This window comes from Meriones unguiculatus, chromosome 1 (genome assembly GCF_030254825.1).
Source record: "Meriones unguiculatus strain TT.TT164.6M chromosome 1, Bangor_MerUng_6.1, whole genome shotgun sequence".
Classification (NCBI taxonomy): domain Eukaryota; kingdom Metazoa; phylum Chordata; class Mammalia; order Rodentia; family Muridae; genus Meriones; species Meriones unguiculatus.
The window spans coordinates 134,255,392-134,327,480 of NC_083349.1; the positions used below are offsets into that span (position 1 = coordinate 134,255,392).

Sequence of the window (72,089 nt, forward strand, 5' to 3'; positions counted from 1 at the left end):
ATGGGGGGATGCAAAATGAATAAAGTGTAATTGATGAAAAATTTTAAAAAAGGGAAAAAATAAAAAAAAATACTAAAAGCATAATAGATTAAATAAAAAAAAAAAGAAAAAGTGCAATAGTAAAGTGTCTTCGTGTCATTAGCCAGGCACAGGGAAGTGTTTATTCTTAGACACTCAGTGAGCACTCCCCTGTAATCTGGACACTCTGATGTGTACAGAGTGAGTCAGACCTGAGCTCAGCTGCACCAGGAGCAGCAAGTCCACCCTGGTCTCTGCTTTCAGAGTCAGTGAGGACCTCAAAGAGCTGTGCATAGTTCTTTGGGCCCCTGGAGGAGGTGTCCTAACTGATTACCAATGTAGACCCACAGTAGGATCTGGCACCAGGCTAGACATAACACAGCTGGGTGGCACCATAGCCCCATCCGTACCCAGCCTCCCACCTGGCCGCAGGGTTCTCTGCAGATCGCTTCACACCACGATAGTCACTCAACTTCTTCTAAGTTGTGGAGGATCTCCATGCTTTTCTCCTGAGAGCAGTTGGAAAAATTCAGAATGATTTTGATGGTTTACATCAAGTCCCCCCCACCTGCCACCAGCCCCCAGACCTTCAATAATTTTTCTAAACCGAAGCATTATAAGAAGTGTTGAAGGATCTAGGTTCCCAGTTGTTTACAGTGGCAGTACTGAAAGAAGCAGGATCATGGAAGAGAATCAGCTATCATGAACTTTGTGAACATGAGCTGCAAGTTGGGTTGTGACTGCAGCCAGTCTCTCCTGGCAGTGGTGATGTCTGGTAGAGGTCAGAGTTGCGGGCAGGATGATTTTCTTTTGTTCAGTGCACTCTTTGCTTTGCTCTGTTTCATACAAATTATTACAAAGACAGCTGGTAATAAAGGGAGACTTGAATTTGATGATAACAACAAGAGTTAAAGGAATACAGTATACACAGGAAAAATAACAGAAAATTAAAGGTGATAAAATGGAAGGGGCTAATGCAAGCCAGAGAGAGAGAGAGAGAGAGAGAACACTATGACAAGTGTGTATGCAGTATGTCATGGAGCATTGTTCTAGTTGTGCCCTGATCTAATTTTAAGCCTCTTGGTGTTCCAAATAAAAGAAAAAGCTACTTGTGTTTTAATGAAGAGAAAACATGCTCTTCAATAAAAACAAAATTTTAATAATAAAATAAAGCATATGGGTCTTATCTAAAAGGTTTAAATGTGATCACTACAGTAAATAGAGTCACATGTCTCATAAAGTGTTCCCAACACCAACTCTCTATGAAAAACCAACACTGAAAAAGCACAAAAGCAAACTTAGTGAAGTTTTCTGCAGATGGCCAAAACAGCATAACTGAATGACAAGGAGAATTTTGTTATGCAAGTTTGAACAAAAGAAACTTTGGACATCTATTTACAAATGATATAGAGCAAAGGCCATATCAAATGCTTCGGGTGTAGAGAGAATGTTAAGGTCTTCACAGAGTGAAAAACTTGTTTGGGAAATGAAGAGGCAGAGGAGAGCAAATTGTTATTTATGTGAGTGCTGGTGGGGAAATGGTGTGTGACTGTAAGATAGAAGATGCATCTGATATGTTACAACTTATCTGAAAATGCAGACTCTGAGACACGGGGGAACACGACGACAGAGTCAGGGATTTCTCCCCATAACACAGACTTTCTCAATGTGCTTTCTTTGGAACACTAGCAAAGTGTGAACGGTTTCATGAAAACAGCTCTGGTGTCAAATTTGAAATTTATTGCACATATCAAATCTTTTGAAAACTGCCATATTCATTGACACATTAAAGATGTTTAGCAAAGGAACCTGACTACCTTCTTTTTGCCCAGGTTTCCCCTGAACTTCCTTGATCACAAGCTCTCCGTGTTAACATCTTATGTGACTTTTCATTTCTAAGCAGAACTTTAAAAACTGTTTTGTCGACAGATTCTGAAGACAGTGACTCAACATGCTATTGAGATTGAAATCAACAAGATAATGTCATTGTGAAGAACATTAAGGGAAGCAAAAGACAGGACATTAACACAAGGCTCTTACATAACCTTCAGCCTAAGTAGGATTCTGTCAGATTTACCTCAAACAAATGTAAAATGAAAGGAAGAAGCAAGCCCTCAGTATCCCCAAAATCTAAAGTTTGCACATCAACAGTCCCAGAGCTGCTCTCCTGTGGGCACTCCTTTCTAAACCACGAAATCTATTAGTAACCACCCGCTTGAAATATTTTTTTTATTTTTGAATATTTTATTTATTATTTGATAACTTCATGCATAAATATAATGTACCAATGATGACACCCAAGGCAAATCTTCGCTCTTACTCTCCCTAGACTCCATTAATAGTTTCCTCTCTTGCATTTAAGTCCTTTTTGGAATTTAATAACGCACTGCATCGCTGAGGGCTAAAATGGACACAAGCAAACTCCCAGCAGCCAGGTCCCTGAAGAAAAAAACCTGCTCCTCCACCAGTGCCCACCAATAGCTGCTCAGCTGGAGGCGGGGGGCTTAGGAGTCATGCCCCTCCTCCCATCCATGCTGAGCTGTGAGCTGCTGTGAGTTCACAAGTGAGTGCCACAGTGCTGCCTGGTCCAGAAGACAAAGCATCCCTGCGCTCCTTCCTGTCACCAGCTCACATTCTCTCTGTCCTTTCTTTTGGGATGTTCCCCAAACCACACGGAGAAGGGGATGCGTGTGCATGCGGTTTGCTAATTCAAGGGAAATCATGGGTGTATTATCCAAATGCTCTAACACTTTTGTTACAAGCTGAGAAATTCTGCCTCTTTAAATGTCCACTTTGCTGGTAAGGTCTTTTTGTTGATACGTGCACAGAAACTTTGAGAGAGGTCTTTGTGGAGAGGAGCGGATTGAGTTTCAGATGAATGTCGGAAAGAACTCTTGACTTGAGGGCCTAGTGAGTTATCCTTGATTTCACACTTTATACAAATCAAGGAGAGAAACTTGAAACATGGCCAGGTGGCCAGGTGGGCCAGATAATTCTAAAACGTGTTTATAACACTTTTCTATATTATAAAGAGCACTTCAGTTAAACATTAGTTTACATTTTAGCTGTAACTCTGTCCGACAGAGGGATAATTCCTTGACATATGCAAGAATAACCTGAGTTGGATCCAGTGTAAAATCTTCAAGGGAAACAGTACATGCCTCAGTTGGATACATGTCTAAAGCAGAGGTTCAAGTCTCACTTTGCCCTACCGCAGACAGCCACTCTGAAATAAAGCAGCACCCCCATTCAAGGTTTCACATTTTGTCATTCTGTTAGCCCACAGTCAACCACGGTTTCAGGACTCTAAATAGAAAATTAGAGGACTATAAACTCACCTTATTGTATAGATCAGTTCCAATATAGGAGTTGAAATTTCTGGGCAAATAAGCACTGTGCAAATATGTAGCAAGGTGTTTGTGAAGGACGGTATTTTAACAGCTCTCTGATCTGTCCTCCTTTAAGGCTTCCCTTGGACCCTATGAAGCAATACTGCCCTGAGAGAAGTTTGAAACAAACTTACTATTTTTTTTTTTCATACACAAGCGCTTTAGCTGCAGAGTTGCAGAATTGCCCTCAAAATAGTTGTGTTAATTTTAAGCACAGAAAAATACTTGAAGATGTTTAAATGGCAGTGTTGGTATAATGTCTAACCCGCTTCAGGAAAGCCATTTCTCTTCTAGGAATTGGGCCAATTTGTAGAGTGATTTGCAAACCAGCAGACACATTATTAAGACCTTTCCTTAGAAACATATGTGAGGCTGTGAGCAACGCACTTCCTGACTCCCCACAGAAGGCAGACATCTGGAGAAAGGAAGGCTGCAGTGTGCTCTTCCACGTGTCCTCTCACTGAGGCGAGGTTGGAGCCAAGGAGGCACGACTGTCTCGCTCGCTCGCTGCTCGCTCGAGGGATGTGAAGGTGGGGAGGAGCCGCAGAAGTATTGCCAACCCTTCCTGGCTCTTCTCTGCATCAGAGTCTGGGAGAATGCACAGAACAACTCTTTCTATAGAAACGGTGAAAATTGAGATTTTTTTTTCCCACTCCAACTGCATCATTCCTTAAAATCTGAAGCAGTTGTGTTAATTTCTAACAGCTACTATAAAGATTGCTGCATTTACTGGGTTAAGACAATGCAACTGTTATCTTAACAGAACTAGAACAGCGATTCTCACCTTTCCAAATGCTCTGACCCTTTAATTCAGTTCATGTTTTGGTGGTGACCCTCAACCAGAATTTTTCATTGCTATTTCATAACTATAATTTTTGCTGTTATGAATCATAACATAAATATCTGAGATGTGGGATGTGACCCCCATGAGAGGGGTCGTGATGCACAGATTGAGAGCCACTCAACTAGAGGTCGCCAGCTCTGAAATCAGGTACCAGCAAGGCCAAGTTGTGTTCTAGCTTCTTGGACCTTCTTGAATTCTTTGACATGTGGTCTTACATCTTGAACGGTCTCAGCATAGTGTCCTCAATACTTCCTGCTGTCCCTTCTATTTTCTCTCCCTTCTGACTCTCCAACCTCCCTCTTCCAAGAACTTTTGGTGATTACACTGGGTCTCTGTGGAGAATCCAGGACAGCCTGTATGTCAGCCTTCTCTTGAGAGAGAAGGAATTAGTTGTGGCCCCAAGATTTCCATCTGTGCTTTCTTTGCCAGGTTACGGCCCAGCACATCTTATAGGAGGTAAGGCAGAAAAGTCCATTCACTTTACTGGACTCAGGAAACACAGAAAAAGAGGAGCAGGGTTGTGGCTTCACAATTGCCTTTCAACACACATCCTTGGTGCCCAATATTCTTCCATGGTACTCTTTTTTTATACTCTTTTTTAAAGGTTCCATCACTTCTCAAGCTAGGGTCCAATCCTCCAACAACAGGTTTGGAGGGAACTTAAGATCCAACCCATAGCATTGCCACATCCCTAGGCCCTGAATTCACTACCATCTACAAAATATCCCTGGCTACCAAATTGACACCTGCATGGATTCTGAAGAAGTATAAACATATTGTCTGGACCATTATTCTGTGTATGAAAACTATTTGGAGATTTCAGTCACTTTAAAAAAAATACATTTTAGTCATTTGTGAAAATAGAATAATTAAATTTACCTTGCGGGAAAGGTAAATGAGAGAAACTAAATTAAGCATCAGGTGGAATGGAAGGCAGAGCAAAGTGCTCCTGTAGAAACAGGTAGCTGCTCTAGCCTGTACTGGCAGGTGCACCACATTCCCTCTCCGCATTACCTTAGTGTTATGAGGCCACATGACTTTTCTGGCCTTGTTTCCTATGAATTATTTTCCACCTTTCTGTGCTATTGTTTGGAAGTCACTTTTCTTACACTCAAGGGATAACAAAGGCCTGCCGCAGGTGAGACAGAGCTTTGAGGTTACTCCACACAAAGGTAAGAAGACAAGCTGAAGGGCTAAAGTGAACCACAGCAACTCAAGGTGACGGCAGCCCGTGCTTTCCCTGATTTGATGGCAACCTGTCCGCAGGAAGGTCCACAGAAGTTGGGAGATTAAAGACAGTAAGCGTAGGAGCTTATTCTTAATGCCAAAGGATAAAAAGATGGCAAGTACAGGTCACTGTTAAGCTTGAACTCGCACTCAGCTGTTGGGGTGATCTTTTTGTGCACTGTGTGAAGATCTTCTTTGTATTATTCGGATGCTGAGTTCTGTACTGGCTGGACTCTGCTACTGTTATTCTATGGCTCCATCATATTTTGTAAACACCCCCTCTGATTGGTTTAATAAAGAGCTGAATGGCCAATAGCTGAGGCAGGAGAGAATGGGTGGGACATCGGGGAAAGAAAGTGGCACTAGGAGGCCCCAACCTGACAGGAAAGGAGAAGCGGGTTCTGGACCTAAGAGCTAACAGCTTGTGCGGCTGGACGGAGACTGGGCCAGTATTGTTAGGTTAGGGTAGCTGAGACTCTGCCTAGCTGGAGCACCTAAGCTAATAATAAATATAATGAAGGCTCTGCATCATCATTCCACCCGCCGGCGTTCCAAAGAAAGACCTGTTTTACAGATCAACTACTTAAAACAGAGAATTTAAGTGACTCCCACATGAAAGACTCGTTTTTCTCTAAAGCCCACCTTTACCTAGCAATTATATGATGCCCCAGCGAGCTGTTTTCTCTGCAGATACAGAGAAAGAAGAATTTACATGAAAACATTATTCATATTTGGTGGTTGTTTTATTATCATATATCACTGTTAACATTTTTCTTTGATACTCGAGGATATTATAAATCATACTTTAACAAAAAAATCTATGCATAGCATATGTAAGCAATAACAGTTTGAAGGATAGCAAGAAGCTATGTAAACCTAAAATCTATTGATACTGAAATAAACCAGCCTGTGCATAGTAACGATCGAAAGGGTAATACAACGGCATATTAGTAAGTGTTCGGGTGCTGTGGAAAAACACAGAGAGAAGAACTTCGGTCAGACATACACAGAATCTGGGATGTGAATTTCACCTAGAAATTAGGCCCTCAGTCTAGCAGTGCTTAAATCATTCCTTTTGCTTGGCCACTTGGCAATACAGACAAATGCATATTCAATTCAATGTGATTTTATGATTCTTGGATATTTTAGTTATTTTATATTAGATAAAAACACACAATATTGCTGTTAAAACTTTCGGCTTTGTGTTTAGTTAAATGCCACCACACACACAGTGTCCAACATTATTTTTAACTGGTTATTTTTTGGTATCAAGTAGAAGAGACTGACAAAACAGTTTCTGTGACAACTTTTAATGAAAAGGTTAAGTATAAAAAGAAGATAATAATCCAGACCACTGGTCTAGATCCTTGGTGATACCTCATGCTGGAAGCAAATTGTGAAATGTTTCAGATAACTGTTTTTCAATGCTGAATCCTAAAGATTCAGAATTTTGACTGAAAATGCACAAACTCTTCTTAAGTGAAGCCATGTTCACATATATTAATTTTCTAAAAGAAAAATGAAAGAGCCTGCACTGCAGAGGCTCTCAACCTTCCTAATGCTGTAGTGATCCCCAACCTTACAGTTATTTTCTTTGCTGCTTCCTAACTATAATTTTACGACTGTTATGAATTGTGATGTAAACATCGGTGTTTTTCAAAGCTCTTAGATGACCCCTGTGAAAGGGTCACTCTCCTTGAAAATGGTTCACAACTCACAGGCTGAGAACCACTGCTGGCTTGTTGTTGTTGTTTTGTTTTTTAATATTTCATATCAGTTTGGGATCTCATCAGACTTTTATACAATATATGGAAAACAGGTCTGTGTCCTTCATATATTATATCTAAGTAAAAGACAAAGACAATGACATACACCAGAGTTTTTGTTTTTGTTTTTTTCCTTAAGCCATTTAAGAACAGACAAGCTGGTTGTGGTGGCCCATGCCAGTAGGACTTGCTGAAGGAGGCAGAGGCAGGAGGATCAGAGGACAGTTAATTTGGCAGTGATGAATTTGCCATATTGGTAGCAAAGGTTGTATCTTTCAAAGAACTTAATAAATGGAGGCAAACAAATTGTATTTATCTTACCAATTCAAAAAGCCTGAATTCACTATCTGATTTCTTAAAAAGATACACTGAAAAAATATGCCTGTGAGGTATCTTAAATGGACACAGAAAACGTCTTACAGATCATTTTGTTCGTTACTTTTATGCAATGCACCGTTAATTTCAGTCATCAAAATGCCTAGCACTAAACTTGGCATCTTCAGTCTTAACATTCCTCACATATGAGAAAAACAAATAGCTTCCACCAATGTAAGAAGTGGAATTTATAAAGTCAATACAACAAAAAGGATTACAGACCCACACTAGCTTTGAAAGACAATTTGTACACAAGGAAATGAGCGCTCTGCTTAACTTCTCTAATTAGCCAATCTCCCTTCACTGCAGCGCAGCGCACAGCTGACTTCAGCACCTCACATGATGGCCTTCCGCTTTCATTGCTGATGTGTTTCAGTGAAAGTGAGCAGGGGCATTATCTCTCTTCTCAGAAACACTGTTAAAATATAAGTGCTACTGCCTTAACAGTTAGGCAATAATTAAATAATTTTGGCAACGTGTTATTTTCAAAATTTTCAACATAAGGCACAGAGGAACATCTAAAGTCCAGAAACAAGTATATTACATAATAAATAGTTATCTTTCAGTCATCATTGGCCCTTTATCAGAAGAAAGGGATGAGTAGTGCAGTAAAAACATGCCTGAATTAATAAAAATAATGGAATTTAGGAAATGCAAGTAATATCTGTGTGCAGAAAGAATATTAATCCAAAAGAGATAAAGAATATTTTATATAAAATACACACCCTACTGTATTACAGCTAGATAGAAAAAAATGTGAGGCACTTATAATAACAGTGCAGAAGGAAAACATTGAGATTTTCTTTTGACCAAAGCACCAAACCATTTATTTTAACATCTGACACAAAAACAGAGGTTAAAAGTATAGGAAATCGATTGGTCTTGTAACTCATATTTGGTATGCTAACAAGAATCCAGACGTTCAAAGCTCAAAGTACTTCAGTGTTTTTCTGGCTGAAGTTATTGAGCAGAGAAATTCAACTTTCCCAAATCCTGAAGTTCTCCGCTGTAAGGACCGTGCACTCCAAGGTTCCAGAACCATGTAAATATGTGTGGGCTCTACCTGTGCTCCCATAGAGCGTCCCATTTTATAGGTGACTGATTATATATTTAAACTCCTTTTCTACACACAAAGGTTAAAACCTGTTTTGGAAAAAGAGTACTGATGCCCGACACTGACAGTTCCAGTTCCTATTCCTGAATGAATTTGATCCTGGGCTTGATGCTACAGGAATGCACTGGGTGTGATGTCAGGAAGAGGCAGGGCTTCTGCGGGGTGATGAAGGTGAGCCGGAATCTGTGAGTGACCAGTGCTGTTTAATTCAGGTGAATAGGTTTCATTTAAAGCGCCCAGATTCTGAAATGAAAAGGACAAACAGCAGAGCAACTTGTTAACATCTAAATGACCCTATAAAAACACACTTTAGACCCTGACACCCCCACCTCGTTCCACAGCCCTTTACTGCTCATTAAACGTTTCATCCAACCACACAGAGAAAGGCCCACACACCCATCTCAGGAAACCAGCCTTTCCCATTAATCCTACAAGACAATTTAAAGATGGTACGGAGAGTGCTACAACTCTCTCACTTCCTCTGCCTTGGGGTCTGATGGGAAATTATGTGACACAGGGTATCCAGTTATTCTGTCCTGCCACCACGCAATCAAAAACCTGGGAACCAGTGAGCTGGTCATATCCAGAACTTCTATACTGCAGTTCAGACACCAGTACTTTTGCCAGGCTCTGGGTTTCAAAGTGCTTCTTGCTATTCTTATGTTACACTAATGGGCATGATCTTAAATCAACTTATTTGTAACACGTGTTTAATAAATTTTCCTGTGAGTTACCAAATAAAATATGGTGGCTGGCTTGCTGTGCTCGCTAGTTTTATGTCAACTTGACACAAGCTAGAGTCATCAGAGAGGAAGAAGCCTCAGCTGAGAAAATGTCTCCAGGAGATGAACTGTAGGGCAGCTGGGGCGGAAGACTCAGCCGTGACTGAGGAGATACCCGCATCACTGAGGTAAAGTCCTCCTCAGAGTCAGCACACAGAAGCCATTTCCCAGGTGTGGCCAGGATTGTACTGGCATCTGAACTTAGCAGTGTAAGAGTTACCCAAGTGGTACTGGTTTTGAAAGCATTCAGGGGCATGGAGCAAGGCCAGGCATGGTGAGAGGCCAGGAGAGGCCACTGGTGAAGAGGCAGCCTCAGTAGCAGTTGAAGGCTCAGGATTAAATGAGATCACGGAGAGCAGTTGTGGCTTGGCACCATGACGAGAGCCCAGGAGAGTCTCCTGGTGAACGTGTAGCCCAGTTGCAGCAGGCCTCAGGACTTTAGGGATGCCAGGACCACGGCCTGGCCACCAAGGACAGCGGCTGTGGAGTGGAGCCTGCCCACACTTAGAAGACAAGCTGTGTGTGCCGCAGTGGATGAAGAAGTGACCCAAGCGCTTTGGGGGATCCCAGAAGATTGTGTCCCAGACATTGGACATCGGGTTATTTACACAGTTGGAGTTTGGTTTGGCTTTGCTTTGACTGTGCCATGGTTCTTTTGACTTTTATAGGAGCCCACAGCTTAGACTTTGAACTTTTAATAGAGATTTTGGGGTTTTTTTTAGTGAGAATGATTGTTTTAAAGAGAACTGAACTTTTAATGTATTCACATTTGTAAAGACCACGGGACTTTTAAAGTCAGTTACGTTTTATATACTGCCATCTTGGGGATAAATGAGAAAGGAAGGGTTCTAACTAAAAATGATGTTTTGTATCAGGTTGACAAGGAGTCAGTTCTGGCTAGTTTGTTTTATGTCAGTTTGACTCAGATAAAGTTATTAGAGGGGAGAGAGCCTCAGCTGAGAAAAAGCCTCTACGATCTGGCTGCAGGCAGGCACTGATCAGTGACTGATGTGGGCCCAGCCCATTGTGTGGTTCTATAGGAAAGCAAGCCAGGAAGAAGCACTCTTCCATGCCATCTGCTTTCAGGTTCCTGCCTGCTTGAGTTCCTGCCTCCAGATTCCTGCACTTGAGATCCTGCCCCTGCTGCCTTTGACTATGAACTGTTAGGCGGGACTTTTCTTCTCAAGTTGTTTTTGGTTATGGTGCTTCATCACAGCAATAGTAACCCCAACTAAGACATTTGCCTTCTTACACCAAAACTGATCTTTGTTTTTCAGAATTGCTAACAAAAAAATGGAAGAGTAAATATGAGAGTTGATAGTCTACAGAACCTTCATATTGTAGTGTGTAGTTGATGAAATAAAATAAAAATCGTAAAATTATTCTTTCAGCTGTTTCAAATAACCTCACTTGTTTTGCAGTGCTTGAGGTCCAGCAAGGCCTTGTGTGTGTTAACCCTGTGCCCCACCACTGAGCTACCTATACGCTTGACCTTTTTGTACTTTTATTCTGTGTGTCAGTTTTCCAGGTTGCCTTTGAACTCACTCCACAGCCCCAACACCAGGCACGAGAAGCACCCTTCTGAATTGCTGGTGAGGATTGTCCTATACCTATAAGTAATATACAAACTGGGTAGGTTTTATTTATATACTTAGGAACACACACACAGACACACACACACACACACAAACACACTAAAAGAAAAGAGGTCATGAATTGGAAAGAAATCAAGGTGGGGATAGATGGGAAGGGCTGGATAAAGGAAATGGAAGAGGGAAAAGAATTTAAAAAAATAATAATTTATTTAAAAGAATAAAATTTTGTGTGTGTGGCTGTTTTTCCTACATTTACACATGTGCTACACAAGTGTGCAGTGCTGAGGAGGCAGGAGAGGGCACTGGATCCCTGGAACTGGAATTACAGGCAGTTGTGAGCTACCCATGTGGGTGCTTGGAATTGAATGCGGGTCCTTTAGACGTGCAAGTGAGTGTTGATTGCTGAGCCATCTTCCCAGGCCCAAGATGTTAGTTTGCTTTTTTTTTTTATTGCCACATAATTCCTCATATGTACGTTACAATGTGGCATTTCAATTCATCTTTAGAATGTGTAAGCCAATCTTTTACTGTGAACACTCATTTTTTGTTTGCATTGAGAACATTTGGAGTCCTGTTTTCTAGGGACTCTGAATCATGCAATGAATTTCTGTTAACTGCTGCCATCCTACTATGTGATAGGAGAACCAGCTAGTCCTGCTGCCTGTCAACACCCAGCAGCCAGGCCCAGTCTGTTGCAGGTTTCCAGGATCTGAGAAGTCAGCCTTGGAGGTTTTCACACACGGGTGTGAGAAGCAGTTTTGCCCTCTGTGGTCAATCATGCCCTCCAGCTGCACCACTGTGAGGAAATGAGACTATTCCATTCTTTCCCAGATAAACTGTATCCAGTGTATGATTAATCAATTTTCTTTACTATAACTATTAAATTGGGCTATCAGGGAAAAGACTGAGAAAAACCATCATCATCGTCCTCCACCAAAAAAAAAAAAAAAAAAAAAAAAAAAAAAAATCCCATACAATCAGATACATCAGAGTATTGACAGCCTAGAGGTAACAACAGGACTGAGACCCAAGCGGCACTTGTATCGGTCTACACTCAAACAGCAAACAGGGCGATGAACTTAATGCTACTCAAGGTATTCTTAGATGCTAAACCTGTGTCTTCAAATAAACTAACAATTTTTAATAGCAATTTATTCGTGCAAGCATAATATACTCCCGAGTGGTGACGAACAGCGGCTACCAAAGTATGTTAATATCGACTTATTTTTAAGAAAATTATTTATTTTTTGTGCTATCTTAAGGAAATTACAATGAAGTTAATTGTGTGACCCAAAACACAGTAGAAGCAGTTGTGAAGTTGATTGCTACTTAAAAGGGTTCTACAGTATGTTAACACATGACAGACAAGACGCAGAAGCTTAGGCCCACAGGTTTGCGCCGCTCTGGAAAGCCCTTACCTTGCTTAGAAATGCCTGAGGGTCTGGGACTGCAGGGCCATACTGCCTCTGGTCCACAGGCGTGTGCTGCGGCCCTGGCTGGTACTGATACATGGACATGGCCCCAGCGTAGTATGCCTGAGGAGCGTCCACGGCTGACTGCGAATTTATCCCGCGTCTTTGGTTTTCAGGAACCTGTAAACAGCTGACAAAATCTTCTAAGTTAGCAGAGGTGGGGTGCAGGGACGGCTGGAAACCCCTTCCAGGGAAGTCCAACTCGGCGCACCTGGGAAGCTGAGGCAGCACAGCCTGATTACAGGGAGCAAAGCTCGGTGTGTAAGGCGTACTGGGCACCTCGGATCTGTAGGGGAATTCCTGAGCAGTCCCCTGCAAGCCTGAAAAGACCTCGTAGTGCTTTAGCTCCTGCTGAGGACAGCTGAAGGACACGGGAGGGGCGGGGTTCCAACCTGCAAACACACCATTGGCTTGCGCGTGCTGCATTTTCCGAGCGAGGTCATGCTGGAGGGGCTCCATGTGACACAGCGGCTGCTGGGGCTCCACGGCCTCAGCCGGGTGCTGCTGCTGGAGCTGCTGCTGCTGCTGCTGCTGCTGCTGCTCCAGATGCAGGCGTTCCTGAAGCATGCAGCTGAGGTGCTGAGTCACCGGCTGCTGCTGGCAAGCGGAATCCAGCAAGGCCGATTTGCTCAGAGAATCTTGCACGTACGTCAGGATTTCGTCTGTTAGGTCAATGTCTCTGAAGTCGACCTCCCCTGACAAGTCAGTTCTGAAGAACTCCTCGTTCTGCATCCTTTGGATGTCCTCAAAATCAATCCCTAGGTTTCGCATGATGCTGTACAAGTCACTGTTTTTGTTATCAGGAAAGAGCCCCGAGGGGCCTCCTGAGAGTGCGGGGTTCACGTCCTGAGCATGCGCAGTTTGCTCATGTTTCAGCACAGCTTCGCTTGGTGCAAAGCTGTCTTGCCAAACACTGCACTCACTCACAGAGTCCGCGAGAAAACGGCTGTCCAATGGCGCAGGGCTCGAAGCGGGACAGAGATAGATGGATTCATCCTGCTGGATCATGGCATTCAAAAGAGAACTGGGGTGGAGAGAATCCTGACTTGGGCTTGCCTGAGGAGCCCAGTCTTTCCCACTAGTGCTGCTTTTGTTGCGTATTGGTAAGGGATCCAAGATGGGAGGGAAAGGGCTGGCGATCTCGTACAATACGGCCTCTCCGGTAGCAAACATGAAGGGCAGCGTCATGTTTCGCTTCTGTAAATGCTCTCTTCCTTCTTCATCCCTAAAAGGGCGGGCAAGAAGGTCTGCGTATGTTAGAGTTTCATCATATGTGTTTTAAGTAAAAGGAGAAAAAAAATTAGTACAATGTGCTACAGCTGGGTTTGATAGCAAGGAACATGTTTTTATTTTGAACTAAGTTATTTTCATGACTAGTGTTATGCAAATGTAGCTAAAATTATATAGGAAAATATATAAATTCTAAAAAAATAGTAATATCTAAATAAAATAATAAGTAGGGGAAGTAGGGGATATAAATGGAATACAAAACAAATGTACAACAGCAAAATCAGTGAATGAAATGTATGAGCCTGGAAAAGACTAATGAAGCCAGAGGTCTGTTAGCTGCACCAGTCAACGGATTCATGAAGCAGACATCCATGCACTACTGCGGGTGATATGAACATTCACTATGGTCATGGGCCAATGACTCAGTTCTACACAGACACTAAGTCTTCCCCCAAAAGAGCTAGGTCTTCAAAATCCCAACAGTTTAGTTGTTGTTGAGAACTTACTCTTTAAGGAATGATTTCTAAAGCACGTTTGGAAACATTGAGGGTAAAGGAAAGCCAAGACAACCACAAATGAGAACAAATTGCATACAAAAACAAAACAAAGACATCATTCACAAAACAATAGTGCTAATATTTTTTTTTTCTAATTTTGCAAAAAATTCTTCGCTGGAATTTGTGAGAAACATCCAAATAATTGTGTACACACAGTTAACAAGCTTCATAGTTTTTCTTTTATGTACACGATGTCACAGGCTTTCACTCCTCTTCAAACAGAAGGTAAGTTGGAATTGGAATTTTGTTTTAGCTTTATCTACTTAGCTGCTCAATGAAGCTGTTCACTGCTGGTTTTTTGTTTTGTTTTGTTTTTTTTTAACATTTCTCATCTTTGCCCTGTTCTTTCTAGACAAAGTCTTTTAACTTTTCACTTTTCAGTTACAGGTTCCACTGCGTTAAGGCTGTTTGTAAATATTCATGGAAGGAGACTGATGAAAACACAGAAGTGGGACGTGCTCTTCCCTGATGCTTACGTCAGTGGTCTCTGAGTGGCGATGATGTAGTCTGGCCTTCCGTTTCTGTAAACCAAGCGGGCGTTGGACTGGACCCACCTCCACCGACTGTGTTTTGCGAGGAGCCTGAAAACAGTCATGCCACTTTCTCCAGTCTTAATCACTAGAAATAAACAGTGACAAGGTTGCCAAACCCATAGCAACACAGTAAGGACAGCTCTGTAGCAAAGACCCTCTGTAGCGCTGAAGCCCCGCCTCTGCTTAGGGAGCCTGCTGCCCTGCAGAAGGCTTGAGTTTGGTTCCCAGCAGCCACACTGGGGGCTCACAAGCTCCCAGAACCCAGTCATAGGGGATCTGATGGCCTCTTCCGGCATCTGAGCTCACCTGTACTCTTGCTCACATACTCCCACATAGACAAATACACACGCACAATTAAAACATAAAAAAAGGATCATTTTAAAAGACATTCTGACACACTTCCAGATGAATTCCATTAACTAGCAGTTATAATATCTTGAAGATTTTGAAATGCAGTGAGCACAGTGAGAGGCACAGGAACTCAGAGTTGGTGCTCTCCCATTTTAGATAAGGCTTAACATGTGAAATGTTAAACAAATGTTGAGAGCCGGTCAGACGGTTTTGGCAAAACATAAGAAGAGATTAGCTTGGGAGAAAAGTAAAGATTAAAACTTCTCATGTTAAATGAAGACTATTTTTAATATTTCCTGACTTTATATTAACATATATGAGGCAATGATGCTATTAAAGATTGCCTGAACAAAACTTTGTTGGCCAAAATAGTTGTTTTCATAATAATTAGGCCACTACTATCACTGCAGGGCAGCTGCAGTGGAAATATACGGTAAAATCGGTTAACCAAAACAGCATGACGGCAACAGGATTAATGCAAGCAGGTCTCTGAGGACATTCTCTCACACAACAGGGCTGGGGAGATGCCGCAGTGATAACGGTGCTTGCCGCCATGCCTGACTATTTGAGGTCAATCCTGGAGATCCGCAACATGAAAGAGAAGTGACGGCCGCGTGCACACACACGGGAATCAAGGAACGTCTTTAAGAGCTTGACACACTCTCGCGCCTGTGAAAACTGCCAGGCAGGCCGCAGGGATTCCAACTCACTTCGAATGTGGGATTCCGCACAGTGCAGCATGTCAGCAGCGTGAATAAACTGATAGCCCGACCCTCTCGTGCACAGCTCCACTTCCGTATAGCCCAGGATGAGCTGGCCTCTGTCAAAAAAAAAAGAATTAAAGTAACAGTCGAGATGCAAGATGCATTCACTGGTGGTGTGTTATTTCTACAACATACTATAGCTGACATAAATTTGCACGTTAGCATATAGAAAGCACCCTTTTTTATTTTTTTATTTTCTTGCTTATGGCTATGAAATTTTCAGTTCTAGCCCAATTTCTTCCTTTGAATAAGGTCATTAAATATAGGCTGGTCAGAAGTGAATCTGACAGAGTTAACTATAAAAGTAAAACGAACTCAAAAGCTAAAAACATGGACTGCTCAGGCTGTACTTAGGAGATAGTTCCGTTAGGTTGCTTCACTGTATTCTCCCATATGAAAGGAGAAAAAAACTGAAAATGCCTTGAGATAAATTCTTGTTAGTTAACTAATTACTTTAGATAGTTATTTAATTTCTAAAGCTAAAAATTAAACAATATTTTTTACAAAATGTAAAATAAACTGATGTCCTAAGAATGACACTTGGAAGTACAATAAAAAATACAAAATAGTAAGATTATTTGTTAAATTGATGAAATTACCCTATTTTAGTAGGGAATACTGAAAGACAAAGTAAATAGTAATGAATAAATAGTAAATAGTAGTAAATAATACTGGAATCTACACCATATGTCACACAATTACAGAAATGCTAAAATAAAACATGCATGTGGCAAAATAAAGAGTGAAAAGTTTCCTTACTTGGCATCACAACCAATAGGTGTGAAGTCTAGCTTGTGCTTGGTTCTGAAGATGAAATTTTTGGTTCGGATTTCCAGTATGGACGGAGGCTGGAGTGGAGTTGCTATTGCAAACAAGGCCAGCTGTGGAGGGAGCAGTGCCCCATCCTTCCCCTTCTTGTTCTGCCCGTGGAGATACTTTAACCTCCCTTGGAAATTCATCGCCTTAAAAAAGTCATTAAAGATAACTGTACAGCAGTTTCGTTTTCGAAGTTTCCATCATGTTCCTAGGGTTCTTGATACCAGGACAGGCCCCCAGGCTCACAGCTGCTACCTTTTTTCTCACTTCTCTTTCTGCCCATTAAAATTCCAAAGGTAGAGTGGGAAAGAAGGCACCACCAAGTAACATACCCAGTGTCACAAGAGGGCTGCCCTATCGTTCACGTCCCTAAAAGCTCCTGACCATTTCCACCTTCTACAGCTCTTTGCACACTACATATTAATTTTCAAACATGTATGATCTATATACTATAGCTCACTGTAATCTTTCAATCTCATTAAAACAGGAAATGAGACTTATAAAGCTGCACAAAGAATGTGAAGACCCAAGATAAGAAATGATTTTAGATGACAGAGGCGAAAGAGAATATAAACTTGGGTGTGGTGAATTCAGTTTTCCCATGTGGAAAGCACACAACCCCAAATGCTAGGCATCCTCCAAAGGAATGGCTGGCTACTTCTGAGACTTAAGCATTCTTTTAACAGATTCAGTATACAAGGTTCCATGTTATGTCACTCAATTTCTATAACTTCATCTTTTTTTTCATAATTTATTTATTAAATATCCCAACTGAAGCCCTCTCCCTCAACTCCTCTCTGTCCTGCCCTCCCTTCCTCTTCCCCTATCCCCTTCCCCTCGTCTGCAGAAAGGGGGAGTTCTTCTCCTTTGCCACTGCCCCTAGCTTATCAAGTCTCATCAGGACTGCCTGGATCTTCTTCATCTTAACTGATAGGCTTTTCTTAGTTATAGCAGACACTGAAACCAAAAATACTAGCATGTGCGTTGAATGTGCGTGTGCACGTGTGTGTGTGTGAATACATATGTGTATACACTCCAGGACTCTCCAGGTCCTTCCTCTCATCTCTCCGTCACTGAATTACAGGTAGACATTACCATACCAGGCTTCCACATGGGCTCTTGGGGTCAAACTTGAGGTCCCATTCTTAAAAGGAAAGTATTTTCCCAACTGAGCCATTTCCCTGGGCCCACAATGTTAATTTTTAAGGGTTGCTTTCTTTTATCAAATGCAGTAGTCCAAAAGGGCAGTGGTTTATGATCTTGCACCTTACCAGAAAACCAGATGAGTTATCCAGCAGACATCTCAGCCGGCATCTGAAGCACCTCTCCAGGAAAGAAGCATTCTCTGGAGGAAGCTGCTCTGGGTTATAACACACTGCTGGCCGTGGGAGGCCATGAGCTTCTGTAGGAAGAAAACAGCACAGCCCACCTTACATTTGCTGTAAAATGAAGGGTTTGAGTAGTTAAAACTGTGACACTGGAGTCTGTGTTCTGAATTAAAAATTCCACTTCAGAAATAATTCAGAAGCCCCAAACTTATTAACACTTTTACACTGTAGAACTTGACTTACTTTTTCATGTGCACTTCTGAGCTATTGCTGTCAACTATGTATTTCCAACAGTGGTTTTGTTTTTTTACCAGCTTTACTGATATCTTGAAACAATGCTTACACGAGGAAAAATGCTTTTATGGGTTTACATGCTAGCGTGCATTTTTATGGTTACATTTGATAAGAATGATTTGCACTTTTCAGGGGCAATCCTGCATATTCCTCTCGTCTTTCACAACAGTAGCACTGTTAGTTTTATAAAGCAATACTGCTTTGGGCTTGGGTCCGAGCTGAACTGGTAAAGTGCTTACACTGAGTTTGACCCCTAGAAGCATGTCAGGAAAAGCCAGGCCTACAGAGGCAGGCTTGTGAGCCCCGTGCTGCAGAGGCGCAGACAGGGGGATCTCTGTGGCCAATGAAAAATCTTGTTTCAGAAAATAAGGTGGGAGGTGTGCAAAGAATGACACCTGACATGGGTGACCTTTGGCCTCCACATGTATATACGGTAGGCACAGACATGTCCTCACACTGCTGACAATGTGGCCCTCTGGCAGATGGTATGCTTTATAGCTCGAGTCTGCTATGCTTTCCTTGGCTTGGCATCCTCTTGGGGTCTGGCCCTGACCTACAGCTACAGACTCATACTACCTGGTCTGTTCCCTGTCTTCAGCATGGAGCTGTGAGACCTCCAACCTCCTGGCCTTCTTTCCAGAATCCTCAGAAAGCATGAGCATCATCTGTGGTACATGGCCTTACCATCCCCTCCTTGTGCAGCATCTGTGTACTGTGCGGGGTCGAGAGCCCAGTGTAGCTGGCGCTGGAACTCGGCGCGGTCTTCCGTGTGGATGAGCTCATACACGCTCTGATGTATGACATCAGACTACAGAAGAGGAGACAGAAGCAGCGGCTGAAAGATGGTAAGATTGAGTGCAGCAGTCTCAAAACATGCCTCAATAGGAGGGCACCTCTCAGTAATGGTGGACCAAGTGCAAAGGATGGTTGGCAGAGCCCCCTAGTCACACACAGTAGGGAAAGCCATAGACCAGCCCTGTATCTGATCCAGCTGACTACCTGTCATCACTTCTTGGCACAGACTCTCTGCTCACGAGGCACCTTCCTGTGCCTCAACTGTATCATACTAAGATCTAGTCATATTCCTTGTCCATTTGCACAGCAGCTGATGGCATTCTAGACTAGTGGTTCTCAACCTGTGGGTCGCAACTCCTTTGGGAGTCTCACATCAGCTATCCTGCATATCAGATATTTACTTACATTGCCATTCAGAACAATAGCAAAATTACAGTTATGAAGTAGCAACAACAAAAAAAAAAAAAATTGTATGATTGCATGTGACCATGACCTGAAGAACGATATTAAAGGGTCACAGCATCATGAAGGTTGAGACCCACCATTCTAGGCCCTGTCTCATCCATGAATCCCTTTACAGATGGTACGTTGTTTTAAACAAAGAAACTAAGATCTATGTTTTGTGGCTACAACCAAATTCCGTTTCTTTAATTATCTTCCCTTAAGTAAGTCTCCCTGGGAACTTAATGCACAATTAAATCACCACTATGTAGCGATGACATTGTTGCCTGGCTGATCTGGAATACAGCGAAAGCACCTACTTTCTAATGAAAGCTACTGGTGAATATTTATTGTATATATAATACAAAAGTACAGCCTACATAGGTGCTAAGCAGTCTGAGAAATGCAAACTCATGAGCCACACGACCACCCACTGAAAGAGAGTATCTCAGAATGGAGTCCAGAGGTCTAATCCAAATGCACCAGGGTTAAAAGTACAAACCAGTGTTTCACATGAGCCTTCTCATAGTCATGTTAATTTCCAAACTCTCCTCCGTCCTCTGTGGCCTGTGCTGTCTAACAGCAAATGTTCTGTCTGCCTCGAAGCCTGACCAGCCTGAAAACTTCTCTCCCAGGCCCCCTTGACTGAACCCAACAGAGCAGGTACTCTGTTGCACAGAACTACATCCGCAGGCTCCTGGAAGTTTCTTATACATCTGAGGTTACTGATAAGTTCAAAAAAGAAAAGTAATAGCTAGCAAGCAAAATATCAGCGCTACATATGAAATTTGAAAAACTCCAACAGCCTCAATTTTTATAGCACACATTTTAATCAAGACTTTCCAATTTCAATTGGTCAACTTCGATCTTACACTATAAAATAGATAAAATAGTAGAAAGTTCATTTCCTAAAAGTAATCACTGTAAATAACAGAAGAGAAGTGTGCTTACTTGCTGAAAGCCCAGGTAATCTTGGATCGTGGAGGAAGCATAGAAGACCAGGGCGTCTGCCGTGACAACCAGGACAAAGCCGTTCAGTGCCTGCGGACAGGAAGGTGTAGTTAGTGATGGTGTGAACCCACAACTCAGAAACGCCGACTGTTAATGAAGGCTGTGGCTCTGTATCTCTCAGCACCTGCTCTCCAAAACGACTAAAATGCTTGAACTACCCAAACACAGGCGCACTGCATGTGGACTGGGCCGAACCACTCAGGCCTCCCACATGGCTGAAGAAAACCAGCTAAATTTAAAGTCCAGCCAGGTACATGACTAGGATATCAGGATTTCCGTTTTCCTTACACGGTGGACTTCTTCTTTTAAATACACTGCCTCCAACTCTTGGCATAAAACAAACTGCACAGAAAACATTCCTGATAGCTGCATGCCTTTCTCCTTTAGGGAGGACTGCAGTTTCTCCTTTAGGGAGAAACTGCCAGTTGGACCTTAAGTGGAGAAATCTGGTCAGAGGCCAGAACTGCTTCCAGTCAGACTACCCCAGGCACCGCCTGAATTTGAAATCTAGATGCTTTCAAAGAATGACACAGACACTAAAACTTTCACTGGAAAGCACAATGCTTAGAAAAACTAACATTCCAATAATTTAAATATGCTTCTTAGATATGAAACACATATTTATTAGCACTTACTCTCACTATGAACACTGTCGTAGTACTCTCCTTACTTGTATTAGTTCTCGCTGGCTCAACCCTCTGCCCCCTTGTGCTTGTGCTGCTATCATGACTAGTTCAAGTTCTCTCCTTCTTTTAGTTTGTGAGTCCTTCTTTTGCTGTCTTGTTTATGGATTTTCAAGGCTGGTGTGAATTAAAGGTTATCTTCCTCTTGGACAGCGAAATTGTGTGTGTTCACGTTAGCCGTCCATTGTTAGAAACTTTAATTTGAGAAGCTCTCGCCGTTTCCTAGGGGAATTCAGTCTCCCAAGAGTCAGGCAGTCTCCTAACTGTAAACTACAAAACTAAATGGCAAGCTGCATACTTCCTACAAAGAACGGCACAAAACACGCTTTACCATCTCAACAGAAAGGGACAGGGCACGGCGAGGAATTCTGGACCCAGGCAAGACCAGAGCCCAGCAGGACGAACACCAACCCTGCAGCTCTGTGTGCAGGCAGGGAGTGGAACGTGGCTGCTGAGTGGCAAATGTCCCTCTTAGTCTTGGGCTTTTGAACACTTGGTCCCAATTTGGTGCAGCTGTTTGGGGTTGGGGCCTTGCTGGAGGAAATTAGTCACTAGGGGGTGAGCCCTATTTCCGGTTCGTGTTCTGTGTGTGTGTGTGTGTGTGTGTGTGTGTGTGTGTGTGTGTATGTGTGTGAGAGAGCATGTATGTATGTATGAGCATGTGTGAGTGTGTATGAGCATGTGTGAGCATATGTTGTGTTTGTGTGTGAACATGTGTGTATTAGCGTGTGTGAGCATATGTTGTGTGTGTGTATATGATCTTGTGTGTGTGTATGAGCATGTGTGTGTCTGTGTGAGCATTTGTGCTCTCAGCCTGCTGTTCCTGCTGCCCTGCCTGCTGCTCACAGTCATTCTTCTCAACCATGCTGGACTCTGACCCTCTGGTGCTGTGAGCCCAAGTGCACGTTTCCCTCTGCAAGTCATGCTTAGTCATGGCACCTCCTTACAGAAACAGAAAGGAGCTGATATAGATCCACTCCAGCAAAGAGTCAGCCACTCTTCCACCCAGCTGTCCCCTAGGTTCACCGCTGCAAGAGAAAGAGCCAGGGAACTGTGCTAGCACTCTCATGGCACACTTATTCCTTCCACTTTATTTCAGCAGAATCACTAAGTGTCTGCTGGTGCCGTCAGGACCGAGCATAGTGTCCACTCAAACAAGATACAGTTCAGAGTTTTAAGAACCCATCCACTGTCAAACCTGTCAGAAACTCCCATGTCCTAAAGCACAAGATGAGGGTCTGTAGTTGTAAGATAAAATCTATGACACATAAGTCACACATGGTTGCTAAAACAAATTATAAGTTACAATATTCTATATTAAAAATAAAAGTCAAATCAAGGACAGTTTTTGCACATTGAACACATGCATCAACTCTCTTTGTGAGCAACATTCTTGAGAGTGCACACAGATCCACCGAGGGGCAGCAGGGAGGAGGAGGGGACCTGAGAAATCTAGTTCCCATAATCAGGGTGATCAGGCCTGATTAATCCACTTCTAATGCCATGTGCTAGGCACCAGAGACCACTTGTGCTGCAGCTCACGTGAGCGTGGCACAGGGGTCTTCGAACACTTCAAGGAGTTGGGGTTCCTGGACCCAGCTTGTGATGCGCTCCTGTCCTGCTGGGAGGACCGGGACTCACCTGTAGTAAGAACTCTCCTTCTGGCAAGGCACGCCCGTCTCTCAACTGTGCTCTACACTGATGCTGGCTTCCATTCCCGTCAGCGGGGGAGGACTTTAGTGCAACTACAGAAGAAAGAGAAAGGAAGACGTGATGACACAAAAGGCACACATTTAAACAAGCAATGTGAAAACACGATCATCGAATCCACTGGAGAGATGATTCGGGTCCGTGTGCATGGCCTGTTCAGCGGCACAACGGAGCAGGAGCAGAACACTTGTGGCCACGGCTTACATCAGCAGCTCATCACGCCCTGAGGGCTGTCACCTGGAAGGACATGGCTGGTGCATCCCACCCAGTCAGATGCAAATCTTAGCTCTGCCACTCACTGGGCATGCCAGCTCCTTGCGCCTGTCTGATACGTGAAAGGCAATTAAAACCAAAGGAACAAACATCCTGCAGAGCTGTAGTGAGGAGTAAGGAGAATGGCCATGCAGCTGACACAGCAGACCAACAGGTCAGTAAACAGTCACTCCAATTAGAGTGTTTACAGGGGTTTAAACATTGCCTTATTAGAAAGAGTAATCTCCCAAATGCTTTACATTCTTATCTCCCCTGATCCCCCTTTAACCTACAATATTTAAATAGTAACTCAGTAATAGTAACTCCATAATTCTTTTATGATATTGTTATGTGGCTCCAGGCTCAGGGAAAGCATTGCTAGTGAGCTACAGAGCACATGAGTTTTTCTCACATTTGCATTCTGGTAAGTCATCAGTGTGTGTGTTACAGCGAGATCCTATGCCAAACTCTCGCCTGCCTTTGCAGAAGCTGAAAGGTATCTCCGTGAGAGAAGAGGCCAGAGCTTGGCCTCTATGCATACACATTTCAAAAGGCCAGAGAACAGATTTCCTCAGGCCAAAAAATAGTGTGAGGTAAACTGGTCTACTGTTAATCAAGACTAAGAGGAAATACTTAAATTCAGTTCCTCACTGAAATGCAGACCAGAGAATGGCCTTTTCTTCCTTTCTAGCTTGCACAGTAGCCTTCGTTGCTGTTTGTTTTGATGGGGAACCTTGCTGTATTATACTGACTGCTCCCAATGCAAAGGTTAAATGCTGGCTCTGCTACCTCACCAAGTGCTTCTACAGAAAGAACAACTGAGGAGTTTTATCCAGTAAGACCCACTGTTGAAATGACAAGAAAGCAGCCAAAGCCAATCCTCTACAGTCTTAACAAAGTGAGCAGTCTAAAACTGGACAGATACAGTGTCAGACAAAAAGACCTCAATTAGCATCTGGAGTGTCTTTGCATTAACTTCCTAATCAACAGAATTCATGTCAGTACCAAGTAGAGTCATGGATGGGAGAAAACAGCTCAGCATCTAGATACATTCTTTATCACCAGAGGTGTCTGTCTCAGTAATGTACCACTTGTTACTGTGCCTGTATTGAGGTTAGTAGCCAATGCAATTAGACTTAGCCAATAAGATTTGGCCAGTCTTTGAGCAGGATGTACAAGCTATAGAAATAAAGAACTAGGAGAGAATGTCAAAAAGAGTCAAGAATCAGAACAGGTTCACAAAGCATTGCAGGGAGTGCGGAGGTGTAAAGGTGACAGGAAGCCCTTCACACAGATTATCTCTGAGTTTTAAATGTTGGAAGAGCAATGTTTGCTATGCACGATACATGGATTTCTGGGAATGGTCACTGGATGGTACTATTCCAAGCAGACCGTATCAATGTTTCTGTCGTTTAGTCCACAGGAAAGTAGTAAAGGAAACACTACAAACATGAGTCCAGAAAGAGTGTGCATATTCACTTCCCAGGGTCTTCCCACATCTTACCTCTGTGCTGTTTCAGAAAGCTTACACTAGGCCCATACTCTCCCATCCAGACTGAGTCATTTTAACCATTTATGATGCTTTCTCAAGTTTTAGTCTTACAACTGTTACCTCTCCCTTCTTAAAATGCTGGACTCCGTATTAATACTCTTTCTCCTCGTGTTCATACTACTTGGTAAGAAATCAATGGAAGACAGCAACTTCGTCGTACCATTTGAATTACTCTATTTACTCTGTAACGATGTGGGCTGCAGTCTATGTCCCATTTCATTTCCAAATCAGCTGTATGACACTGTATTGTCTGTTTAATATAACATGAAACTAAGAGAAAAGGGGAGGAAGAAGCTTTCTCAGAGTTGCCAAACTTTAAGATATAAGCCTGGAGCTGGGCGTGGTGGCTGGTGCACACCTTTATTCCCAGCACTCAGGGGGGCAGAGGCAGGTAGATCATGTGGGTTCAAGGCCAGCCTGGTCTGCAAAGCGAGTTCAAGACAGCCAATACTACACAGAGAAACCCTATCCTTCAAGGGGGTGGGGGGAGGTAAAGCCTGGATGGAAATGCAGGCAGCCTGCTCCCAGTGTGCAGACCATGGCCCATCCGCCCCATGATTCTCCCAGGGAGCTGACCACTTTTCACCTTTAGCTTTCTTGCCTTTAAATGAGAGCGATGCTATCACTCAAGAGGAATTCTGGTGAGCGTAAAATAACATGCATCCTACAGATAGACAGCCAAGGGCAGAGATGATAAAATCATCCTTCTGTCTACACATCTCGGAACCACTACAAAAACTGTTTGAACTGCAGTAGGTAATATCCATTTCCTAGTCTTTAAATGGAGAACACTGATTAGCATCCAACAGAATTATTTTGACAACTACATGGCACCTAAAACATTTGAAATGTTAAGCAGCACACAAATAACGTCTACATTCCAATGTATATGATACTTGAAACTTAAGAGCTTGTAGAAATGAAGCATAATATCTGAAAATGTCTGATTCGGCTACCTGAGAAATAACTTGAATTTTTAACAGACATCTGCTGAAGCTCCCCAGCAGCAGGCTACATACCTCCTTCCGAAGAGACAGAAGAATAAAAGTAGCACGAGGTGAGGACAGGAAAGTGACAGACTATCTCAGGTATGTCTTCGTGTGGAGGCGTCTGAAGCATGACACAGTACAAGGAACTGATTTTACCCAGTGTGCAAACGTGGGCCACTAGTACCACTCCCCGGCACCCATGGCTCCAGTCCAAACTGAACCAATATTTACCCAATCGACATTTTCTAACGAGGGACTTTCCTCTCCTGTACATTACTTTGAATTGTTGAAGAAGAAGAAAAACATCCATGAGGACAAAATACAGGACTGTGGTAATGTACATCTTGTACTTTGTTCTTTAAATGAATGAATAAGTTTCCAGATAATACACCAAGTGTACCTAAAGGGAGTTTCCTATATAGTTTGAGATAAAAGAAGCATTTTATTTTAATACATTCTACGGTTTTCTTCTGTATATGAAATGTGTTCATACCACATGTATGCCCAGGAGAGGGCATCAGATGCCCTGGGACATTTGTGAGCCATTATGTGGGGACTGGGAATCAAACCTGGGTCCTCTGGAAGAGCGAGCAGTAAATGCGATCAGCCAGTGGGCTACCTCTGCAGCCCCTGAGGTGTGTTCCTTGGAGGCCAGGGGGAAACTGTGTTTGTGACAGCAGCTTTGGAAAGCTATTGATTTTTAGCAGATCACTTTCAAAATGCAAAACTCCTTAAAATTTAGTTCTATTCCAAATTTCAGGTGAAAACTCACTTCCCAGGATGTAGCTGTCACAGTGCACGTTACACACTCAGTTGCAACACTCCATGCCATCCCTGACTGCATTAATGCAACGAGGGTAGAAGCGCCTGCTCGATTGTGGCCATTAACCTTGCAAGTCACGTGGTTACCTTTACACACCAGAGTGAAGCGCAAACATGACTCTGAAATGCAGAATGTGACTAATAAAGTGCACCAGTTACTAAGAACTTTTCACAGACATCAGCACCTGGAGGGCATGCTAATGCACAGATCGGCCTCTGTCAACTTCTGACTCAGTGGCTCTAAGGCAGCACTTCACAGTTCGCACTAACAATTCCCAGGCAACACTGCACACACCCCTCTCTGAAGACCAATGGCAGAATGTCTAGACTTAGGAAATGATTCAGAAATCATCTGAGTTCCCATGTTTTTCTAAACATGATTATGGGTTTAGTAAATACATTTGCTCATGTGAACATTAAGAGATAACTCCAACGATTTTATCGAGACAAAAACTGCAGCACGCCATTAAAACTGACACACGGTTGAGTACCTAACAGTGTCCATGGCTCGCACCCTCCCACACAGCCAACAGCTCTCTTTTCTGAGAACACTAAGACTTGAGCAATGGGCTCAAGAGAAAACGTTCTAAGGGGTCTGAGGCACATTCATGCACAACAAGGACATCCTCCATTAAAGTAACATGTCAATACTCCACAGGAATAGCACACATACTCCACATGTGTAATTTCCATGACAACCATTTTAATTACAAGATTCAGTCATAGTTCTTAACTTCAGCACTAAGCCACCTCAGAGCAGGTGTGTGGTTACTGCTCATTCTGAGAAGGTGAAGACAGTGTGGCCCAGGAAGGTTAAAGACACTAACTGGTCCACTGAGGGACACGTGCTGTGCTTGAATGCTCACCCCTGGTGTAAAGCATGCATCCTGTGTTCTGTGATGCCTCCACGAAAGGGAAGGGAGACATTAAGAACCCGGGAATCAATGGACTAGTCTGTCACAGGACAAGAAAATGCACCCCACACCATGTAGGAAAATGTGAAGCAAGAAAAGCAAATTCACAGCGAACAGTTGTAGGCTCGCTGAACTCAGTCTCCTCACGATGCCACCTTTCCTCCTGTTTGGGGTGGCGATGTATGTGCCACTGTATGCTGGAAGTCTGTAACCTGCTTTTTCGCTTTGATTTTAGAGGATGTTACAGTTAAAGTAAAGGCTTGGGTCTCAGAACAGACTTTGGACTTTTAACCAGTTTTGAGATTGTGAAAAAACTAGAGACTTTTGAAGTTGGACCGAATGCATTTTGCGTTGTGCTATGGCTATAAGCCTGTGGGGGCCAGGGAGTGGGATGTTGTGGTGTGATTGAAAATAGCCCCACGGGCTCATATAGTTGAGTGTGTGGTCCCTAGTTAGTGGAGCTGTTTGAGAAAGATTAGGAGGTGTCGCTTTGCTGGAGCAGGTGTGTGACTGAGGCTTGAAAAGCCCAGGCCAGGCCCAGATTTGCTTGCAGTATGCCTGCAGCTTGGGAGCTCTCTGCTTCTCCAACAGCATGGCTGCCTGCCTTCTGCTAAGTCCTCCACCAGCAGGATTCCGTACTCACCCTCTGATACTGGAAGCAAACCCTCAGTTAAATGCTTTCTTTCATAAGTTGCCTTGGCCAGGGTGCTTCATCACATAAATAGTAACCCTAACCAAGACACTGTCTAGATGCAGAACAATTTGAACAAGCTACCTCCTGGAAATTTCAATAGGTAGTAAGAAAACTCCTTCCAAAATATAAATGTCAAAGTTATGCTTCTTAAGAATAAACTGTTAGCCGGGTGTGATGGTGCACGATAGAGGAGGAAAATGCCTTTCTGTTAAAATCAGTCAATTCCAAGACCTGGATGCAGCCACCAAAATCCCAGTGTTCAAAAATGAATTCCTACTGATCATAGTCACTGAACTTCTTGAATACTTTCTGCATCAGACATAACAGATAACAGTTTCAGATAGAGTGCTGCAAATTTCAACAGGGCTAAGCAGTATGAAGTACTTAAATGTTAAATTCTGGGATGTTTCAGTTAACTAGGAAAGGACAAATATTACTGTGGAACCTAAGAGGCAGCAATTAACAGCTCAGTCACGGCTCCAATGTTTAAGAAGATCAATCCATGCCATATTATTGGAACGTGTGGTAAATAGATGTATTTTCTTGGAAAAATATCTATTGTTATAGTAAAACTTGAGTTTCCTTTCTAGCAGGATTGTATGATTACTCGTTTATATTGTCCTTTCCGCAGGAATTTACACACCCCCTGTTTGCATCCTGTTATTCATTCGGAGCTTCCCTTTGCTTCACTGCACTGTTTCCCTAACAGAGGGACGGTGAGAGCGACTGTGGACGGCCCCTCAGGTCTGCCGGGAGCTCCCCGTCCCCTGGCTTGCACAGCACTGCTCTGTTCATAAAGGTACTGTGCTCAAATTCTTCTTTCTAGGGACCCTGACACACTGCAGGTCCACTGATGGGCTGGAGAAGACGTGGTCATTTATCCACCTCAATCTCCATCCCACTCTATGATCCTATACTGAACAGCTTAAGGTGCTGCTTAAAGTGTATAAGCACCATTAAACCACACACACACTTACACACACTTATAATCCGACTAAAATTTTGAATATGTGAATTTTTTCCTTCCAAGAGAAAAGCATATGACTTTTAAAAACTAGCTCCGGGCACAGTGGAGACTCAACTAAAACACTGTCACAACATTTGTAACATGTTTGCTCAAATACTTGGTGTTTACAGACAGGTGAGTGAATCAGCATAGAGGAGGCATGTTCTAGAAGGCATATTTCAACAAAATTTCCAGCTACATCTTATGCACACAGGAGGGTAAACCCAAAAATGTGATCTAGAGTTATGCATAATATAACTGATGAGAAATAATACAGATAGGCAAGAAACCTGAATAAAAGTCTGACGAATAAATGAAGGGCCAGGAAAATACTTTCAATGTTGGAAAATAAGCATGGAAAATAAGGCTGACTTGGGGGTAAGGAGACATGTTGCTCATCATGCATGTGTGTAAACATACGTACATGCATCTGTCCTAAAAACAGCAATTATGTAGTGCTTACATGGCAAAGCAGCTATTCTAAGTAGATTCAGTGTCATCCCTACTTCTAAACAGGGCAAAATGTATATGTTCTCTAACACGTCATATAGGCAATTTTTCATACAGACATGTAACAACATTCTTCATTATCAAGCCTCAAGAAATTGAAAGGTACAACGATTCAGGTCAATAAACCTCTCCAGAGTCCACACTGAGGCCCCTGCCCTGACACGAAATTCTCTGAGGGCAGAGAGCCCAGTGTCAGGGAGAAAGTGTGGCAGGGAGCACAGTCTGCTAGCCAACCGTGAGGCTCAGGTACAAGCTCCAGGCTGCCATCTGCAGCAGGGCTCACAGGTACCCGTGACCACCACTGAACGGGCCTGCAGGTCCAGGATCTACCTCTAACCAGCCCCCTTTGTGCTGAAGCTGCTGTCCGTAGGACTTTGCAGAGAGGGGAGGGACACAGAGAGAGAGGGAGAGTCAGGAACAATAAAAGGAATCAGGAAACATGGGCTCGGCCGGGAAGGCTACAGTCGACAAGGACACTCAGACACGCTACTGAGCGCCGCCGCAGAGTGATCCAGAATGAGGGTGGGGTACGATGGAACTGAAACATAAGAACTTTTCTTAAAAGATCTTTAAGTGCCTGCTATGAAACTATGCGTGAAATCACTACTGCGGGACCCTACATTACAGACCACGTGAAATCACTGCTGCAGTAGGGAGGGCTTGCTGCAGACAGACCACGTGAAATCCCTAATGTGGGACTCTACATTACACAGCACGTGAAATCCCTACTGTAGGAGTAGGTTACACTACAGACCACACAGACTCACTATTGCCAGGCTCTGTAGTCAGCAAACCAAATGGAATCGTTGCTGCAGTGTGTGTGCGTACTGACAACTACTGCTGCTGAAGGTTACAGGCTACAGTCAGGCTGCAAAGTGACTAAATAAATAAAATCACACTTGTTAAAAATACACAAACAAGCCTGCAAACGAAAGGTGTTCGCATCAGACACATCAGATTGTATAGACACAAATCTGAAGGGAAATGACTTTCTTTGCAATCCTCTGAGACACATTACAGAAACGAGTAGGTGCTGCCTGCTGACCTGGATGGCCACCATTAGCATCGGCTGAGTCTGCAGTCGGGGAAACATCTGCATCTCACCCTGATGCCTGGTGACACCTACGCACACAGCAGTTTCGGAAGCTGGGTGCTGGCTACTGAAATATTGCTATCAACTCACTCACTGCAGCTTTTTAAAGAATGGGATTCTTTAAAAAGCATGTTCCTCAACAAGTCAATGTTTGATTTATGAACACAAAAAGAAAAAAAAATAAGACACTTGGGAGATGGCTTAGTAAGAAAGAGATCTTGCTACTTAAGCATGATGTCTTGAGTTCAAATCCCCAGTATGCATGTAAAAGATACTTAAAAACAGAAAATATGGGAACAATATATTACTATCTCCTGCATGTGTATGTCCAGGGAAGAGGGAGGGGGAGTGTCAGAGAGCATATATGTGCATGTATGTCAGGGAGAGTATGTGGTGTCATAGAGAGTGTGTGTATGAGTGTATGAGAGAGAGGAGAGGGAGAGATTGTGTGTGTGTCACAGTGTGCATGTATATATGACAGAGAGCATGTGTGTGAGAGAAAGAGGGGGACAGAGTGTGTCTCATGAGAGAGACTTGTGTGTTTGTGTGTGTGTCAGAGAGAGGGTATGTGAGTCTAGGGTGCAAGCGAGTGTCTGCATGTGTATAGGCAGAGGCCACAGGAGACTTCCTCTGTCCTTCCCCATCACTCCTGCCTAATTCCCAAAGCTGCCTTGCACCTGCAGATGAGCTGGCAGCCAGCAGGCCCACAGTCCTTCAGTCTCTGCCCCCACAGTGCTAAGGTCACAGGCATGTGAGGCCATGCCAGGCTTTTAAGTGATATGAACACAGATAGTCACGTTTGTATACCAAATCCTCTCTTGTCCACTGAGCGAGCCCCAGCCCCAATCACAGTCAAACAGTATTTTATTATTTCTTTCTAAAATTGCAACCTAAGTATAACTTCTAAATACAAGACTTTCAAAGAAAGATGGCAGATATCATCCAAATGGCTACATCTGTCTGATGGATGAGATAGGAGAGTTAACTAATAATAGTTACAAATATAGATTTGTCAATTAGTTATTTTCTATGACAATAAATAATACAGAAAGACACACATGGTATATATTCACTTATAAGTAGATATTAGACATATAATATAGGTTAAACATGCTAAAATCTGTACACCTAAAGAAGCTAATCAAGAAGGAGGACCAAGGGTAAGATGATCAATCCTCATTCAGAAAGGCAAATGGGATAGGCCTCAGAAGATGGAGAAAACAGGGAACATTACAGGAGCCTACCACAGAGGATCTCTGAAAGACTCTACCCAGCAGAGTATCAAAGCAGATGCTGAGACTCATAGCCAAACTTTGGGTAGAGTGCAGGGAATCTTATAAAAGAAGGGGGAGATAGAAAGATCTGGAGTGGACAGGAACTCCACAAAGAGAGCAACAGATCAAAAAATTCTAGGCACAGGGGTCTTTTCTAAGACTTGATACACCAACCAAGGACCATGCATGGAGATAACCTAGAACCCCTGCACAGATGTAGCCCACGGGCAACTCTGTCTCCAAGTGGGTTTCCTAGTAATGGGAACAGGGGCTGTCTCTGACATGAACTCATGGGCTGGTTCTTTGATCATTCTTTGCGGCCCCTGAGGGGATACAGTCTTACCAGGCCACAAAGGAAGACAATGCAGAGGAAGACGATGCAGAGGAAGACAATGATAGGCGAGGATCAGAGGGAAGGGGAGGAGGAACTTCCCTATCAGTGGATTGGGGGAGGGGCATAGATGGAGAAGAGAGAGGTATGGTGGGATTGGGAGGGGGATGAGGGAAGCGCCTACAGTTGGGATACAAAGTTAATAAACTGTAATTAATAAAACAATTTAAAAGGAGCCTAGTGGGGGGGGAACATTGTCACTTGTGGAGAGCTTTTCTAGTCATCGACATTAGAAGGACCACATTTAACATCAGCGTGTGTGAGTTACTGCTGGAAAAGCAAACCCTGCAGTCATACCATCGAAGAAACTCTTGGCCCTGAGGTAGCTGACGCTGAGCCTCAGAACGGAGAGCTTGTCCAGCTTATTAATAACATCTTGTGGAAAGGGCAGCAGGCTGGCCAGGCGGTCCAACTCTGTGTTCAGGCGGTCTCTGTGTCGTTTAGAAGGGTTGGATTTGATTCCTTCAGGAGGGACTGGCTTTACTCTGAAAAACAAAGAACCACAAAAGCCTTTAGAAAACATGGAGCAAAAATGTCTGTTATATTACAACATCTCCTCCAAGGCCTCTCTCCCCCCAAAATCTGAAGAATTTCTCATTAAACCCCTGTACAGCACTAGCTATACCCAACTCTTTTCCCTAACACGACTATGGAAAAGGTCAGATAATAACCAACATGAACAAAAATACAAAAAATACACAGCACTCGTGCAAAAATACAATAAAGCCACCGAGCTGAACAATTAAAACAGAAGTATTTCCATACTGAAAGCACCTTTAAATAAAAATTTACTGTAAAGCAAATTTTACCTAGGAAAACCACTATTACACATGCATTTGGATTTAGAACGTGTGATCTCCCTAGTTAATCATTTACATATTGGTGTGCACAGATTCTCAAACTCCTACTTCCTTAATTCTCCTTACAGATTTTAGTTAGTTCTCTCACGCAGACTAACTGTGCCATTATCACAGTTACATTTATAGCCTCGATACAGACCACCGGTAGTCTCTTTCTGATTGGATTTGAGACCTGCTCCATGAGGTGGAAGCCATACCTGACACTGTCAATGCTCCCAAGAACATGTGGCTAGACAGGTTACGGGTCCCAGGAGAGAACCTGTTACTATTATTCTCTGAAATGGATACAGCAGTAAAGTGACTCCTAATGACTTATTGCTACACCCAGAGCTAAGCGCATTGCTCAGCTCTCAGCAGGGAAGCTTCTTTGTGCTGTTGACAGCCATTAACAGATACTCACAACTGGCAAACATGTAGAAGATAAATGACATGAAAAGAGAGAGAGAATAGAAAGTGAGCTCAACCCTAATCGCATCACGTCCTTCCCCTCAGGGCTCAGGGATCTACATGGAAGAAGGTGCAGAAATGGCCCAGGAGCCAAAGGTAGTGATGACTTCAGAAATAACAGGGCAGAGGACACACCAACCCACAGAGACCGTGACAGCAAGCACAGACCAACAGAAGGCCAAGCCAGACAAAACCCAGCAGGGAGGACAGGGGTCAGCACCAAGTCCCACCTCCAGCTGAGAAGCTATTGTTCCTTGATTGCTGCACTGGGGAAGATAGTCAAGTTTTCCACAATGGAGAGACACACACCCAGGAGTAGCTGGCTAAACGCGAGGTGAGTAGGTGAAGCTAGGGGAACCCCAATGAAGCGGGGGGGGGGGGGGGGGAAGGATCATAGAAGCCAGAAGGGTCCAGAACACTATGAGAGCACAGCCCACAGAATCAACCCAGGGGCTCACAGACACTGGAGCAGCAATCACTGAGGCCATGTGGGCCTGAGCTGGGACCTCTGCATACACTGTACGGTTGAGCAGCTTGGTGTTCTCATGGGACCCCTAACAGCTGGAGTGAGGGCTGTCTATCACTCTGTCACCTGCACATGGGACCCTTTTCCTCCTACAGGGTCACCTCGGACAGCCTTGACATGGAGGTTAGTCTTACTGCAATGTGTTACGCCATGTTTGGCTGACATTCCTGGGAGGCCTGCTCTTTTCTTGCCCCCCTGGAAGGGATGTGGAAGAGTGGGTCTAGGGGAGGGGGAGGCTGTGTGGCCGAGTCTGGGACCAGAGAAGGTAGGGGAAACCGTGGTTGGGATGTAACATATGTAAAGAATAAAAATCAAAATGAAAAGATATGGAGAGAGGGGCTGGGGGTGTTGTGTGGGTAGATGGGGGGGGTCTAAAAGGAGCTGGGGGAGACGAATATGATCAAAACCCATTGTACCAAATTCTCAGAAAACAAAACCATTACTTTTAAAAACTGGAAAGGAGGAGGCTGGAGAGATGGCTCAGTGGTTAAGAGCATTGTCTGCTGGGTTCAAGTCCCAGCACTCACATGGCAGCTTACAACTGTCTGTAATACCCATTCTAAGGGATCGGACACCCTCACACTAACACACATAAAATCAAGTTAAATAAATTATTTTTAAAAAATGGAAAGCAAGTGAAGGAGATACCTGGCTCTGGCTTCCACATGTGTGAGCACACATGCACACTTACACACACATAGACACACACACACACACACACACACACACCCCAGGAATAATTTCAGGATGAAGAGAGTATACCCAACTCTTAACCCCTGCATTCTTCATTTTGTTTCCCCAGCTCTAGTGCAAGGACATTGGTCTCTGGATGAGAATTTCAAATGTAAATCATCCTAGACTAAATGCTTAAAGTGGTAAGAGTGACACATGGCATAAAGATGAATGTCATTGCTAGGCTAAGTTCAGCTTGATGTTTTATTTCCCTGTATGAGACAAAAGGCATCCACAGACCTTCTGAGATGTCTCCCTGGAAGCCACAGGGCGTCAGAGGTCTTTTGCCACTGTCCTGTTGTTGCTCTCTAGCTGGGATAGGCTCTTTGCTTTCTGGTTGGCTTCAGTTAAGGAGAGATTTATGTGGATAAGCAGATGTTCATACAAGAAACACATACAAAATTGACCCAGGAAGATAAGGTCTGTCCTAGAAATTACTATTCTGCGGCGACCCTGAAAAGATCAAATGCTCGCTCTTCCTATTTCTTAAGCATGTGCACATTCTTCTCTAGGATTACCCCTTGAGCCCACAGAACATATCCAATACATTACAATCCCGAGATCAGACCAGGAAAATGTTACGTGGTGATCAGCCGGTAATTTACAACACCTTGAATACTTAACTCTGTAGGAAGCTCTGGTCCCTGGCAGGACAGGCCTAACAGTTCTGTTTCTCCTACCAGGTGCTAACATATTCTATAGCAAGGCAAACAAGTGTAACGAACGCACTGCTCCATGATGCAGACGGTGCTGCCTAAGAGTTCATAGAGACGCAGGCCTCCAAGTCAGGTGTGGGGCATAAGCAAGACCTTCTGGATCCACAATGGCAGAAGAAAACAGGTTTCTGCAGCTACTACTCTCTCTCAGAAACAGACAGAAAGGGAAAGCAAAGAGAGAAATCCTGCCTCTCATAAACCACCAAAGACATTGTACCCACATGGAAAAGGACCTGATGATGGAAAATGGGAAGAACTACCAATGTGTACAGGTGGGAGGAAAATGCAATCACAGAACATTAATTATCCCAGAAACAATTTTTAAACAGCCAAATCCAACGGGACACTGAAAGCATATTTAATCCAAAACTCTGAGGCCAGGGGAGGTAACGAAAACTAAGGACAGATGGGATGCTGCATTCCTTATGGACAGCATCTAAGGTCACGCCCAGCACCCAGAATGCAAGGTGCCACTGTATGTATGTTCCCGACTTTTAAAATACGCATGCATTTTACAAGAATTTAGTTCAAAACAAGAGAGAGGACAAACCAAGAAGCTGAAAACTAGCGTACAAAGTGAGTAATAGGCCTGAAACCCACACGGTAGCGCTGCACCCAGACACAGCCCCACATACAAGCTCAAGCATCTCCGTCATGCTAGCCTGTAAAACTGGTGATATTTTTAGGTAAAGCACATGAATACAAACATGTTTTATTGACAACTAATGTGAATGAAATTCACAAAAATGTACTTTGACACTCTATCTGAGTGTAACACTTGGTTCAGCCTTAACAATATATACTTATATATCTATGCGCACACACGCATTCATGCCCCCAAATTCCACCTAAACAGGTTTATCCTATGGAGGATCATACATTTATATAAGAGTTCACAAATCTCCAGATTATTCTCTGGAACACTGGTTAAATTACTGAAATGTTGGAAGTGACACATGCAGTTACTAAAAAGGCTTTACAGGAAGAAGTGCAGGAAAATGGCAAAAGAAGACTCTAATTAAGAGAGGAGCAAAAAAAAAAAAAAAAAAAAAAAAAAAAAAGAGAGGAGCAAGCACAGGCTGAGTCCCTGGATGGCAATTTACCGTTTCCAGCCTCAATGACATTAAAAATGACACAGTGGACAACTGGCAATGCCCAGGGCAGGGGTTTTGGGGTACACTGCCTCACCTGTTTATCTTGCCTTGTTGCTAAGAATGTTACCATTGGGAGCCAACAGCTAGAGATTCGATACCCAGAGTCTGCTTTTTTCACTTACTACCCGAACGAACTTTGAATGTGAACTTTAAGTCCCAGTGACTTAAGACAGAAATAATAACATTTTTTCCATAGTGCTCCTATGAACATGAAATTAAACTATGCATGGAAAATTGTTTTCAATGCTTCTATCAGAGGATGTTGAGAAAAAGCAGCGATCCTTGTTATATTACACTGCTAGGGAACACAAATAAGTGTTAGAGTTTAGAGGGCATACTGTTACAATCCCGCACAGTGCTGAGGTCTGAGCAGCGATGTTGACTAAACTCCAGAAGAAAAGGCCTTGCAGGGTCTGTAAGTGCTGGCTCACACCCGCAACACCTAACTAGCAGCAGTTCAAGAGCAGGCCTCCCCCGGGGGTTCCAGCGGCCTGGTTACTCCGCCTTCTGTATGTCTAGCCTAAGGACGGCATGGAGGAGACTGTCCTGCTACTCTTAAAAAACTCGACCAGGAAAGGGACAGAGGAAGAGCACGAAGCAGTGTGGGCGGGAAAGCGGGGAGGACCTGGGATGCGGTGAAGGAGAGGAACAAATACGATCAAAATTCATTGCGTGAAAAGAAAAATTAATACAGGAAAACAAACAACAAAATATGTGACCTGACTGCCAGCAGGAGAAACTTGCCTCTTCTCTGAGTTTGACCTGTTGCTCCTGTGGTTCAGTTTGATGTGGGGCTGTGTGTAGAACCACCCACAGGTTAACGTGAGGCACACCCACGGCCTCTACATTGAAGCCCTCTCAAGAACGCTACTTGAGAGAAAATGAAGAAAAAATTTACTTAGTATCTGCAGGGGCCTTTAATTCTAGATGCTCCCTAGAAAGGGCAACCAGACCACAGTTCTCTGAAGACTTCAGTACTACATAATGTAACACTTGAAGTAAGTTTATTACATAGATGAGGCTCACAGTGTTTCCACTAGCAAGGCCAGCACACTAGTAGAGTAAAAGCCGTTATTGGGGTGTACCTTACCAGCAGTCATGTGACCCCTGAAAGCTACTGGCTGGATCACCACCACTACCCCCTCATCTGCAGCTGCAAATTTTGCTTATTGGGCACCTTTTACGTGCTAACACTCTTTACTAACTTTCTAGATACATGATAAACTGGATAGATAAACTAAAAATAGCATTAAGACTGTTTCTGTCTTAATGAAGCCTGAAAAATATATTTGCAGTTACAATTAGAGTACATCATTCCATGGTAGCTTTTTCAGCCGTCTCCCTGAGACGGAATGGAATAACTAACCAAATACACGAAACATTTTCCTCTCCAAAGAGAACAAGCAAGAACGGTGATTTGAACTAAAACCTTTGCTCATTTTCTGGAGAATACATTAAGTGTGGGACAACTAGCTAAGTTTCATCAGGAAAGATTCTGCTTCCAGGCCGGTCTTTGAAATAATGTCCTTGAAAATGTGGACACGGGCTGGATGCAAGGCAGCCTCGTGTCCTTTTAAGTCCTTTAATCTCAACTTCTATTGCACCAGGATGAAGGGAACAATTACAGCGCACTTACTGGGGTGAAACTGAATTCGCTGCAAGCCTATTTCCTTCTACAGATAACTGTCACGGTGAGACCGGCCGCTAGAGGGCGCTAATTTTGCCTGTAAAAGCTCATCTGAAGCGTTCAAGAGCTTCAGGTTAAAATCATGTCATCTACTTTACTCCAAATTTTCATGGAACTGTATAAGTAAGTGTGCACTTTTCTAACACCGCAGAATTACGGTGCACGTGCTTCGTGGTGAAATAAGACGGCTATCCCTTAAAGGGTCCAAGTTAACTAAAACGAGAAGGCAGAGTCAATACAACCGTGTTCTTCCTGAAGTTGGGGTACTTGGGGCCTCACTGCACACAGCCAGTAGCTGAGCTTAAAGACTCACATTAAAGCTTAATAACCTAATTAAGAGTGAACTTTGATTAAGTGCACTAGAAAGGTAGCTACTTCCCATTCAGGGGAAAAACGTAAGTACTTTCACTAGACAATCTAAGTGCCAACACTAAACTCTTAGGCCAAACAGGCGGGTGAGTGGGTGGCCTTTAAGGCATTTGAAAGGTTAGAGTCGATTCATGGTGCTCGGTAAAGGACTGATAAACAGCAGTCAAGAACCAAATAAAAGAAAGTATAAGTGAGTGGGAACAACAATATTGTTATAAGAAATCATCAAATACAAGTATATTACAGTGTGAGGGAGTAATAAAATACTGAGACAATATAATAAAAGGTGTATCTTAATCTAAAGGGAAGTGTTAAAAGGGAAGCTCTCTATACTAACTAGAAACTAAAAACATTCAGTGTTATAACGAATAAAACTAAGATAGTGAGCTTTGTATAGAAAGCAGTTTACGTCCTTAAGCGACACAATGAAAATCAGTCACTTAAAAAAACACAGGAGTTTCAGAGTTTGTGCCCACGTACATAAAACCTGAGATTTTCATCGCATGCTGAGTTAGAATCACTATTAATGGAAACAGGGAACAGGCACCTCAACAGCCTCTAAAAGAAACGTTAACCATCAGGAACAAATCATTGAACAAACATGTTTTAATAAGAGAAAGTATTCTACAAAATAGCAGAGCACGGAACCCAGGGTCCAAAGAACGGCCGAGGCAGTAAACTGCTGAGTCGGCGATATTCAAGATCGATACTCTTCCAAATTCTGATAAGACTACACACGAACATCTCTCAACGGCAATTTATGAGTCAAAATCAGAGGAACTGGGGCAGCTGAAATTCTTAAAGGAATTAAAATTCACCAATAGTGCAACTTCTAGGCACTCGTAAGCAGTGTATAACTCTTAAGATGTTATTTCTCTGGTTCACTCGGTGATAGCTAAGTCAGGTTTCAGGCAAAATGCTGGATACTGATCACCTGAGAGTGTTTCTAAAATAATTTATAAAAGAATGGGAAATGGTAAGTTGCGGGAACTCCCAAGATAATTATGAATGAATACACCAATACAACCAAGTCCTAAATGGAAACCTGTCTCAAGCATGGATCTCTTGCCTGGAAAACACACACACACAAAAAAACAAAACAAAACAACAAAAAAATCCTGTTTAGAAGTATTTCCCATCTCACACAAACAGCCCATCGAACCAAAGACTGTTGTTAGAACTGGAAAAAGCATTTTAAAGCGAAGGGAAATGAATTTCACGTAGACAGTGAGAATCATTTAAAAGTCAGCCCAGTTCTCTGCTTTTTCTCTTTATTTTGTATTTTTAAAATTTTATAGCGCTTAAGAGCACTCCAGAAAGGAGGAAGAAGGCTTCACCAAAGGGGGGCTGAAAATGCCACCAAGCTGCCAGGGCAACCAAGCTGCCAGGGCACCGGTCCACTGCACGCTCCAACCTGCTCCCAACTGCGCGCCTCTGCTGAGATTTGCCGCCCGGTAAGGAAGAGAGACATCCAAACAGAAAGAGAGCTGGCTGCTAAGGACACAGAGGAATTCCTCCAAGGGCGCACGACCCCTCCTCCGCCAAGCCAGCACGTGCTTAGCTCTGCCCAGCGCCTCACCTCGGCGACCTGTCTCCCCAGAACCTTCTGTGTCCTCTAAAGCTCCCCGAGGTGGGGATCGAGAGCGGAGGATTTCCAGCGAGGCTTAGCTAACTAAGCCAGAGCGACACTGGCTAGGTCAGAGCTGTCAACGAACCAGGACCAGAGAAGGTCGCCGGGCTGCGAGGCTGCAGGCGCCCGGGGCAGCACCAGCGGGTTGGCCGCGCACTGGCCAGGACGCGGCTGCGGGCCGCCGGGCCGCGCGGGGACCTCCCGCACCCGCCGACACTCACGTTTTCTGCACGGGCTTGCGCCGCTTGCGGCTGGCGTAGGTGATGTTGGCGCCGCCGCTGCTCATGGTGCCCGCGCCCCGGCCGCTCCACCTGCGTCCCGGAGGCGGCGCCCGGCCCGCGCGGCGCCCAGGTGAGCCGCCGCCGAGGGCGGGACCGGCCGCGACGCGCAGGTGCGGGCGACGGAGCCGACGCGGGGCTGCCGCGCACGGCCGCGGAGGAGGAGCCCGCACGCCCGCCGCGCCCGGTCCCCGGGGCCAGCAGGCGCCGCGGTGCTCCCGGCTTTCCCGGCTCGGGCGCTGTGCCGCCGCCGCCGCCCCCGGGTGCGTCCGCCGGGCCGTCCGTGCCGCCGCTCCGCGCTGAGCCTCCCCGGGGCGCGGGTGGGCTGCGAGCGTCGACGGGACCGCACACACGCGCCGCCGCCCGCCGCGCACCGGCTCCTCCGCAGCCGCGACCCCGCGCAGCTCCGCCCCGCGGCCCCGCCCCACCTGCTCGGCCCCGCCCCTCGCGGCTCCCAGGAGGGCCCCACCCTCTCCGGGCGCGTGATGACGCAGGACGCAGTGGCTCCCTGTCTTAGCTTCCAAGGTTCTCGGGATAGGGCAGTGTGCAGCCCCGTACCTGTTTTCCAGCCTTCAAGGGGGTGTGAGGCCAGGTTATCCTAGGCAAATTCCTTGTAGCCAGACATCAAGATTTACCAGGCAAAGAGCTGGGCTCCTCCTAGAGTTGAGTCATCTAATTGATGGCAAAGAATTACTGTGAGCTGATAGATACGTACAGCGACTGGAGAGCCTTCTAGAGGGGAAGGCATTAGAAATGTCTTACGAAGTTGAGGCGGGAAGGCTAGGCGTATACTTTTCGCTCCCACATTACTGTATCTCTGCAGTAGACAATAGATTTTTTTTTTTTTCCTCCTCAGACGTCAGGAAGATGGGAAGGAAAGAAACGTACGGGTGTAGAGGGTGCTAAGTCTGGTCTGATCAGAGTGGAGCTTTTGTTGGCAGTCTTGTAAGGCTGGGGAGAAAAGCTGGAATGGATATTCAGGAAATCGAGGAACAAACCATAAAGCCTTGATGAAGAAATTGGGTTTCATTCTGCTGGCAGCAGGAAGCTTTTAAAGGCTTAATTTGAAAGATGATATTTTTGCTGTCTCGTGGAAAAAGCCACTGTGGGAAATAAGGTAAAACCTCTGACACTGGGGAGAAGTGTCAGAATGGATGAAGAGAGTCTTTGGAAAACTGATGAAGTGGTCGAGGTGTAAATCCAATGACACAGCAATGGGTATGCGGGAGAAGAGACAGCAGAGATGATAACGGAGGAGGGAACACTCACCAGAGAATAAAGGCTGAGAATAAAGCGGTTAACCGCTGGAGAACAATAAAGTGCCTTTTGGGAGTCAGGAAGGTGATGGTGGAGATGGGGATGAAGTTTGATGTGTTTAATAGATTTGGGGGGAGATGTCACAGGGGAGGAAACATGACAACAAGGGAAAAGAATGTATCCAGCAAACAAATGGTGGTGAGGCTGTGGACCAGGAGGAACCCTTAATCACTGTGGGTGGTTGTGTAAACTGGTCCAGCCACTATGGAACTCTGTGTAGTTTCCCAACAAACTAAAAACAGAGACACAGTCTGACCAGCTATACTGCTTCCGTGCACATACCTGAAGGACTCTCAGTCATAACAGCTAAGAAGTGGACACAGGCCACCTGCCCACCAACATGTGGATGGATAAATAAGATGTGGTGTGTGTGTGTGTGTGTGTGTGTGTGTGTGTGTGTGCACGATGGAATTTTATTGGACTGTAAAGAAAACTGAAATCCCAACCTGTGCGTGGACGGGAGCCTGCCATGTTAAGAGTGGGAGGCAAAGGAGGACAAATACCTCGTATCCCCCCTCACGTATGTCCTAGATTTTGATTCTGATACGTGAAACTGGAAAGGGGATCATGAGAGTGGAAAAGGAGCTCTTGGGCTGTGGGGTTGGATAAAATAAAAGGATAAGAGAATACATATGACATGAAAGCAGAAGAGGGACCAAGAGGAGGAGCAGGAGTAGGGAAGGAACTGGGGGCAAACGACAGCATCAGGGCACGGAAATGGATACACGCCACTAATCCTGTTGTGCTGAATGCTAGAAATATTGGAAACACATTTAATAGTTAAAAATAATACTCTTCTCCACTGTGTTTCTGGCTGAGTAATCAGGACATACGCTACCAGGAAGAGGTTACCAATGTAACTTCCTACTTCTTAGGTTTGACGTGTATTTAGGACATCTAAGAGAAGATGTTGAATGGAGCAGCTCAAGAAGTGCAAACTGGAACCATGGTTTAGAAGTCACTTGCTGGTGGGCAGAGGCAAGAACATGGTTGTGTCATGTGGGTCCTCTAAAAGAACTGCCAGGACTGAAAACTGGGAAGCTCAAGAGCTGTCCAGGGGTCCACTGGTGAGGCAGAAGATGAATATGGACCTGTAATTTCAGCTGCTTGGAAGGCTGAGACGGGAGAACACAGAGTCAGTGGCCAGTCAGAACTGTGTTGTGAGGCCTCATTATTAATTATTACTTTACTAACTATCATGTGGGGTTGGTTTTCTGGGGGTAGGTCAGTGAGTGCCGCTTCTTCAAAAAAAAGGTGGGGGAGCAGTAGTTGACTCTGTAAAAAAGACAAAGGGTAAGAAGGAACAAAAGATATTAAGGAAAATCAGGCAAAATGCCAGAGCAGAAATGAGATCAGGGCTGTAGAGGACTTGCTGGCAGAAGATGCTCTGCCTTTTAAAGTCCTCCATAGCTTCTCATGAGGCTTCCTGCTTCACACTTGTAATGCCAGCACTTGGTGTGCTGTGGCTACGAGTTCAAGGCCAGTCTAAGCCACAAGGTATGATTTTTTTTTTTCTTAAAACGGGGACAAGGGGTCATAAAAAGAAATGCATAATCTCTGAGGGTTGCAGCGCTCTTCCTGAGTTTCACTCGCTCTGACTTGTATAAGGTCTTCCAGGTGAGCCCACTGTTTGTGGTTCAGTGTTGTTGTATAGTAGTAGTTAGAGCAGGGAAAGATAATGAGTGAGACAGAGTAGACTAGTAAAATTTACTATGGAAATAAAACAGGAAGGGCATGTTAGCCTGAGCGATAGCCTGGTAGCTTTGTTTTAATTTAATTTTAGAAAAGCATACATTGAAAGTGATCTTGGAAGTGGCAACAGGAAAATGGATGTCAGCCTTACGTTCTTGATATATAACCCTCCTGAAAAATAACCCAGAACCATGAGGGAAGGGGGACTTAAAGGAAGTGATAATGCTACTGAGAGTTGCCTTATACTTATAGCAATGCATTGATAAATTAAAAACAAATTTCTAAAGAAGATCATTTACATTGGCAAGCAAATCTGAGGGCACAGGCCAAACATCCCAGGGTACCTTCCCTTCCACTTTGTCATCTACGTAGCTGGAATACACACTCATTCATTCCCAACATGCATTAAGTGGAAAAGAATTGTTTCCTCTTAGCATAGTAAGGAGTAGTGTAAAACACAAGTCGAAACAGTCTGTTGCTGGAAAAGTCACAGCTCCTTCACAGTGAAGAGTTGTACCAAATGTACTAAACTCTTGGTGGGAATTTTTTTAAGCCATCTTTCTTTTTAATGGTGGTTATTTTCATATCATACTTTCTGTATTTGGTTAAAACATTATCTAGGAATCATATTATTCTATGTTCTTGTACTCAGGCTTAGGTAATAACTTTTTGTATAGCCAAGGTTAAGTGTTCACAATCAAGTTTTAGGAATTCATTTCATTTCAGTAATGGCAGTGTAAGCTTCCCTTCAGAGTTGGTATGCTAATAAAGCCAGTCGTTAGTGTGAGCTCTTAAAAACAACAACATAACACAGCTAGCACTTCCTAGAAAACAACGCTTCAAATTACCACTGCAGAATGTGGCTCTCAGATTCGCACCTGTGGACACCCACAAAGATATTTAGTTTCCTGTCATCAAGTAACATCATATTTTCTTGCAATAATTTGTTTATAACAGTCCATTAGCACCCAACTTGACACAGTATGAACACAGTATGTTTTAGGAATAGTATGAACGTAGTATTCTATAAAGAAGAAATAAAGAAGAACTAAAATAAAATTAAGCCAATTCTGTCTCAAAGCTTGTATCCATCCACTTCACTAATATATTTAATTCCTGCAAGTTGCCAGGCACTTTGTGATAGAGTAGCAGTGACAGACATGCTCCCTACACTGTAACAGAGGAGAAAACAATTAATCACGTAGCTGCAAAAGTAAATGTGGAATTGCATTTGTGATGCATGCTTCGAGGAAGAGTATGGAATGTGTCAGAAGTGTGCTTCCTATGTCAGGGGAGATCACTCCTAAGCAGAAGCAATGGGGCCCAGGCTTGCAGGAGAAATGGGCATTTGCAGGTGTGGACAGAGGGAAGGCTATTTCGAGCAGACCAACATTTGTAACGGTTTACTTTCTTTCCTCCTCTGCAGTTACACAGCTCTTTAGCGTCAGCCCTCAAAAAGTACTGACTTTACACTTCTCTGTATGACAGGTGATATACCTTAGTTTTTGTTGTTGTTGTTTGTTTGCTTTTTAAGGATCACAGTCCATGCCTTCCCAACTGTGTACTGAGGTGGCCTAATGACAAACTCAAAGAGTGACTGTGATGATATTTACAGTTGGAAGGCCAGGACAGTGGCAGCACCTGGACACTGTGCACTCCACTGACTTGAGATAGTCTGAACATCACCATTTTACTATTCCATTCTTCTTGTACATTGTTGTGAGTCTGAATTGCTACTATAAAATACAAAGATGGTTTGATAGTATGTATAAGTGACTCCGAAAATTACACCAGGGGATTCCTCCAGCTGAGAAACACCTTCAGCAAAATGGCTGTATACATGATTAACTCAAAAAGAAATCAGTAGTACTCCTATATAAAAACTACAATTGGACTGAGAAAGAAATTAGGGAAGCAGCACCCTTCATAATAGCTACAAATAATATAAAATATCTTGGTGTAACTCTAACCAAGAAGTGAGTGGTGTACTCACTCATTAGTGGATATTAGCCATTAGGTACAGGATAACCATACTACAATCTACAGAGTCAAAGAAACTAAATAACAAGAAGGGCTGTTTAAATATCACTCAGAAGGGGAGGGAGAGAACTGATTGGGAGAGGAGGTGAGGAGGGGAATAGGAGGGATCAAGTGCAGTGAAGACTGAGGGAGAGTGAACTGGGAAAGTGTGTGTGTGTGTGTGTGTGTGTGTGTGTGTGTGTGCATGCGTGGGATGGATTTAGTCCCTCTACACATATGTGGCAGATGTGCAGCTTGGGTCTCATGTAAGTCCCTAGCAACTGGAGCAGGGGCCCTCTCTGACTACTCTGTTGCCTGCTTTTGGATCCCTGTCCCCTATCTGGGCTGCCTTGTCAGGAGCATATGATGCGCTTATTCCTACCTCATCTTGATATACCAAGGCATATCCGCAGGAGGCCTCCCCTTCTCTAAGGAGAAAGGGAGGGGAGAATGGCAGAAGGAGACTACAAGTGAGAGGGGGGACCTGGGGTAGAGGGGAAGAGAAGCTGCAATCAGGATATAAAGAAAATTAATTAGTGAAATGAAAAAAATTAAGAGGGAAAAACATAAAATGAAAAAAATCTTATTTAGAAACCATACAATTATAACAATAAAAAAAATAGACTAAATTATTAATGTCACAATAAAAAAAAAATACAGAGATGAGGGAATGGTTGTGGAGCCCAAAGATATTTCTTCTCTGATTAGAAGTAAAACACCACATATATGAATACTCCATTAAGAATGAAATAAAACATGTAATGTATGCATGTTTTACATCTCGGGCTTGTCAGTCCTGTTGCAGGTCAGAATATAGTCTCTCTCTCTCCCTAATCTCCTTTAATTCATCTCTTAACATAATCACTTTATACATTACTTGTTTGAAAGAACATACAGATCTACATTTCTCAGCTATTTTTAAACACTTAATTTCTTCGTTGCTGGCTTGGGTATTCTACCGCAATGCCATAGTCGGAAAGTACAAACAAAGAATTAGCAGAATGATCCTAGTCAGGGTAATTGGGGTTACCCTGACTAGAAGAGGATAATTGGTATTATCCTTGAAAAAGACTACACCAAATATAAGAATCATTTATGATCAGTCAAAATTATATTTTACGTAAGAATAATGGGTAGGTTTCATTCACATTTGTTTGTTTCTTTATATGTTTATGTGGGAGAGGGCACTGTATGTATTGAGAACATGTATGCCATAGGACAGCATGTGGGAGTGCTTTTCTTCACCATGTAAGTTTTGTGGATTGAACTCAGGCAATCGGGTTTGGTTTCAAGTACCTTTATCTACCAGCAGTGCTGTGAGCCCAACATGCTGTAAGTCTAAATGCTGATATTTTTTCTGATCCTCTTATTTTCACATATGTGAAATTTAATCATGGAGAAAGTGATGAAGAAGCCTTATGTGTCACATGCAAAGATTCATATCTTATTTACTATTAAAATATATGTGTAAAGAGAAATTTCTGTAAACATTCAACTTTAGAGATGAATATATTAGAGACTGAAATAAGAGTATGCACTTTCTGCAATTTAAGCCAAAATATAGAAGAAACTGAAGAGAAGATAAAATTATTCTTAAAAAAAACAAATTAGTTTTTGAAATGTTAACGAAAGATAAATGATCACAGAACTGAATCTAAAAATCTATATTTTAAGTTTGCTAAACATAAAGACTGATACATTCTTATGCATAGTAAATCACACAGCACTATATTCTTGAGAAATATTTAACTTGCATTAATCAATCTTGGAAACAGTGATCCTTAATCTGGAAAGACCAATACATTCTTATGCATAGTAAATCACACAGCAATATGTTCTTGAGAAATATTTAGTTTGCATTAATCAGTCTTGGAAACAGTGATTCTTAATCTGTTTTGCATATTATGTGAACCTGATCGAGCCAAAGAACAGATGAATAGTTGGTTGTGTAATTCAAGAATAAGTTAAGCAAAAATCTCTCACATATATATGTGTCTGCACATATCCTGAAGTCCTGATGGTATTTCATACAAATACTTTCTCATTAGTCTTAACTACTGGAGATTTTTCCTTTATGTATTTTTCCTGCTAACAAGACTTTCTAATACGTGTGTAGCCAGGGTTTATACTTACATACTGAAATGATAGGTTTTTTGTTTTTGTTTTTTTCTTTTTTATAACCATTTTGGGAAGAGTGCTATGCAAAGAAGGTGCGATAAGGCATTCAAAAAATCTGCATTTACCTGATTGGTAAGTATAATGATAAGGGAGATCTAGTTACCTATTTAATCAAATAGCTGCTCCGAGGCAGAATGCTCTGTAACACAGCACCTTCTCAGCCCTCCCCTCAAACTGGCTGCAAAAATTTCCTGGGTAAAACTAAATTTGAGCTGAGTGACTTCCTTACCTAAACAGAGATGGAATCCTCAGATATACGTATCTCTTATAGAAATGAGTTAGAAGGTTCATTTCATTCTAACTTCCTAGGAACATCTGACATTCTGTGCATCTCTGCCTGGAGTTGAATCCAGTTGGTTACGCTGAAGGCTGAAGAACCACACAGGGTTGGGCTCACGTGAGTGGCCAGCTTGCTCAGTGTGCGCAAAGGCCAGAGTTCTCTCTTCACTACTACAGAAAAAAATAAATGCGCAAATAAACAGGTTCACATTAAGCAAATGTGCTGCAGGGGAAATCATGCAAATCAAATAATTAAGTGACAACACATTCATAATAAAAATATATTTAAAAACATTAAATCAATTGTTTGCTAATGTAAACCCATATAAACTCTAAAAATCAAGGTTTTGACTATCTTAAAACATTTGTATGTCATTTTTCCATAATATTTACTTATATGAGCACGTTTTGTTAGCAGTCTTATTTATGCCAAATATTCACAAGATTTTTTTTAAAGCATATCCCCATTGGGAGGAAAAGTCAATATGCACCTTTTTATAAAAACCCCAACCTGGACCTGCTGGAAGGCTTTGATTGTAGAAGAGGTGAAGTGAAACCCGTGGCTCCTTCAGGCACTCTCGAAGACGTCACAGTGAAGGCTGACTTCAACAAAAACCGACTTTACCAGAACCACGCGGCAAACGGAAGCCAGGGTCAGACAGTACACTGTTCCAATTGTGTGGATTCACTTATCAAATTTGTCTTTTGGGGTTGGTTGGGCAGAGTGCATGGAATCTTATATAAGAAGTGGGAAATAGTAAGATCTGGAGAGGACAGGAACTCCACAAGGAGGGCAACAGAATCAGAAAATTTGAACACAGGGGTCTTCCCAGAGACTCATACTCCAACCAAGTACCAGGCATGGAGATAACCTAGAACCCCTGCACAGATGTAGACCATGGCAGTTCAGTGTCCAAGCGGGTTACATAGTAATGGGAACAGGGACTGCCTCTGACATAAACTGATTGGCCTGCTCTTTGATCACCTCCCCCTGAGGGGGGAGCAGTCTTACCAGGCCACAGAAGATGACAATGCAGCCATTCCTGATGTGATCTGATAAACTAAGATCAGAAGGAAGGAGAGGAAGACCTCCCCTATCAGTGGACTTGGGGAGGGGCATGCGTGAAGAAGGGGTAGGGAGGGTGAGATCGGGAGGGGAGGAAGGAGGGGCCTATGGGGGGATACAAAGTGAATAAAGTGTAATTAATAAAATAAAATAAATAAAAAAGAAAAGGTGACATTCTGATAGAATTTCTCCAGTTCTTTGTAAACATTTCCTACACAATATAGCACTAAAGTTAACTTTACTGCTTGTTTAGATAAAACATGTTTTACTGCATGTTTAGATAAAACATGTTATTTGAGACAGTTTGTTCAATTCACTAAGCGAATACGAGTAAGCACAAAACTCTCTTTATTGTCAAAGCCTCTATTCCAAGTCATTCTAAAGAAGGTAAATACTATAGCAACACAAAAAAGTACATAATGGATGCCACCTAAGAGCTGTTCTCTTAAAAAAGAAAAAGAAGAAGGAAAAATCTACTCTTGCTGAAAGTGAAACATGAAATACTTTTAAACTAATACTCTGTCATTCTATAGAAAGTGTCAAGCCTCTCAGTCACAATTTGCTAAAAATTTTTGGGGAAAACTCAAGTTTACAGTAAAGTAACTTGATGCTTATCATCTCATTCTTAACAACACGTACATTTAAAATAAATGTGTGCATCTTTCTTTCTCTGTTTTTATAGAACAATGCTAACAGATATGCTTCTGCCAACAATACCATTTGGTTTTAGAGAGGAAACCAATCCATCATAACTAACTTGAGTGGCTGAATCTTTACATAAAATTCATCATCTCTTGAATTTTAACCTAATATTTCACTTAAGTCTAAACATAATTTCCCCAATTACCTCTGAACATGGCCTCCATGAAATATTAATAAAGGAAAGATCCTTAGCTATAACAAACTATGCATACAAAACAACTTGATTATAAATATAAACTGAAGCCTACTATAAATTTACATTTTCTTTTAAGGTGTAGACTAAAAAATTTTGTACTTAAATCATTGAGCACGCGCACACACACACACACACACACACACACACATATATATCTTATAGTAACTTTGCATATATGCATGTACAAACATGTGGATATATACATACAATATCCATATATATACATAAACATGCATATCCAAAATAATTTTAAGACATATTTGAGAAGAAAATAATTATGTAATTGAAAATGAATCTTACAGGTCCATTCATTTTTTTCCCCATTTTATCCAGGTATTTTATTTTCGGATACATAATACTTAACGTTAAGTTATACATCTACGGAAAATTTTATTTTGAAACCTTACATATTATTTTTCTGCTATGCATGATTAAATTTTAAGAGAATACAAAAGCTCAACTCTTTTAAGCATTTTGTTCTGTGTGTGGTCAGCAGACAGCACAAATTAAAATAAAGAAAAAGCTGCACATATTGCCATTTGGTAGCTTTCACGGGCAGAAAGCAAGCCTCTAATGCAGCCTGTGATAATGTTCTTTCCCCCTCTTAATGAGGAGGCTTGTGTAGTGCTGACATTAAAAGGATTAAACAGCAAGCCTGCTGAGAAAAATACTCAGAGGTATTAAACCCCAGCAGTGTTGGTTTAACTGTAAGTACTGTAGAATGAGATTAAGTCCAAGTTTGGAAGGAGAACTAGGTTTGACAGGAGAGTAAAAGGTAACAATATTCACAGATGCCTGAATTAATGCGTCAGTGAAAAACATAATTAGCACAAGATTTGAAAATATGTCTCCTTCGGCAAATGTCTCCGGGGTAAGCAGAGCTGCAGACTGATGGGGTGGAAAGAGCGCTGGGCAAAGGGCCAGGATTTGGGAGTTCAAGCTTGTTGCTGTAGCATTCGCCAGTTCTGTGACCTCAGACAAGAAATTCCCCAAACTGAATCTCCGAAGGATGGATATGGCCATTTGTAACTATGCTTGCTTCTTTATAAGGAGCATTTCCGACGAGCGAAGGGCTGAAAACGGAAATCCCCAGATTTTCAGGCCATTGAAGTTTCAGACAATAGATTAGGTTCAGTTGGAGTCGTTTGGAAAGATTTAGAAGCAAAAGCCATCATCCTGCCACTTGCTCTGCTTCTGTTAGGTGGTGTGCTGGAGGAAAGGCTCTTCTACGACATGCTCCTCATCCACGTTATAGACGCACTAGTCTGAGAAGCTGTTGAGCAGCAGCTATGGTGGACCCTGGTCCTTTAATTCTAACTGCAAGGACACATGTTACTATGATTTTGTAGTAACTTCTGAGTGTGTCACCGTTCCCACTGAGGCAGAAACAGTAGTCTCTCTCCTAGCCCATTGTAGAATATTCTGGAAACACTTTTCCATGCCGACCTCAGAGCTGCTATCTTTAGCCTTTCTAATTATTCTGTAAGCTTTGAATTCCTGGTTGATAATCTCTTGTCTACTTAAAATGCTCAGAGATTATCCTTTCTCCCATTGAACTCCAATTGTTATACAGGTAAATTTTACTCTTTTGCAAGGAGAAAATTTTACTCTTTTACTTCTTCTTTGAGAAGAGCAAACAGGTATACACTATTTAGAAAAAGTCACACCTGTCAAACAGGAGCTGTCAAATATTATCATTAGTTTTAACCAGGTAATATAGACATCAACATATTTCATGAAATATTATTTCACTTAGACAAACAATTCAAAACAAATTCTTTGATATTTCAAAGTATCCATATATTACTTGGCTTAAGTTGCCAAGAATAGTCACGAGCTTGTATGACATATTTCTTATAGCTGAAATAGAGATTATTTCAGTTACATTTTTCTTCTTCTGTTCCACTGTTCTGTGACAACAGCCATCAGAAGCGTGGTGGTTAACTGCATGGGGAGGAAACCCACACCATCCTCTCTGTATGGAGAGATTGAGCAGGTTCAGAAACACTTGGTTCTGTATTTTTCATCTCTGCGTCCTTCATCTGTATTCTTCATTACTGCACCTTCTAAAGTAATGAAACCATCCCTTTTCTCTTCCATCAGCTTAATTGTGGATCCATTTGTTGTTGTTGTTGTTGTGCCCATGGAGCCAAGAGACTTGGCACTCTCACACCAGCTTCCCCTCTTCTCACTTCCTTAGTGTTGTGAACTAAAATTAAAATTTAAAAATAAACGTGTAATGTCAGGAGATTTGTCCAGTTAAAACTCTGGAAACCATTTCATGTTTGCAGCTTTCCCTGGATGAGTGTAGTGGACATCTTTTGCAGTGATAATCTTGAGGTGTATTTATTTCTCGAAAATCTCATAACCTGAATAGAATAACTTCATACAGCTGCCCTGGGTCGCTAAGTCACTTCCATGAGTGTAGTAACACCTTGTCACAAAACAAATTACTACTTCACTCACTTTTGGATGAGGCACTTAAACAGTTAGTGCAGCGTGTGCAATTTTCAGGAACGCAGAACCATTGATAGTCAGTTGAGCACTTCTTATAGCATGAGGTTTCTTTACACCGCATTGTAATACTGTTCGAAGTTAAAAGCTCGTTGCTAAATGTCTGCAGGATGCTATATGATGGTATGATTTATTTCTTCCATGTTAAAGCTTTGTGATGTAAATTAAAACTCTATTAGCAATGATATGAAACTCTGACATAGTTATTGTGGTTACATAGGATTTTCATGTGATATGACAACCAACAAATTATAGGGTGTCAGTGTGTGTGTGTGTGTGTGTGTGAGGGAGAGAAAGAGAGATAAGACAGAGATTTACATTTTGTACTTTAATGTTTAAAAATTTACCCGTGTAGCGTGTAGCGGTACTTCATATTTTTACAGGGACAGAACAGAATGTGGGATACACAAGTAACAAATTTAGTTGTGTGTGTACCCCACATTTTGTCAACTTATTCATCTGTTGATAGACACTTGGTAGTTCCTGTTTGGGGCTACTACAAATAATATTCATGTACAAGATATTTTTGTGAGCTTATTTTTAGAATTTGGATAAGAAATGTCCCTTTAGGCTTTTATGTAGGAATAGCTGGTAGGAGCTGTTTTGAGAGGTTATGGGACCTTAAGAAAGAGGCCTGCTTTTTGTTTTTTTGTTTCTTTGAGACAGGGTTTCTTGGTGTAGCCTTGCCTGTCCTTGACTCGCTTTGTAGACCAGGCTGGCCTTGAACTCACCTGCCTCTGTCTTGCTGAATGCTGGGACTAAAGGTGTATGCCACTGCACCTGGCTGATTTCAAATAGTTTTTCACAGCTTGATTATCTTTTTACTTTCTTATTAATGTTTTTTGACGTACAAATATTTTTAACTTTAATAAAATCCAAGTTATCTAATTTCTCTCTTATGCTTATAGTGTCATGTCTAAAACAACTCAAATCTGAGATTCAAACATTTTTGTCTTTTGTTTTTCTTCTAATAATTTTATAGTTCTTATTATTACACTTTGATTTTTAGGTTTTGTTACATCTTTTGTGAATGACAAGGCCATGTCCATGGAACAGCATTTAGGTAAAGGTTGTGGGAATCAGTCCTCCTGTTCTACCATATGTGTTCCAGGGCAGAACTCAGGCCATCAGCTCTGTGGGTGAGGGCCTTTACCCAGTGACCTGTCTCACCGGCCTGTTTTATCTTCTTTGTGTTAATTGCTGTAGGTTTGCTGAGGTTAATCTTGTTCACTGTCCCCATCTTTTAAGCAGATTGTAGCTGGCTTCCAGGTCACTTCTATCCTGCTATTGTGATTTTCCTAAAATCACACTTGCTATACAATACAAGTCGTTATCAAGGAAGTAATCTAGGAAAATCACCTCACTTATGCCCACAATAGAACAGTTTTCTCCTTAGGTGTTTCAACTTGTGAAAGAATTAAAGGGTTAAAAATCAAATGTCTAAAAGATGCTACAAAAACCACGGATGAAAAATTAAATATAAAATTATAGTCAGGGTCCTTACATAATATGGCTTAAATTGCATATGTCTACAGGAAATGGCCATATCAAGGGTGTACTGTGGTGCTTTCGTCCCTGAACAGTGCAGCCTGCATCACAGGCAGAGGAAACGCGAGTGTTCCTTGTTCTGCACATATTCGTGCTTCCCGACGCTGCACCGGCACCCCTGAGCCTGGCAAAGCAAACACAGCTCCCATGTTCTCCCATGTAACCCGTTATGGAATAAAGAGACTGTAGGGAGTCAGCGGTCACGTCAAAGGCTCCGGCAGGAGCATGGAAGAGTAGGGAGCCATTCATCTTACCCCGGTGAGCTACAGAGAAAGCAGTACCACGCAAACAGGTGTTGGAAATAAAACTCTTCTAGGAGGATGACGGAAGTGCAAGCAGTTGACATTGACCGCCCAGCTCCGTGGAATGCGAGGCAGACTAAAGGAGCTGTGTGAGCAGGCTTTCGCACCGCTGTGGTCACGGTGGCTGATAGGAAGAACATAGAGGAGGTCAGATTTCTTTCAGAGCACGGTTCCAGGCATTTCTGTCAGGGCACACGTGTTAGAGAAGCCCAGTCCATGGCAGTGGGAGTGTGTGGCAGAGATTGTTTACATCGTGGTGTGCCACGGGGCATAAAGGAAGGGAGGAAGCAAAGGCCCAGACACAGTCTTCAGAGGACCACCATGAGCTATCGACTGAGTGAGGTCCTGCCTCCTACAGGTTCTACCACCTCTCAAAACAGGACAGCCGCCTGCGCAAGAACACTGAACACGTGAGCACGGCCGAGGCACCTCTGTTTCAAATCACAACTCATGAAAAGCAAGTGCTGCGATATACTGGGGCGAGGATTAGTGATTTGGTGTGACAAGGTGCTAGAATGAGATAGAAAATATGCTGGCAATGGAAAACAAAGAGCAAACATTGACAGAGCTAAAGTTGTGGACTTTAGCTCTGCTAATCATGTAGGCCACTGAGAATCACAGTATTCAAGTTGGACATGGTCCTATATTTCCCACAGTATATGTTGCAAAGAGCTGCTTCTGATGGTGAACTTCTATGAGATAGGCAGTAAGTACATCATAGCGATCAAACGCTCAGACCTCAGAGCCTGGAAAATTCTAGTCAAGTTCAGCCTTCCCAGGTAAGTAGTTAGGTAACTTTCCGTGGGATGCATCATCTCTGCAAACCTACACTTCATGGATGCATCTTAAGCTGAGATATACAGAAAAGCCATCTGCACGCTTCCGAGGTTATGCGCATGCTCAGCGAGTGATAGCTACAAACAATAAAACAACCTCTGAAGACAGACACTGGCTTGTCTTTCCAGTGTCAGGAACAGGGTGTTGGCCTTCAATCATAGACTGAAGGAGTGGTCAGTGTAGGAGCACCTACAAGTACAGATCTAGAGTTCAAGACAAAATCAGAAAATGGCAATTATTAACTCTGATCAGGTTATCATTCTTAGGCAGAAAGAAAAGGAGGCTCTTACCACTGTAGAGGGTAGATATACTGCAAAGCACAGTAAAAAAAAAAAAAAAGGAAAAAAAAGAAACCTTTTATCTTTTTATCTTTTATTTTTAAAATTACATTAAAATTACATCATTTCTCCTTTCCCTTTCTTCCTCCAAACCATTCTGTATATCTGTTCTTTCAAATTCATGACCTTTGAAAATTATAATTGTTACCTGAAAACATGTATAAACCCACATATATATTTCTACATGTTGCCCATATGTGTGTTTTTAGGGATGATCATAATTTGGTGTTTGATACCCAAATGGAGAAGGCTATTTCTTTCACTCAGCATTCCATAAAAAAGCAACTTTTTAAAAATATTTTTATAGACATAATAAATAAATAAATGTTTAAAAAAATATGTTTAACAAAATAAAATAAAGCGAAAACCTTCATATCGAAGTTGGGCAAAATGAGACAACAGAAAAATAAAAGAGCCCTAAAAGAAGGCACAAGAATGAGAGACCTACTCCTTTACATATTCAGCAGTGCCATAAGAGAACTAAACTGCAAGCTATACTGTATATGCAGAGGACCCGGTGCAGACTTGTGTAGGCCTGTGCTTGGTGCCTCAGCTTCTGTGAGTTCATATGAACGTTTGTCAGCTGTTTTAGAGGGCTTTGTTCTCCTGGTGTCCTCAGTTTTCCCTGTCTCCCCCACTTCTTCTGTGCTGCACTTCCACAGGGTTCCCTGAGCTCTGCGGTGAGGAAGCTGATGGAGACATCTTGTTTAGAGCTGTGTGTTCCAGGGACTCTCTCTTTCTTCGTGTAATGATTTATTGTGCATGTTTGTTGTTGTTCCCCTCTGCTACAGGAAGAAGCCTCTCTGACAATGGCTGAATAAGGTACCAATCTATAAATATAGAAGAGTATATTAGAAGTTATTTTTTGTTATGTAAATAGTATTTGGTTTTACCCTAGGTCTTTGGGATAGCTAGTCTCTGGTTCTTAGTCACCAAAGTGGTGTCAGATATGGGTTCTCTCTCTTGGAGTGGGCCTTAAGTTAAATCAGTCGGGTACTCCCACAAAGTGTTTGCTGCCATTGCCCTAGCATATTCTGCAGGCAGGGCAGATCATAGATTAAAGGTTTTGTGGATGGGTTGGTGTTTACATTTCTCAAGATGTTATGGGTAGATTGGAGCTGGTGGGGGTGGGGATGAGAACGATAGGATCTTGTGGGCAGGGAGTGGGGAGATGGGGCTGAGGGGAAATGAGGGAGAGTCAGATACAATTAAAGAACATTTGAGAGGTGGTATGGAAAGGTAGTGCAGTGGGAACTTCCTACACATAGTATACAAAGAAGATCCTAATGATATCTCCAAGTAATGGAGGAGACAGGTCCCTTCTTGCCATCTATTGTCACCACATGAAGCTGCCAGTACTGGGACTGGGGTTCATCCAATTGACTTGTTGGCCCATACACTCAAGGCTCTTGCCAAGGCAATAGGTTGCTTTCCAAAAACTGATAGCAAGACTCAGTTGCAGAAGATAACACCCATACAACTCATTCAACATAAATAGGCTGAGCTCATGCCTACATAAAACCTTCACCCCTATGTTCTAATGTCTGCGACACAAGGGAGACGACTTTTAATGGAGCTGTTTTTCTTCTTTTTTTAAATTAATTTATTTATTTTTATAAATTACAGCTTATTCACTTTGTATCCCAACTGGAGCCCCCTCCCTCATCCTCTCCCAATGCCACCCTCCCTCCCTTATCTCCTCCCCTGCCCCTCTCCCAGTCCACTAATAGAGAAGGTTCTCCTCCCCTTCCCTCTGACCCTAGCCTATCAGGTCTCATCAGGAGTGGCTGCATTGTTCTCCTCTGTGGCCTGGTAAGGCTGCTCCCCCATTAGGGGGAAGTGATCAAAGAGCAGGCCACTGAGTTCACATCAGAGACAGCCCCTGTTTCCTTTACTAGGGAACCCACTTGGACACAACTGTCATGGGCTACATCTGTGCAGGGGTTCTAGGTTATCTCCATGCATGGTCCTTGGCTAGAGTATCAATCTCAGAAAAGACCCCTGTGCCCAGATATTTTGGTTCTGTTGCTCTCTGGTAGAGCTCCTGTCCCCTCCAGGTCTTTCTATCTCCCCTTCTTTCATGAGATTTCCTGCACTCTACCCAAAATTTGGCTATGAATCTTAGCATCTGCTTTGATATCTTGCTGGATAGAGTCTTTCAAAGGCCACTGTGGTAGGCTCCTGTCCTATTCCCTGTTTTCTCCCTCTTCCAATGTCTGTCTAGTTTGCCTTTCTGTATGAGGATTGATCATCTTACCCACCTTTTAAATTTTTTCTAAATAGACACCATTTTCCAGCTGTGCAGTGGTGGCACACGTCTTTAATCTCAACACTTGTGAGACAGATGGAGACAATTTTCAGAGCTCGAGTCTAGCCTGGTCTACAGAGTGAGTTCCAGGAAAGCCCAGGCTACACAGAGAAACACTGTCTCAAAAAAACAACAACAAACAAACAAACTACATAATTTTCCGAAGAAAATCCATGTATACAGCATGATTTACGTGGAATTCTAGAAGTTTGTGGGAATCATACAAAAGTTCATCCTAACAACTTCTGATTTAAGAAATGAGAAAGTAATACACAACGAACAAGTAAGTTCTGAAAGAGGAGGAAGCAGTCCATTCTGGAAAATGCATTTCTCCCTCTCTAGAGCCAGTTACCATTTATGCTACCAGCCCTCTTCCCTTTATGTGCCCCTCTTCCTTCCCTAGGTCAGCAGATTTGTATCTCTGTGTCTCTGGTTTCACCATGTCTTGACTAATTCAATTTTCTCTTGGGTCATGCTCTTGTCAGAAAAGAAAGTTTTAAAATAAAGGTTCTGCAGACATCCTATATTTTATGTGTTTAAGGACACAGGAACGTTGTTGTCTCTGCTTTTTTTTATGTTCCCTTGAAGAACAATCAGAGAGCTCACATCCCTGGCTCCGCCTGTTCCTCTTCAGAAAAGGGGAAAACATTTCCACAACAAACAACGCATAACATCTGCTGTTCTCCACTTGCTCAATAGGGAATCTTGCCCTTTAACCCTAATGTCTCTGCTCTGGGCCCAGTAGAGACCTCATTTCCAGGGCACTCTGCTCTGGTGGTGCAAACTTTGGCTCTGTGGGCTGTCACAGAAACAAGCTGGGGAGGGAGAGTTGTGCCTCCACGCTGTTTTTCTTTAGAGACAAACAGTTCGTCTCAGGCTGGTTCAGCAGGTAGGTAACGAGTATGTATCTCCTTGTCTGCACCTGCTGCCATAATGCTCAGTAAAACAATGAGCACGTGAAAGAAAGAGTTTAACTCCCCTACAAATACAAAAAAAAAAAAAAAAAATTCACAGACTGAAAAATTAGTTCAAATGCCAGCCTGTCTGTGAAGTTTTCCTGAGGAAACTGGGCAAAACTTCTCCTCCTTGTGAGCTAATTAAGCACTGATGGGCAACACTCACCAGGCATTCATCAAATCCTATTTTCGTCCACTCCTTAATCTCCCTTAAAAGCTTGCTTTATTTTCATTTTATGTGAATGTATATTTATTTCTATTTTACACCTACATGTATATATGAGCACCACATGTGTGCCTGGGACCCATGGATGCCAGAATGGATGTCAGGTTCCCTGGAATTGGAGTTACAGCTCTAAATGGAGTTACAGAGCTGCCTGTGAGTGCTTAGAACTGAACCCAGGTCCTCCGCAAGAGCAGCCAGGACTCTTAATGACTAAGCCATCTCTCCCGTCCAAAGTGCTCAAAGTACATGAGAAATTAGTAAAAAGAGTCTATGTTAAGAAAAACCAAAGAGAAGTTGGGTTTGGAGGGAAACTTCTGAGCATCTCTTACATAGCGTTTGGTCTTGGCATCATTTTCCAAAGGTATATGGAGCAAACAAACTTTCAAACTAATAATATAAAATAAGGCTGTCCCACAGAATGCTTCAAGCCTGTGAGCTGTATGTAGACCAGTGTGAACTGCAAGCCAGCATCATGTCAATGAAACTGAACCACTCTCCAAGGTTACTCTTCAGTGTTAGATCATGGACATTTAAGCACATAGAGTTTTGAGAATAGTTGTAACTTCCTATGTATGTACGAGACTGTAATTTGCTAAGCAATTTCTTGTTTACATTCTAGAGCTTCAAAATCACTCTCAGAGCCCTGAGCCAGTAAAAACAAATACCAATTCCACTTTTGAGCTCTACTAAGTCTTCAAGTTACACAGGACCATTTGTCAGATTACAGAAAAGCAGGGATGACATGACAAAATGTAAGAACACAAGCTTATGCTTATAGTCAACCTGTGGCCTGAGTGAAAATCATCCCAGTGTGCAGAACCAGTGACTACGGCAGAGACTAGAGGGCTCGGGCTGAGAAGCGCCAGGCCGCTTGTCTCTACTCCTCTCCAGGGGACACTAACCTGTGAGACTCTCACTTTGATGGAGACAAATTCAGTCTCATAGTTTAAGGCTTAGAGATTCTTATACTCCGCTCAGAGGCAACCAGACACAGGCAGACTTCTATCATCTAATAACAGCATTGGGATGACACTGGAGTTAGGATAATATTGTAATAGATAATGTATTAAAGTGCAAATAGCCAATTGAGGGTCAAGGTTTTCAGGATAATCATGACATGCAGTGGTATGCAGATCTCTATGGGAATGGGCTTGAGGCTAGGAATGACTACAGCCCTTGACGTCTCAGGACCTCCTCATTGGCCTGCTGTGACTTTTTGCGGGTCCCGTATCCAGTGAAAACCCTTGGTCTTCGGCAAACCACGACAGCCAGTTGCAAAGTTGCATTTTATTCTTGTTGCTGTACAAAACACCTGTCCACGTGGCAAGGGAAGGTGTGGTGCTAGGAGCAGAAGGCAGCAGCTCACTGTGTGTACACAGTGGGAGAATGAACAGGAAGAGGCCCAGTGGAAACCTGAAGGCCTGCCTCTAGCTGCCCACTTCATCCAGCAAAGGCCCATGTCCTAAAGGCCCCAAAACTCCTAAAGCAGTGCCATTAGCTGAAAACAAGCATTCAAGAGTATGAGCCTGTAGGGAATTTTGTATATTTAAGTTATTACACTGCCCATCCCCAGTTGGAATCAAACATTTTAATGGTATTTTTAAATTCAACTTCCTCCCCTGTGTGTGAGTGTGTGGTCAGTGTGTGTGCAATTGTGTGTGTGTGTGTGTGTGTGTCTATGTCTGTGCAGTTGCACAGGGGTTACACACCGGCATGAGTGCAGAGACCGGATGAAGACGGCATATCCTGCTTGCTTGCTCTCTACCCTAATCCACCTTTCACAGGGCCCCTCAGTAGACCTGCAGCTATGATGGTGGCCAAAAAGCTCCAGACACCTTCTAGTCTCCCTTCCCTAGAGGAACATGTGAAGCCATCCCAAGATTTTTACAAGAGTGCTAGGGATTGAACTTAAGTTCAGTGCGTGTACAACAAGCAGTCTTACTACAAGCCAGCCCACTATTTTTTTTCAAGACAGGGCTTATCTGTGTAGCCTTGGCTGTCCTGGAGTTGCTTTGTAGACCAGGCTGGCCTGGAACTTAAAAAGATCCACCTGCCTCTACCTGCCCAAGTGCTGGGATTACAGGCATGTGCCCCCGTGCCCGGCTCCACACTTTTCTTTACTGGTACTTATGGCCCTTGCTACCGTCTTACTCCTGACATCATCAGATTTCAGCATGGGCCACATCTCCTCTCATCTCTTCATATACTTTTTCTAGCCCCACTCCGTCACAGGGAAATGGGGAGTGTTAGTAACCAGCCCTAGATGTCAAGCTAAGCCAGGATCTGGAACACTTTGCAGTAATGTCTAGAATTAATCAGGTGATTCAGGGGCGTCTGTTAGTATGCCCACTTTCCTTCCTCGACAGAGGAGAGAGATGCTGCCGCATAGTGGTGCATTGTTGGGCTGAAGCACAAGGAAGTATTTCTGTTGCTTCGAATACTGAGCATGACTTGCACCCTAAGGAAGGTGACTGCACTTGTTCTATTCTTTCACGTGTAAGGCAGCCCACGATGAAAGCCTCAGTAGTGTTCTGCAGCTACCCAATAGAACAAGGGAGGAAATTTTACTTGTTGCTTCTATCCTAAACTTTGAGATTAGTTTTTATTTTCTGCTTAGTTTAGGATCTGGGGCTCTAGACAGAAGCATGACATTGCCATGATACTGGGACTCCTTTGTCCCAGTCATAGCCTGGTTTGTGCTACCTTTTGTTGTGGTATAAGATTGTTAGCTTTTTCCTTAAATGTATTGTTATGCCTGCTGAGATGGTCCATGATGCTGTGCGGTTCCTGTCCTTCTTGGGCGACGATCTGTTTACTGTTTATTTGTCTGACTTGGCTGGGCTGAGTCAGAAATTTTGAGTCAGAAGTGAAACACATAATTGCTGAGAGTTAAGGCAAAGAGAATTTTAAGAAGTGAAACTCAAAACAATAAAACTATTCATAACATAAGATCATTTACGCTCTTACTGCAAGTGGCACCTTCTGGGTATTTACTGCACACTGAATATGAAATGCTCTTAAAAATCCACTGTTCTAACACATCCTTGAAGTGGCTGTTGTTGCTGCTACAGTTGTACCTAAACAATGTGCCTGTGTTCCTCCAGCCAGCAAGGAGTGGAACGCTGCTCATGCTGTGAACACCACACATTTCCACAGAACTGGGTACTTCCCTTATCGCCAGCCTTCCTAGCTTCTTGGTATTGCTGTTTCCCACAGTACAGAGCATCGTCTGCGTCTGTGGTGTAAAGCATTGCATTCTCAGAGGCAATCTTAACAACTCAAAGGCAGACAGTAACAGCAGATCAACAATCCCTGCCAAAGGGGTGAATCTGGAAGTCAAAGAACTGATACACTTAAGAAATAACAAGACTTAAACATCTTAAAGAAAAGCAGTCTGAAAACATTCATCCAGGCTTACAGCACAGGTCCCTGTTCTTGATTCCATCACCCAAGCTGGGTTTTAAAAGAGGCACAGCTAGGAAGTCAACAGTTTGGAAGACGAACAGAGACAGAGGAAGCCTCTAAGCAGAGAAGCCATGCTCCATAATGCAGGAAGCTGTGTAACTCTTTAGCAAAGGCCAGAAAGGACAGCTAGAGATTCTGAATTAATTCCTTTCAAGAACAAGGGTGACCTTAGCATCAGGACATTGTTGAATACATTTCTTATGGCAGGCTGTTTCTCTCCATCTCCTTCCCCCCCCCCCAGGGGTTTGTTCCAGCCCAAATAAGAACAAACAAAGGAAATAGAGCAGCTGATTTAGGGATTACTGATCCACCGTTCACCACTCTCTCTACCCTTCCACCCTTCTGGAACAGAGCACAACCTAGGATGCTCCATGCTTAGTTTATTAGAGTGAAGCCAGAGTAATTGCAGGGGGAAAGTAACACTTTAGTTATGTGAAGAGGCTTACTATGCTCAGGAACATTTCATGTAGTTACTGTGTTAAAACTGGCATGGAGGTTTTTCCTCAACAGACCAGACTCAAGTTGAAAACTTGCCCAGAAGATTAAGCTATGGACAATGAGGCAGGTGGATGCATGGATAAACCAAGGTGATGACAATAAGCAGGGAACAAAGGCTTTGTGGCTAAAGCTATAGCTCAGAGGGAGGGCCATTGCTTAGTGTGTGTGAGGCTACATTCAGAGCAGGAAGGAGGAAGAGAAAAAGGCAGTGGGGGAAAGAGAACAAGAAAATTATTAAACTTTTATGAAGAGCTTACATAATAATACAATACCATATTTCTCCAAATATATCCCCAACTATAAGTAATGTTTGATACATATTTACTTATTTTTTTATAAATTTATTTATCTTTTATTAATTACAGTTTATTCACTTTGTATCCCAGCTGTAGACCCCTCCCTCATCCCCTCCCAATCCTACCTTTCCTCCCTCATCTCCTCCCCTCTCTAAGTTCACTGATAGGGGATGTCCTCCTCCCTTTCCCTAGCCTATCAGGTCTCATCAGGATGGGATGCATTGTCTTCCTCTGTGGCCTGGTCAGGCTGCTCCCCCATCAGGGGGAGGTGATCAAAGAGCCAGCCACTGAGTTCATGTCAGAGACAGTCCCTGTTTTCCTTACTAGGGGACTCACTTGGACACTGAGATACCTTGGGTTACATCTGTGCAGGGGTTCTAGGTTATCTGCATGAATGGTCTCAGTATCAGTCTCAGAAAAGACCTCTGGGCCCAGATATTTTGGTTCTGATGTTCTCCTTGTGGAGCTCCTGCCCCCTCCAGGTCTTTCTATCTCCCCCTTCTTTCATAAGATTCCTTGCACTCTGCCCAAAGTTTGGCTATGAGTCTCAGCATCAGCTTTGATACCCTGCTGGGTAGAGTCTTTCAGAGGTCCTCTGTGGTAGGCTCCTGTCCGGTTTCCTGTTGATACTAACTTAAAACATGGAAAATGGAAATTTGTTGGATTGTGTTTTTAGCGGTAGATTTGGAAGAAGCACAGTTTAACCAATGTGATGAATAGTGTTTTTGCGTATGTGTGTGTATATATGTATGTTATACATCTGTACGTGTTCATGCGTGTGTTTTGGGGTATTAGGTATGGGTGTACTTGCATTAACTACTTCACTCATCCTCTGGCTTTAACAATTATTTTATTTTATTTTATTTTTAATTTTTGGTATGTGTATCTATATGTGAAGGCACATGAATAGAGGTGCAGACAGAGGCCAGAAGAGGGTATCAGATCTGCTGAATCTAGGGTTATAAGCGGTTATGAGCTGCCTGATATGGGTTCTGGGAACCAAACTTGGGTGGTGTACAAGAGCAACATGCATTTTGAACTGCTGAGCTGTCTCTCCAGCTTGATCCACCTTAATTTTTGAGACATGGTTTCTCACTGAACCTTAAGATCACAATGTTAGTCCAGCTAGCCAAGGAGCTCCAGGGATCCTTTTACGTCCACCTTCCCTGACTACAATTATAGAATTACATGTACCCTTTTCACATGGGACTCAGGATAAAAATTCAGGTCCCCACATTGCATGGCATACACTCTGCTGAATGAGCAATCTCCCCAGCACTAGCTTCATGTGTAAATATAAGCAAGAAAGTGAAGAAAACTGCTGAAATCATACTTGGATATTCACAAGAGATCAGAACTATAGACCAGAATTTAGGGACTTGTTAACAGCAACATTGTCATAGAAGGGATGGCAAAAAAATACATTTACCAAGAGAGACAAGTACAGTTAGCCAGGTCAGGGACACCTACAGGAAAGCAATGGGGTGAGGTGAGATTAGAGACATGCTCAATATTGGCCTCTGTTGTTCTAAATGTCCAACCAGATGATGAAAGGGTTTCAACTAGGGCAACAACTAAATGCTCATAAAACAAAGGAATCAAGAAGGAGACAATTAAGAAAGGCCTTTGAGTTAATCTAAAAGAAAAGGCTCCACACACAGAATCTTGCTTATGGAAAGCAGCCAAAAGCTGATTAAGCAATGCGAGGTGAGGTCAAGGGAGGAGGCCAGCACACAGTACTCGCTTAAAGATGTGGGGCACAGAAAGTAGGAAAGAAATATAATTGTGGGAAACGTCAAGGGCAGTAGGTTAACAAATAAAAAAGTACTGCCATGATAAGGAAGAATCTAATCTTCTTACATTCTAAGCTACTCCCTCAGCGGAGGTTGGTGCCTTGGGAAGCTCATTAACCCGAAAGGGCACCAGGGTATTGTTCGCAGCACTGTGGCTGCCTTGGCTGACACAGCATAGGAGCCATCATTCATAGCACTGGGCAAAGGATTTCCTGCCATGGTCCAGAGACTCCCTCAGTGATCAAGACACCATTATGAAGGACTGAATTAGCACCCGCTTTTCTAAGAAGCATATATTTGTGAATAACCATCTAATTCATCCACAAACTGTCAATCTGATCATTGCAGATTAGAAGCCGCTGGGTCATTCTATATCATCTGGGCATGTTGTTCCTGTTGTAAAATAAATATTTTTAGAATATATTTCATTAATTATATTAGACTCGATTCGATGAAATATGTATATGTATACATATATATATATACATATATATGTATTATAGTTAATGATCTATAAGTACAAGAAGACATTTGTAGCCTTCAGTCCATGGTCCCTGATCTTCTCTTTATGGAGTTACTACCTGTGAAGAAAGAAAAGATAAGTATGAAATCAAAATGACCCTGAGATTTCACCTTACACCCATCAGAATGGCTAAGATCAAAAACTCAAGTGACAACACATTCCGGAGGGGATATGGAGAAAGGAGAACCTTCCTCTATTACTGGTAGGAATGTAAACCACTGTGGAAATCAATCTGGTGCTTTCTCACACAATTAGGAATAGCGCTTCCTCAAGATCCAGCTATTACACAACTAGGCATATAGCCAAAATATGCTCAAGTTCACAACAAGGACATTTGCTCAACCATGTTCATATCAGCTTTATTTGTAATAGCCAGAAGCTGGAAACATGTCCCTAAGTTGAGGAATGGATGCAGAAATTGTGGTACACTTACACAATGGAATACTACTCAGCAATTAAAAACAAGGAAATCGTGAAATTTGCAGGCAAATGGTGGGAACTAGAGAAGATCATCCTGAGTGAGGTATCCCAGAAGCAGAAAGACACACAGGGTATATACTCACTTATAAGTGTATACTAGACATATAATATAGGATAAACATACTAAAATCTGTACACCTAAAGAAGCTAATCAAGAAGGAGGACCCTGGGTAAGACGCTCAATCTTCCTTCAGAAAGGCAAACGGGATGGACATCAGAAGAGGGAGAAAACAGGGAAAGGACAGGAGCCTACCACAGAGGGACTCTGAAAGAGTCTACCCAACAGGGTTTCAAAGCTGATGCTGAGACTCATAGCCAAGCTTTGGGCAGAATGCAGGAAATCTTATGAAAGAAAAGGGAGATAGAAAGACCTGGAGGGGGCAGGAGCTCCACAGGAGAAAGAAAAATCTAGGCCCAGAGGTATTTTCTGAGACTGATACTCAAGCAAGGACAATGCAAGGAAATAACCTAGAACCCCATGCACAGCTGTAGCCCATGGCAGCTGAGTGTCTAGGTGGGTTCCCTAGTAATGGAAACAGGGACTGTCTCTGAAATGAACTCAGTGGCCTGCTCTTTGATCACCGATCCCTGAGTGGGGAGCAGCCTTACCTGCCCACAGAGGAGGACAATGCAGCCACTCCTGATGAGACCTGATAGACTAGGGTCAGATGGAAGGGGAGGAAGACCTCCCCTATCACTGGACTGGAGGAGAGGCATAGGAGAAGAAGAGGGAGAAGGGGAGTGAGGGTGAGATTGGGAGGGGAGGAAGGAGGGAGCTACAGCTTGGATACAAAGTGAATAAACTGTAATAAATAAGTAAATAAATAAATATATGTTGCAAAAAAGTCACAGAACAGTTAAGAACAGAGGCAAGTCTCTCTTCTTTTTTTGTAAAGTTCCTTCAGATTCTATCGTTCAGAGTTTAGGTTTTTCTATTTTTATTATGACTTTTGGTAATATTTTCATGTAACCCTGAGAGTTGCTGCATAAAGTAGTTTCCCATGTTAAAGATTATGAAATCAAGGATAATAGAAGGAAAATATTAACAAACTTCTTCAGGGATCTTCCAGATGCTAAATCTCACCTGCCCCTTCAAATGTAAAGGTCTAGCGCTACCTACCATGTGGCTATCAGCACTTTAGAAATCATGTAGAACTTCATCACTAGATGGGATAATAATCCCATGTTGATTATTATCAACATTTACAACATGGGATTATTATCAACAGCGCTACCTACCATGTGGCTATCAGCACTTTAGAAATCATGTAGAACTTCATCACTAGATGGGATAATAATCCCATGTTGATTATTATCAACATTTACAACATGGGATTATTATCAACAACAATATAAGATATTTAATATTAATAAAACTTGCCACAATAATGTTGATTTCCTTAACCTAATTAATTTTTGAAAGCATGAAATGGAGTTTTCATCCACAGCATCTGCAGACTTCTGACTGTCTTAGAAGGGTCTGAGCATTCTACTGCCCTCTATCCCCCTACATTATGTAAACATCTAATGCCTGAAATGTTTCAGTTCACTCCAGCACACCTCTGTTGAGGGCTTAAGACAGTAAGATTTGGGAGAAACTAAAGTTAGACTGACCATTTACAGGAGTTAAATGTCTAATAAGGAAGGAAGGTAGGCACCCTTATAACCACAGCCGCTAATTCTCAGCTTACAGTGTACTTTACAATTATATTCGTTGACTTCTGGCAGTCATTTCATACAGCTATATATCTTAGTTTACCTTTTTTAATGAGTATGAAATAAAGGATAAGGAAACAGAGCATAATTCAGTATTAGCAAGTGATGAACTACAAGCCTAAATTTTCAATTAAAAGTTACAGGTAAAGCTGGAAGCATGCAGCTGCAAGGTAGAGCACATACAGAGTATGCATAAGGCCCTGGGTTATGTCCTTGCAGCACACATAAAAAGAATGACAAGAACACCAAGGTCTCTACCTACAAAAGTAGCAAAATGCAAGCCATGACTGCACCCTTGCAATTAGAATAGCTTCACTGTGGGTGAAGATGGGAGTGGAGAGAATATCATAGCAGAAAACAAGGCTATGGCATAAATTAAAGTCCCTCTCTCTTGTGGATGTTTTGGTTTATGATATGTAAACATATTTTTGTTAAAATTCCAAGTTGGGGACTTTGGTTTGTCCACATCTGTTAAGTGTCTCATTCAGAGCATGGTCTTTGCCAGGTGGAATTAGTTGAATTCTGAGAACTATGAGGGGTATAAATATGACAGCCCAGAGGATGAAGGCGAGGCTGCATGGAGGAGCACTCTTTGCTGCTGGCTCTTCCTGCTGCTGTGTTTGCTGATTTGCTGGTTACCTGGACTTCTGGATTTCTGGACTACTAATATTTGTATTGTCCCTAAAAGAATCCTATGACCCCACCCAGTGGGAAGTAGCAAAGAGGACTCTGTCCCCTGTCCCCACTAACCTTCTTCCCCTCCTACCCAGTGTTGGGGAGTGGGAAGAGAGATAGAAGCATTTAATAACCCTAAATAAAATAGGTTTGTTTAAAGGAAAAAAGTCAAGGTCAACATCCCTCTAGTAGAGAAACATAAATCAGAACTACAATATTATAGATAGTAAGTTCTAACCAGACAAAAATCCCAACACCAACGAAGGAAAGTGGACACAAGGTCCCAACCCTAACCAGGGATCGATTTGCAATTGATACCTGCTGGGAAAGGGGAAACCAGGTTTTCAAATATTCACTAGAATATTAACATGCCAAGGTGAAGTGGCCAACCACTATTATTTCATATTAGAGCGAGCCCTCCTGTCTTCTATGATTCCCAGTGCATGCCTGAAATAATAACTGTAACCTTCCACCTGCTCTATCTCATATAGTTGCTGTGTACATATGTGTTTGATAAGGTTTAAATGATAAATTAGGCACAGAAGGAGATTGCCAGCAATGACCAATATCAAATAGAACAATTATAAAGATATGCTGTAGCTGAGTTATGTGAATATAGTCTCCTTTGCGAACATGTTTCACTGCAGTTGTTGCCTTATGATGATGAGAGTAGGACAATGCCTGTGTGATGACAGAGCGAGCTGAGTGGGATGTGGCATTAGGATATATAAGGATATATAAGGTACTTGAACACAAGCATTGAGATACCATGGCACTTCTGACAGCCAAGATGTCACTATTTTTAATGGGCAGGTAGCATATAGAGCATGGATACTCTAGACAAAGGGATGATTATTTCCTGGGAGGAACAAGCAGGATGATCCAATATTCTATCACTATGGCATGAACAGCACATAATACAAAATAGACTTGCTTATTTCTGGACATTTCCATTTAGTATTATTAGGGGGAAGTCTAACTCAAACTGTGGAAAGAAATGAATACAAAGTGGCCTCCTGTAATTGATGACTGAATAACTTGAGCAAAGAAAAAGGAAAAGTAAGGTCAAATCTGTATTTTAAGAGAAATCCTGATGCTTGTAGGTAAACTGGTAAGAGGAGGAAAAGAGGAGGGTCCAGGGTGTAGGTTGCTCTACTTGATCCAGAATTGGGACAGAGAAATCTCTGAGCAGCATGGAGGATAAGGTAATTTAAACACCCTTTCCAGAATGGATGGCATCATGATTTGAATGAGAAAGACCCCAGATGATCACATATTTGAATGTTTGGTTCCAGGTTAGTAGATGGTTTTGGAAGGATTTGGAGGTTTGGTTTTGTTAGAGAATATGTGTCTCTGAGGTGGGATTCAACAGGTTTCAAGAGCCCACACCAGGCCCAATCTTGTTTTCTCTCTGTCACCATCTTTTAGATAAGATATTAGCTCTCGGGTACTGCATTATCACTGTGTGTGCCTGCATTAACACTGTGTGTTTCTTGATGATAACGAACTAACCCTATAAAACTATAAGCAAGCCCTCAATTAAGTGCGTTCCTTAGTAAGTTCCCATGGTCATGGTGCCTCTTCATAGCAATAGAACAATAAGAATGGGTGGTCTTCCTGGTATCAGCTTCCTTGGGATGTTAGCAGGTGCAGATTCAGGAAAAGCGTCACAGTGATCATTCTTCGAACTAGGTACTGAACAAGACTGGGGACTTGAAAGTCACTACCTGTAGCTACAGCTCCGTTTTCTTTCAGCTAACCCGCTTGTTCAAGGAAGGTCATAAACCACATTTCTATGTTTTTTTCCTTCCAGAAAAGTTTCCTAATTTTTCTTTTTAATCAGAATGGGACATGAAATCCTCCTGTTGGTTTGATAAATTTCATCTCATATAATTTAATATTTACTTCCAAAACAGAAGTAATGTCAGCAATGTGGTAGATACTGCAGACCTACCTGAAGAGAAAGATGTCCTCTTTCTCTTGCCCAAGGAGGAGCAATTATGGTGCTACTCTGGGATGGAATCCATTACTCTCTCCTAACTCCGTGTATGTCCTGTGTCTGGAATTGTGACCATTCTGGACATGCTTCTACACTGATGGCCATAGTTCTCACATCCACAGGAGTAGCATTGCTGCAGGTTAGTTGTTAATCTAGAGCCCAGAGGCTCCAGAGCCTCACATGCACTCACTCTACCAGCAACTGAAAAATAGACATCATAACCACAGCAGCAGCAGGTGCATCCTAGACCTCAGAGGATGTTCAGTTCTGGACTCCCAGCCCCACTCTTCCTCCCTCTCTCCTCTATCCCTCCTCCCCTCCCCTTCAGAAAAGGGACTGCCCCACACACACCTACCCATCCCAGCCCATCAAGTTGCATCAGGACTGAGTGCTTCCTCTTCCTCTGTGGTCTGATGAGGCAGCCCAGCCAGGGGGAAGTGATTGAAAAGCAGGCAACAGACTCCATGTCACAGATAGTCCTTGCCCCCTTTTCTAGGGGACCCACATGTTGACCATCATGTATGTATGTGTAAGGGGCCTAGGTCAAGTCCATTCATGGTTCTTGGTTGGTACTTTGTAAGCCCTCACAGGCCCAGGTTAGTTGGCTCTGTTGGTCTCTTTGCAGAGTTCCTGTGCACTCTAGGTCCTTCTGTTCGCCCCTCATTCTTCCACAAGACCCCTTGTGCTCATGTTCTAGCACTGAAAAGAAGTCAGGGCAGGAACTCAAGGCAAGAACAAGGAGGCATAGACTGAGGCAGGAGACACAGAGGGTCAATGTTTCCTGGCTTTTTCCTCATGGCTTGTTCAGCCTGCTATGTTACACAATCCAGGACTACCTGACCAGGATTGGCACTGCCCACAGTGAGCTGGGCCTTCACACTGACTGCTAATCAAGAAACTGCTCCACAGACTATACCTACAGGCAATCTGATGAAGGCATTTTATTCAATTGAGTGTCTCCTTCTCAGATAACTCAAGCCTGTGTCAAGTTAAAAAAAATCCAACCTGGATATAGTGTGTCATGCTTGGCATGATTAAGCTAAAAATGTCCCAGTCAGGGTAACACTGCATGAGTATACAAGAATCTGAAATATCTCAAGCTCCAGTGCTGAAAAAAAAAGTCATTATTAGTTTGCTGAGCCTTGGAGATGATGTCCAGTCTTCTAGGAAAAGGA

General features: G+C 42.8%; 1 protein-coding gene across 1 annotated transcript; it reads right to left on the bottom strand.

The window, feature by feature from the left end:
• Positions 1–6,199: 6,199 nt before the first annotated feature.
• Ahr (aryl hydrocarbon receptor) lies at positions 6,200–41,346 on the bottom strand. The gene is made up of 11 exons (XM_021657800.2): positions 40,935–41,346; positions 32,890–33,077; positions 23,027–23,130; positions 20,643–20,732; positions 19,140–19,263; positions 18,105–18,235; positions 16,777–16,979; positions 15,964–16,073; positions 14,846–14,987; positions 12,529–13,807; positions 6,200–8,976 (listed from the first exon to the last, which is right to left on the bottom strand). The coding sequence occupies exons 1-11, from the start codon at positions 40,997–40,999 to the stop codon at positions 8,845–8,847; spliced, it is 2,568 nt and encodes an 855-aa protein (XP_021513475.1). The 5' UTR covers positions 41,000–41,346; the 3' UTR covers positions 6,200–8,844.
• Positions 41,347–72,089: the final 30,743 nt, after the last annotated feature.

Bases quoted from the DNA above. Each gene is read 5' to 3' on its own strand.
- Ahr (XM_021657800.2), bottom strand. From the start codon at position 40,999: ATGAGCAGCGGCGGCGCCAACATCACCTACGCCAGCCGCAAGCGGCGC. The intron at 33,078-40,934 runs GTGAGTGTCGGC...TTTGTTTTTCAG, and splicing joins CGCAAGCCCGTGCAGAAAAC to AGTAAAGCCAGTCCCTCCTG. The intron at 16,980-18,104 runs GTAAGGTGCAAG...GACTTTTTTAAG, and splicing joins ATAACTCATCTGGTTTTCTG to GCGATGAATTTCCAAGGGAG.